Raw genomic sequence first — 72,089 nt, 5'->3', positions numbered from 1 at the left:
CCTCATGCTTGTGTGGTAGACACTTAGCTAACTGTGCTGGCTAGTCTTATGTCAACTTGACATACAAACTAGAGTTATCTGAAAGGAGGGAACTTAAATTGAGAAAATGCCTCCATAACATCTGACTGTAGAGCATTTTCTTAATTAGTGATTGATGGGGGAGGGCCAAGCCCATGGTGGGTGGTACCATCCCTGGGCTAGTGGTCCTGGGTTCTATAAGAAAGTAGGCTGATTAGTAAAAGGGGGACCTGTAGGGCCCTGGCCCCCATTTTGGGTAACTGCTGCCTTGCTTGCTGACCATGACCTTGATATCCTCCCTATGCTAATTCCCTCCCGGGTTTCAACCTCCTGAATGCTTAAGGGAAGTTCCTTGTCTGTGTATCCTATATAATGGGTGTTAGCAGCTCAGATGCAAGATTGCAAAACATCCATAGCAAACTTCTGCCCTCCGGGGTTCTCCCATTGTGCTGTAAGCCTGTATTTAAGACCTCCTCCCAGCCGGGCGGTGGTGGCACACGCCTTTAATCCCAGCACTCGGAGGCAGAGCCAGGTGGATCTCTGTGAGTTCCAGGCCAGCCTGGGCTACAGAGTGAGTTCCAGGAAAGGCGCAAAGCTACACAGAGAAACCCTGTCTCGAAAAAAAAAAAAACCCAAAATATAATAAAATAAATTAATAAAAATAAAAAAGGACCAAAAAAAAAAAAAAAAAAAAAAAAAAAAAGCAGGCTGAGCAAGTCATAGCCATAATTAGCAAGCCATTAAGCAGCACCCCTCCATAGCTTCTGTATCAGCTCCTGCATCCAGGTCCTGCCCTGTTTGAGTTCCTGTCCTGATTTCCTTCAGTGATGGACAGTGATTTGGAAGTATAAGCCAAATAAACCCTTTCCTCCTTAACTTGCTTTTTGGCCATGATGTTTCATCACAGCAATATTAATCCTAAGGCACCAACTGAGCCACTTCTGTAGCCTGATGAATTGACTATTTGTCATGAAATGATTCTTCTCCTCCTTCTCCTTCTTCTTCTTCTTTTTTGGATTTCATGGTTTTTTGTTTGTTTTTTATGACAGGGTTTCTTTTTTTTTTTTCCCATGAGTAATTCCATTTTTACATAAACAGTTCCACAAAACAGTTTCATTTTTAACACAGAAAAATTCATGAATCACCAGCATATATGCATACACAAAACTGCATCTTGAGTCTAGGTAGAAACAATAAGAAATGGTTCTTGTCCCCGATCTCTGATTATACTCTTGTGTTGAAGTGCATTGTGCTTATGCCTTATATTAATGCAGCCACTGCCTTTGATGAATTTGTTGCTTACATTGCATAAATTTTTAAGTTTTATTTTCAATGTATATGTTTATATATTTAAAGGGTGTATTTTTTATTCTGTTGGATATCAAACTCATAACTTCATGCATACGAAGGAAGTCATCAATCATTGAATTTGTGATGGCTTGAAAGAGAATAACCCCTATAGGCTTATATGTTTAAATACTTGGTCCTCAGTTGGTGGCACTATTCGGTAGGATTAGGAGATGTGGCCTTGTTGGAGGAGATGTGTCACTGGGGCAGGCTTTGAGGTTTCAAAGCCTCTTGCTATCCCTAGTGCACTCTCTCTGCTTCCTGCTTAGGGTTCAAGATGTCAGCTCTCAGCTTGCTGTTCCAGCTGCTATGCCTGCTGCCTCCCAGCCACAATGGACGCTTATCTCTCTGTTCCCATAAGCCCAAATAAATTCTCTTCCTTCTGTAAGTTAACCACAATGGTTTATCCCAGCAATAGGAAAGTAGCTAATACTCCTGTTAAAATATAGTCTGGGCCAGGTGTGGTGGTGCACGCCTTTAATCTCAACAGTCAGGGTTTAGAGCTATGTGGATCTCTGTGAGTTTGAGGCTAGCCTGGTCTACATTGCAAGTTCCAGACCAGCCTGGATTACATAATAAAACCCTCTCTCTAAAATAAAATATTCCAACAGTCTTCGCAGTTTAATTGGTTATTTATGGTTAATATAAGTATTGATATAGTTATATAAATTATAAGTCTATCATCTTATTTTGTGTTTTCTATTTGACTGTTCTTTGTTTCTCCCCATAGTCTTACTTCTTATCTTCTTTTGAATATTCAATCTATTCTGTTGATTATTGATTTATTTGTTTATTTATTTATTTATTTTTGTGGTATTGGAATTTGCACCCAGGGTCACAGGTGTGCCAAAGAAGTGTGACTCCTTAGCTACAACTGTAATTACACAAATTATTTTAGTGGGAAGTTCTGATAGGAATATATTTTGATGTCATAAATTTTAATCCATCATTTAAAATACTCCACAAGACATTTTATTTTTTTACATTTATTTTTATTTAGCTTGTGTGTGTTTTTGTGTGCATGCTCCATAGTGCCTTTGTGAAGAACAAAGGACAGCTTGTGGGAATTGGTTCTCACCTTCTGCTGTGTGGGTCCCAGAGATCAAACTGAGGATTTAAGGCTTAAAAACAAGTGCCTTTACCCCCTGAGCCATCTTGCCTGCCCTACAGGACATTTTAATAAGCCTCAATACAGTTTCAAACCTACAGAAGAGTTTTGAGCACAATACAAAGAACACTGCCCATCTCATACCCTCTTATTTCTAGACATTTCTATGTGCATTTTCTAAAATATAAGAATGCTTTGTTATAAAGCTCTAATATTATAACCATCAACATTAGATTATAACATTGCTATCACTACCATCCTATGCAAGTTTTGCCAGTTTTTCAGTAGTGTCCTTAAACCAGATAATCCAATTCAGAAGCAAGTACTGCATTTTGTTTTAATGTCTACTCAGTGTCCTTCAATTTTCAATACTTGAAGATAATAGTCTAGTCATTTTGTGAAATGCCCCATAACTTGGGTCTTTCTGACATTTCCTCATGATTATATTCTAGCAATGAAATTTGGGCATTAACACCAAAGAAATAATGCTTTCTTTTTTCATGGCATCTTATCAGGGGCCATATTATTTCACTGTTTTATTTTTTAAGATTTATTTTTTATTATTTTTTAAATTATGTATAGTTGTGTGTGTTTGTGTTGGATAAAACCCTTGGAGGCCAGAGTTGTTAGATCCCCTGGAGCTGGAGTCAGGTCATTGTGAACCACCTGATGTAGTGATTGGAACTGAACTCAGGTCCTTTGCAAGAAAAACAAGTGCTCTTAACCACTGAGCCATCTCTTCAGCCCACTGTGTTTTATTATTGGTGATTTTCTCTTTGTTCATTTGGTTAAGGTGACATTTTCTGGATTTTCTCTACTGTAAAGTTATTTTCTTGTCTTTGTTAACTTTAAGTATCTGGCAGAAAGAAACTTTGACTCTATGTTTGTCTATCAATCATTTCTTTCTACAGCTAATGAGTGACACCACACACACACACACACACACACACACACACACACACACGCCTATACTCACAAAACTTACTGTGTTTATTTTGAGGGAGAGTATGAGCATATTTCCCCATTACCACAAATTATGCAGTCAAGGTTTCCACATTTGAGGAAATCGCAGGGGACAGAACACCCAGAGTGCAACAGATGAGCTTCATCCTAAGAAAATCACCTTCATAACTATGGTATCTCCCCTGCAAGTTAAGTGTCTCATCATTCATTCATGTCAACGTGGACTCATGGCTTTCTACTTTACTATTTTTTCAGTCTGTTATTGTGATGTTCAAATTTACTAGAGGGAACCCTTTTAAGTTGGCTCCCGTGTCTTTTTAACATGTTCCCATAATTCTTGGAACAATTCTTTATTTTTAGGGACAAAAAGAAGTTGCAATCCCATTTTATTTGGTGTCTAAACACGTTGGAATGAGTGTTTTCAGCAAAGATTCTTGGTTCCTTTGGGTGGAGAATGTTGATTTAGGACCAAGTATTGTCATTGCTATTAGTATGTTGCTACTCTTAGACCTTCTCAATGGATTACCAGTAAGAAACCCGGTTCCTTGATATAATATTTGTGCAGAGTATAATGTTTTGGATGAGAATGTTCCCCAAAGGCTTATGCATTTGAACACTTGGTCCCCAGTTGATGGCGCTGTTTGGGGAGGTGTGGCCTTGCTGGAGAAAGTATGTCACTGAGGGTGGGCTTTGAGGTTTTAAAGCTTCATGCCATTCCTAGTGCACAAATGCTCTCTCTGCCTCCTCTGCTTTATACATGCCATTCAAGATGTGAGCCCGCAGCTTCTGCTCCAGGCACCATAGCTGCTGCTTGTTTCCAGGATTCCTTACCATGACAGACTCTGAACCACAGCCCAAACAAACGTTTTCTTCTATAAATTGCCTTGGTCATGGTGTTTTACCACAGCAATAGGAAAGGAACTAATACAGTATGTAACCAGTCACACATTGCTGAAATTATCCCTTCTGTCATGAATATGTTCTTTATGATTATTTAAAATCTATGATTGAGAATTTTAATATCTGGATCTTCTTTAAGTCTGTGCATATTGCCCATTTTTCTTGATTTTGGCTAGTGGTTGTTTTTTTTTTTTTGTATGGGCCATTATTAGTAATTAAGTGTAGAACACAATATAAAATGTAGAAGAGCTGCGAGTTGATACTCTTTTCTTCTAGATGGTATTTATTTTTTCTTCCTTTGGCAATGATAAATGACTGTCTTAATCTGATTGGAGATTGAGACTGGCCTTTAGTTTTTATAAGGCTGTTCTAGTTCCCATTCACTCTTATCCCAATGATAAGATTCTAATGGTTGGGAGTGGATAGGCTGAGATTCTTGTGGTATTTACTACAATTACTCTTCCTTCATGAGTCTTTAACTCTATTCACATCTCTGAGAGTCTTTGACACTGTTATTTTTTCACCATCTCTTCACAGGCTTTTAACATTTCATCCACAGATTTCAAACTGACAAATTGCTTAGAAGCAAAGATGTAACCAGATCTCTATCTGGCTCATCTATTTCTTGCTCTACATTTCCCTCCTGTCCAGAATTTCAGCTTGTCAATTCCTCGCTATCTTGGAGGCCCTCCAGTGTGATCAAATAAAAAAAAATGTGCTTTCAAGCATTTTTTTCTTGAGACAAGGTCTTACCATGTATTCCAGATTCTCTACTTCAACTGCCTGGGTTCTGAGATTGCAGGTGAGCCCCACCACGTCTAATCATTCAGCTTCTATATTCATTTTCAATGGGATGGTTGATCGGAAATAAGTCTATCTTTGCCAGAAAAAAATTGATTTATGCTCATAAATGATTAGTGTGTTTTTTTTTTGCCATATCTACAGAGAGAATGGAAACCCTTCCCAGCAATCACACCATGGATATTCCAGAAACTGTTGCCACCTCTCTGAAGTTATAGTGAAAGGCCTTAGCGGAAGCCTTCGGAGGATCTTAAGCAATATAGAGCTCAGTCTCATTGAAGAGAAGGAAGAGGCTCTGGGTTGACAAATGATAGGGAAAGAGAAAGGAACTGGCTATCTATGGCCATGTACAGAATATGATCAATGGTGTTGCACTGGACTTCTATTACAAGGTGAGGTCCATGTAAAGTTACTTCTCTATCAATATTATTATTCAGGGTAATGAGTCTCTTGTTGGAATTTGAAATTTCTTGTGTGAAAAAAGTATCTGCAGGGTTCAGATGAGGACAAATGTTGCCTTTTCTTTTTATCAAGTCCATAAAGATACATTCATTCTTGAAAGAAAAGATACTAAACTTGTTTCAGATTCAGCTACTTTGATTCAGCAAGTTGTAACAATTAAAGGTTAAGGATCCTGACCTATTTGAGTTCCTGTCCTGACTTCCTTCACTGATGAACGTCAATATGGAAGTGTAAGCCGAATAAACCCTTTCCTCCCCAACTTGCTTTTTGGTCACGGCATTTTTTTTTTTCACAGCAATAGAAACCCCAACTAAAACACAGCTGAAGAATTTGTTCAGAGGTAAGTTTTGCATAGCATAGTTACTGATTTAATATTGTGAATATGGAGGTTTTTAGATTGAGTGGTTAAGTTGCTACAGGATTGCACCGGAGGAAAGACTGTAGAGCAGTAGCAAGGCCGGTAGGGAAGATGATAAGGTGGTCAATTGTACATGTCAACTTGATTGGAACTCAAAGGGCTCAGGGTTTTGGCTAAATATTATTCTGGGTGTGACTGTGAGAATGTTTTGGATGGAATGAACATTTGAAGTTAATTGGAATAAAATGGACTGAGTGAAGCAAGTTGCCCTTCTCAGTGAGGGTAAGCCCTTCCAGTCTGTTAGAGGTCTAAGAGAACAAAAGTTGGAGGAAAGGAGAATTCACTTTCCTGTTTGTTCTCAAGCTGTGACACTGGTCTACTGCACTTGGAATAGGATTAAATTTTCTTGTATTTATTATTTTTTTAAGATTTATTTATTTATTATGTATACAATATTCTGCCTGCATGTGTCCCTGCAGGCCAGAAGGCACCAGATCTCATTACAAGTGGTTGTGAGCCACCATGTGGTTGCTGAGAATTGAACTCAGGACCTCTGGAAGAGCAGTGGGTGCTCTTTACCACTGAGCCATCTCTGCAGCCTGTATTTATTCATTTTTGTTTTATGTGGATGGGCATTTAACCTGCATGTATGTTTGTGTAGCACCTGTATGCCTGGTGCCTTTGGGGGCTAGAAGAGGGGGTTGGATCCCCTGAAACTGGAATCACAGATGGTTGTAAGACACCATATGGGTGCTGGGAATCAAACCGGGGGTTCTCTGGAAGAGTGACAAGTGCTCCTAACCACTGAGCCATCTCTCTAGCCCCCAGAATGGAATTTATACCATTGGTTCTCCTGGTTCCCAGACCTGGGAGTTGGATTGGAACTGTACATTGGATCTCTTGGGTCCCCAGTTTGCAGATGCTGTATAATGGGACTTATCAGAGTCCATAATTGTATGAGTCAGTTGCCTACAATGTTATATATGTATACACACATATATAATTTCTAGGGTACCTTGAAAAGCCTTTTTTTAAAATACAGATGGAAGGGTTCAATTTTAAGAATGTGTGAGACATTGTGGCAGAGATGTATAGTACATGCAAGTGGACAGAGGTCTGAGGGCAAAATACATATTTGAGCATCTGTTAAAGAGTGAAGAAATCATGTAAATGATAGAGATTTTCTGGGATTCTCACATATTCTAGTAAGAGGAAATGCAGAAAGAACCGTTTACTCAATCTGTCTAGCTATTTACCTACCAAACTGTAAACCTAATGGTTGGAATATGGACTTTATATTTGATGTATGTGTTATGTGTGTGTTTTGTTTTTCATAATAAAGTTAATTGTTTCATAATCTATGTATAATTAATTCCATAGTGTGATCCAGTTACTCTTCACTAATTTTTGTTTGTTTGTTTGTTTTGGTTTTGGTTTTTTGAGACAGGGTTTCTCTGTGTAGCTCTGGCTGTCCTGAAACTCAACTCTGTAGACGAGGCTGGCCTCAAATTCACAGAGATCTGCCTGGCTCTGCCTCCCAAGTGCTGGAATCAAAGACAGTTGTGCCACCACCGCCTAGCTCAATCCCTCACTAATTTTTGAAAGAATATCTCATTATATAGTCCTGGGTGGCCTGAAATTCACTATGTAGGTCAGGTTGACCTTAAGTGCACAGAGATATCCCTGTCTCTGCCTTCTGAGTGTTAGGATAAAGGTGTGCATGACCACGGCTGGCAACTAATTTTTAAAACTGTTCTTAAGTTCTGACTCAAAAGAGTCAAGGCTGATGTTGTTATATATAGATGTTATTTGGGGGGAGAAATCATTGATAACTGTAGTGGGGAATCTTTAAAAATTATTTTTATTAATGCATATGTATGTGTGCCTGCTTGTATATGCATCATCTGCAGGTGCTCATAGAGACAAGAAGAGCGCTTTGGATCCTCTGGATGCTGGGAACCCAACGTGGGTCTTCTGCAAAAGCAGCAAGTATACTTAATGGTTGAGTCATCTCTCCAGTCCCTACTTGGGTCTTGGTACACAGTATGGACAGGTAAGATGAGCCCTAGCCATTATCTGGTGTTGTCTGAATAAAGCCTCTGGTTGTCTGGTAACAGGATTTTTTTTTTGTCCTGCATTCATTTGTAATGGCAATGACTCCCTCCCCCAATACAATGATAGAAATTGCTTTTATACTCTAATAGATCTTGGGGATGTTGAGATACTCAAACTCTGATATCCTGATGTTTCCATAGTAACTAATGCACACCAAGAGGGAAAGATGGAAAATAAATGAGAATAGCATTTTAACAAAATAAGTGAGGGGCAAAGATCTTTAGACATGTGATTACCTCTTGTTTAGGAATATGAAGATATTCATCTCCTTAATAATGGGGTTATAAAAGTTGTTACAATGAAACTTGCCAGCAGCCATTTATATTTCATTTTGCTCTATAATCATCACCATCAAAAGCATTCAAATGCACTTCTGTCCAACAATACCATAGTGAGTGAGTTAAATGGACATAGTTGCCATTTTTCTGTGAGCCTGTAATCAGGATGATACAGGTTAGGTGATGTTGGTATTCCAGTCAGATGAGCAGAGCTTTGACCCAGCTGATAGTTTGAAGAATGGGGATTCATAAAAAGCCCACTTAGTCCTACTGAATGGTTTGCATTGACAAAAGACTTAGCTAGCTTCTCACTACTGCCTTGGTTAAAGCTTGTGAGTAACAGATGCTGCTGCCATTTTTCCCATTCTACCAGATGATTTGCCTATTCATTCCTGACATCATTCTTCTTGATATTCTGAATGCATTCTATACATCATTCCCATCAACTACAAAGCAAGCTACTCACTTGTCTGGTATGCCAGTTCTAACTCTTTGTATATTTGTAGATAGACACATTCTCCCCATATACATCTCAGATACCTGCTAACAAGTGAGAAATTCTGCTTTATTCTTAAATCAGTTTTTGTGGACTGAACTGTACTCCCACCCTTCACATGGTTTAAATCCTAATGCCCAATGTCACTTATCTATGTTAGGGTTTCTACTGCTGTGAATAGACACCACGACCGCAGCAACTCTGATAAAGGAAAACATTTAATTGGGGTGGCTTGCTTACAGTTTCAGAGGTTTAGTCCATTATCATCATGGTGGGGAGCATGGTGGCATTCAAGCAGATACGGTGCTGGAAAAGGAGCTGAGAGTTCTACATCGATCTACAGGCAGCAGGGGGAGACTGAGATACTAGGCAGGGATTGAGCACATATGAGATGAAGTTTGAAGAAACCCTGCCACCACAGTGACATACTTCCTCCAACAAGGCCACACCTCCTATAGTGCCACTTCCTATGGGCCAAGCATTCAAATACATGAGTCTATGTAGGCCATACCTATTCAAACCACTACATCACTGTATTTAGATATAGAACTTATAAGGAGGCTATGCAGGCATATCCTCACCAGATAGAACACTAACATTTTGTCACTGAATCTTCAGATTCCTAGTTATCTTTAAAAAATAGATGCTTTAGTTGTGTGCATAGATATTACAGTATATGTAAATTTTCTTCTGCCCTTTTACATGTCTATGTCCTTTAAAAACAATCTTTTTTTAAAATTAATTCTTTTTTTATTTTTTGTTGTATATACAGTATTCTGCCTACGTGCATGCTTGCAGGCCAGAAGAGGGCGCCAGATCCCATTATGGATGGTTGTGAGCCACCATGTGGTTGCTGGGAATTGAACTCAGGTCCTCTGGAAGAACAGCCAATGCTCTTAACCACTGAGCCATCTCTCTAGCCTCCTTAAAAATAATCTTACAGGGGCTGGAGGGATGCTTAGTGGTTAAGAGCACTTGCTGCTCTGCCAGAGGACCTGAGTTCAATTCCCAGCACCCACATGGTGGCTCACATTGATCTGTAACTCCAGTTCCAGGGGATCTGACACCCTCTTATGATCTCCACAGGTACCAGGCATGCAAGTGGTACACATACAAATATGCAGACAAAACACCCATACACATTAAAATAAATCAATATAAAATAAATTCTAAAAATACTCTTATTGAGCCAGGTGGTGGTGGTGGTGGTGGTGGTGGTAGTGGTGGTGGTGGTGGTGGTGGTGGTGGTGGTGGTGGTGGTGGTGCAAGCCTTTAATCCCAGCACTCGGGAGGCAAAGCCAGGCGGATCTTTGTGAGTTCAAGGCCAGCCTGGTCTACCAAGTGAGTTCCAGTACAGCCACTAAAACTACACAGAGAAACCCTGTCTCAAACCCCACCCCTCAAAAATACTCTTATTGACAAGGAATGTATTAATTTACATAGGAGATCTCTGTCTTTCAGAGTACCCCAAAGGAAAGAAAGGTCACAAAAGCTCAGCAAGATGGAAGAAAGCTCTCACCAAAAACCAAATGACTAACACCTTGACCTGGGACATCTAGCTTTTATACCCATGAGAAATTAAAATTTTAGTTTGTTTAGCCATGTAGTTTTATGGTGTAGCCTGAGTTGACCAATATTTAATGTGTATACACAAACTAATTAAGTTGTCAGATGGGAATAAACCCTGTATGAGTAAAAAGATAGCTTTTGAATTTTAAAATGACAGTGATTAAATTTCTATAGGTAAATGAAATAATTGTAATCCTTTAAAAACATAATCATATTACCATTGACAATTACTCTTCAGCTTAGCTTCTGTGCAAATGAATTCAAGGTTAGAAACATGTGTTGGGAAGGGCTCAGCAGGGAAAAGTACTTGCTGCACAGGCCTGACAACCTGAGTTTGGTCCCTGGAACTCTCGTGAATGTAGAGGGAGAACTGACTCTACAAATTGTCCTCTGACCTCTATACATTGGCATGTGTGCCCTCCCCCCCCTCACACACACACAAGAAAAAAAAGATCTGTAGGGAGATGAAGCAGGGTGAGCTTATCAGTGGAAAGTCAATGAAAGTCAATATCCTAAATTTGCCTGGAGAAGATACATCAAAATGAGGACATTTCCCTGGAATGGCCAGAGGTTTGCTAGTTATTCTCAAGTCCAGGAGGACCTTGGAGGTCAGATGAAGCATAGTGTCATATTACAGGCTCCATCTGAAAAGGGGAGAATTCTGGTTTTTTTTTTTTTTAAGTTTTAATATATTTATTGGGAATTGAGAGAAATAAGGAATTAATTTGAGGGTATAGTCAACCTACAGTATATATTCTATACAAAGTTCAACTACCACCAACATAATAATCTTCACAGAGAATATTACTGTATCACAAAAATGTCAATATCCCATTGTACTAACATATACAGAAAATTATGAAAAAGTTTTTACTTAGGATGGTTATCAGTAATATTACCCCAACTTAAGTTCCTTATTTTTAATTTTTTTCTTTTTATTGAAAATAATTTGTTACATGCAATGCAAAACAAAACAAAAAAGCATAAGAAACAGATACATATGCAGACACGCACACACAAACCATAAAAAACAGGAAATTGAAACCATAATAGGTAAACAAAAGACAATAAGATTAAAAATGGGCTGGAGAGATGGCTCAGAGGTTAAGAGCACTGACTGCTCTTCCAGAGGTCCTGAGTTCAATTCCCAGCATCCACATGGTGGCTCACAACCACCTGTAATGAGATCTGGTGCCCTCTTCTGGCCTTCAGTCACATATGCTGTATACATAAATAAATAAATGTTTGCCGGGCGGTGGTGGCGCACGCCTTTAATCCCAGCACTTGGGAGGCAGAGCCAGGCGGATCTCTGTGAGTTCGAGGCCAGCCTGGGCTACCAAGTGAGTTCCAGGAAAAGGCGCAAAGCTACACAGAGAAACCCTGTCTCGAAAAACCAAAAAAACAAAAAACAAAAACAAAAAACAAAAAACAAAAAAAAACAAAAAAAAGATTAAAAATGGCTGAACAAAACAATATGACAGAAAACATCTCTAAATATACCACTGAATTCATTTTGTGTTGCCATTTACTGCTGGAAACAGGTCCTCCCTTTTAAAAATGTTTCTTGTGTTTTGTTTTGTACATTTTTCCTTTTCCTTATTTGTTTTTTTTTATTCTGGTTTGTTTGTTTGTATTTCTGTTGGCCTGTTTGTTTCCTAGGGAGAGAGAGAGGGAGGTTTCGAACTGGATCGGTGGTGTCTTAGTCAGTGTTCTATTGCTGTGAAGAGTAAACGTGACCACAACTCGTATAAAAGGAAGATTGAACTGGGACTTAGTTACAGGATTGGATTAGTCCATTATTAGCATGGTGGGAAACCTGACAGCACATAGTCGGTCATGGTCCTGAGAATTCTGTATCCAGATCTGAAGACAGTAGAAAGAGGGAGACTCTGGGACGAGCTTGAGCATTTGAGATCCCAAAGCCCACCCCAGTGACAAACTTCCTCCCAAAAGATCACAAGTCCTAATCCTTTCAAACAATGCCATTCCCTAGGAGCCTATGGGGACCATTTTTCATTCAAACCACTACAAGAGGAAAGGTGGGGAAGTGTCTAGGCTGTTACTTTTGTTTTTATTTTATAATTTAATTTTACATATCAGTCACGGATCCCCCTATCCTCCCTCCTCCCGTCCCCCCCCCCAGCCCCCACTCCATTCCCATCTCCTCCAGGGCAAGGACTCCCCTGGGGATTCAGCTCAGCCTGGTAGATTCAGTCCCCTCCTCCCTTCAACCAGGATGAGCAAAGTGTCTCAGCATAGGCCCCAGGTTCCAAACAACCAGCTCATGCACTAAGGACAGGTCCCGGTCCCACTGCCTGGGTGCCTCCCAAACAGTTAAAGCTAATCAACTGTCTCACTTATCCAGAGGGCCTGATCCAGTTGGGGGCTCCTCAGCTATAGGTCCATAGTTCATGTCTTTCCACTAGTTTGGCTATTTGTCCCTGTGCTTTTTCGAAGCTTGGTCTCAATAATTCTCACTCATACAATCCCTCCTCTTTCTCTCCATTGGACTCCTGGAGCTCCACCTGGGGCCTGGCCGTGGATCTCTGCATCTGCTTCCATCAGTCATTGGATGAGAGTTCTAGCACTTAGGGTGTTTGGCCACCAGAGTAGGTCAGTTCTGGCTGTCTCTCGACCATTGCCAGTAGTCTATTGTGGGGGTATCTTTGTGGATTTCTGGGGACCTCTCTAGCATTTTGCTTCTTCCTATTCCCATGGGGGTCTTCATTTATTATGGTTTCTTTTTCCTTGTTCTCCCTCTCTGTTCTTGATCCAGCTGGGATCTCCCCCTCCCCTAAGCTCTCTTTCCCTCGACCCTTGCCCTTCACTACCCCCAGACCCCCACGTCCAGTTTGCTCATGTAGATCTCATCCATTTTTCTGTCTTTGATCCCTGTGTCTTTCTGAGGGTCCTCTTTCTAGGTAGCCTCCCTGGAGTTGTGAGTAGCAGTTTAGTTATCCTCTGTTTTATATCTAGTATCTACCTATGAGTGAGTACATACCATATTTGTCTTTCTGAGTCTGGGTTACCTCACTCAGGATGATTTTTTCTAGATTCATCCATTTGCCTGCAAACCTCATGATGTCATTGTTTTTTCTCTGCTGAGTAGTATTCCATTGTGTATATGTACCTCATTTTATTTATCCATTCTTCAGTTGAAGGGCATCTAGGCTGTTTCCAGGTTCTGGCTATTACAAATAATGCTGCTATGAACATAGCTGAGCATGTGTCCTTGTGGTATGATTGAGTATTCCTTGGGAATATGCCCAAGAGTTGTATAGCTGAGTCTTGGGGGAGATTGATTCCTAATTTTCTAAGAAAACGCCATATTGATTTCCAAAGTGGCTGTACAAGCTTGCATTCCCACCAACAGTGTAGGAGTGTTCCCCTTGCTCCACATCCTCTCCAGCATAAGCTGTCTTCAGTGTTTTTGATCTTAGCCATTCTGACGGGTGTAAGGTGGTATCTTAAAGTCATTTTGATTTGCATTTCCCTGATGATTAGGGATGTTGAGCAATTCCTTAAATGTCTTTCAACCATTTGAGCTTCCTCTGTTGAGAATTCTCTGTTTAGCTCTATAGCCCATTTCTTAATTGGACTGTTGGGCATTTTGATGTCTAATTTCTTGAGTTCTTTATATATTTTGGATATCAGCCCTCTGTCAGAAGTGAGGTTGGTGAAGATCTTTTCCCATTCTGTAGGCTGTCGCTTTGTCTTGTTGACTATGTCCTTTGCTCTACAAAAGCTTCTCAGTTTCAAAATGTCCCATTGATTGATTGTTTCTCTCAGTGTCTGTGCTACTGGTGTTATATTTAGGAAGTGATCTCCTGTATCAATGCGTTCAAGACTATTTCCTACTTTCTCTTCTATCAAGTTCAGAGTAACTGGATTTATGTTGAGGTCTTTGATCGACTTGGACTTAAGTTTTGTGCACGGTGACAGATATGGATCTATTTGCAGCCTTCTACATGTTGACATCTAGTTATGCCAGCACCATTTGTTGAAGATGCTTTCTTTTTTCCATTGTACAGTTTTGGCTTCTTTGTCAAAAATTATATGTTCATAGGTGTGTGAGTTAATGTCAGGGTCTTCAATTCGATTCCATTGGTCCACATGTCGTTTTTATGCCAGTACCAAGCTGTTTTTATTACTGTAGCTCTATAGTAGAGCTTGAAGTCAGGGATCGTGATGCCTCCAGAGGTTGTTTTATTGTACATGATTCTTTTGGCTATCCTGGGTTTTTTGTTTTTCCATATGAAGTTGAGTATTGTTCTTTCAGGTCTGTGAAGAATTGTGTTGGTATTTTGATGGGGATTGCATTGAATCTGTAGATTGCTTTTGGTAAGATTGCCATTTTTACTATGTTAATCCTGCTATCCATGAGCATGGGAGATCTTTCCATTTTTCTAACATCTTCTTCAATTTCTTTTTTCAGGGACTTAAAGTTCTTGTCATATAGGTCCTTCACTTGCTTAGTTAGAGTTACCCCAAGGTATTTTATATCATTTGTGGCTATTGTAAAGGGTGATGTATCTCTGATTTCCTTCTCAGCCTGTTTGTCAATTGTATATAGGAGGGCTGCTGATTTGTGTGTGTGTGTGTGTGTGTTGTTGTTGTGTGTTAATCTTGTATCCTGCTATGTTGCTGAAGGTGTTTATAAGCTGTATGAGTTCCTTGGTCAAATTTTTGGGGTCACTCATGTCATCTGCAAATAGTGAAAGCTTGACTTCTTCCTTTCCAATTTGTATTCCCTTGATCTCCTTATGTTGTCTTATTGCTCTGGCTAGAACTTCAAGTACTATATTGAATAAGTATGGGGAGACCAGACAACCTTGTTCCTGATTTTAGTGGAATCGCTTTGAGTTTCTCTCCATTTAATCTGATGTTGGCTGTTGGCTTGCTGTAAATTGCCTTTATTATGTTTAGGTATGTTCCCTGTATTCCTGATCTCTCCAAGACCTTTATCATGAAGGGGTATTGGATTTTGTCAAATGCCTTTTCAGCATCTAATGAGATGATCATGGTTTTTTTTTCTTTCACTTTGTTTATATGGTGTATTACATTGACAGACTTTCATATGTTGAACCACCTTGCATCCTGGAATGAAGCCTACTTGATCATGGTGGATAATTGTTTTGATGTGTTCTTGGAGTCTGTTTGCCAGTATTTTATTGAGTATTTTTGCATCAATGTTCATGAGGGAGATTGGTCTGTAGTTCTCTTTCTTTCTTGCATCTTTGTTTGGCTTAGGAATCAGGGTAATTGTAGCCTCATAGAAGGATTTGGTAATGTTCCTTCTGTTTCTATTGTGTGGAACAATTTAAAGAGTATTGGTATTAACTCTTTTTTGAAGATCTGGTAGAATTCTACGCTGAAATCATCTGGTCCTGGGCTTTTTTTTTTTTTTTTTTTTTTTTTTTTTTTTTTTTGGTTGGGAGACTTTTAATGACTGATTCTATTTCTTTAGGGGTTATTGGGCTATTTAAATAGTTTATCTGGTCTTGATTTAACTTAGGTATGTGGTACCTATCCAGAAAATTATCCATTTCTTTTAGATTTTCCAGTTTTGTGGAGTAGATGTTTTTGAAGTATGACCTGATGATTTTCTGGATTTCCTCAGTGTTAGTTGTTATGTCTCCCTTTTCATTTCTGATTTTGTTAATTTGGATGCTCTCTCTCTGCTTTTGGTTAGTTTGGATAAGGGCTTGTCTATCTTGTTGATTTTTCCAAAGAACCAACTCTTTGTTTCATTAATTTTTGTATTGCTCTCTTTGTTTCTATTTTATTGATTTCAGCTCTCAATTTGATAATTTCCTGGCGTCTATTCTTCCTGGGAGACTTTGCTTCTTCTTGTTCTAGAGCTTTCAGGTGTGCTGTTAAGTCACTAGTGTGAGATTTCTCCAACTTCTTTATGTGGGCATTTAGTGCTATGAATTTCCTCTTAGCACTGCTTTCATAGTGTCCCATAAGTTTGGGTATGTGGTGTCTTCATTTTCATTGATCTCTAGGAAGTCTTTAATTTCTTTCTTTATTTCTTCCTTAACCCATTGGTGATTCAGTTGAGCATTATTCAGTTTCCATGAGATTGTAGGTTTTCTGTAGTTTTTGTTGTTGTTGAAATCTAACTTTAAACATGGTGGTCTGATAGAACACAGGAGGTTATTCCAATTGTTTTGTATCTGTTGAGATTTGCTTTGTGGCCAAGTATGTGGTCGATTTTAGAGAAGGTTCCATGGGATGCTGAGAAGAAGCTATATTCTTTTTTGTTAGGATAGAATGTTCTGTAGATATCGATTAAGTCCATTTGAGTCATAACATCAGTTAAGTCCTTTATTTCTTTGTTAAGTTTCGATTTGGCAGATCTGTCCAGTGGTGAAAGTGGGGTGTTGAAGTCTCCCACTATTAATGTGTGGGGTTTTTATATGTGATTTAAGATTTAGTAATGTTTCTTTTACATATGTGGGTGCCCTTGTGTTTGGGGCATAAATGTTCATAACTGAAACTTCATCTTGGTGGACCTTTCCTGTGATGAGTATGTAATGCTCTTCTTGATCTCTTTTGATTGATTTTAGTTTGAAGTCTATTTTGCTGGATATTAGGATGGCTACACCTGCTTGCTTCTTAAGACCATTTGATTGGAAAGACTTTTCCCAGCCTTTTATTCTTAGGTAGTGTCTATCTTTGAATTTGAGGTGTGTTTCTTGTATGCAGCAAAAGATGGGTCCTGCTTTTGTATCCATTCTGTTAGCCGGTGTCTTTTTATAGGTGAATTAAGTCCATTGATATTAAGGGATATTAATGACCAGTGAATGTTCATTCCTGATATTTTTTGGTGGTAATGTGTGTGTGTACTTTTGTTCTTTGGGGTTTACTGCTGTGGTATAATCTATTGCTTGTGTTTTCGTGGGTGTATCTGACTTCCTTAGGTTGGAATTTTCCTTCTAGTGCTTTCTGTAGGGCTGGGCTTGTGGATAAGTATTGTTTAAATCTGGCTTTGTCTTGGAATGTCTTGTTCACTCTGTCTGTGATGATTGAAAGTTTTGCTTGGTATATTAGTCTAGGCTGGCATCCATGGTCTCTTAGTGTCTCCATTACATGAGAATTCTGTTTTTAAAAAAATTGATATTCAGCATTATATTTACTGGGGTGAGTTAGAAATTCTGTGGCAGAAATTTTTTAAGTTTAAATTAAAATTTTTTTTACATCGATCGGTTCATGTGTGTGTGTTTTAGTCTGTAGGTCAGAGTCTGTGCACATATAGAGGTTAAAGGACAATGTTTGAGAGTTGGTTCTGCCCTTTTGCTATGTGGATCCCAAGGATGGAGCTCATGTCAATAGGCTTGATGGCAGGCACTTTTACCTGCTAAGCTATCTCATCAACCCAAAAGTTAAATCTTAAAAATTAAATTTCTAGGGATGGCTCAGTGGATAAAGGTGCTTCCCATGAAACCAGATGAGCTGAGTTCAATACTTGGGACACACATGGTGAAACAAGAGAACCTATTCCTCATGATATCCTTTGACTTCCATGCACGTGCTGTGTTGTGTGTGTGTGTGTGTGTGTGTGTGTGTGTGCGCCTATGAGCATGCACATAAACAAAAAATGTTTTTTTTTCAAGACAGTGTTGTATGATATTTTGTTTGTGTTCTGACAAATAAAGCTTGCCTGGAGGGCTGGAGAGATGGTTCAGAGGTTAAGAGCACTGACTGCTCTTCCAAAGGTCCTGAGTTCAATTCACAGCAACCACATGGTGGCTCACAACCATCTGTAATGAGATCTGGTGCCCTCTTCTGGCCTGCAGTCATACATGCTGTATACATAATAAATAAATAAATCTTTAAAAAAAAAAAAAGGAAAGAAAGAAAAAGAACCCCCCCCCAAAAAAAAAAGCTTGCCTGGAAATCAGAGTGTGGAGGTAGCTACTAGTTACCCATAGAGATAGAGATCAGGCAGTGGTGCACACACCTTTAATCCCAGCACTTGGGAGGAGGAAGCATGGAGATCAGGAGTTCAAGGCCACCCTGGGATACACGAGATTGCACCAGTCTAAAAAGAGAAACAGAACAGGATGTGGTGGTGGTGCATGCCTTTAATCCCAGCACTGGGGAGGTGGAGACAGGAATATGAGGTGGGTGGAGATAAGATCTCATGCCCTCCATTTGGTTTGAGGATTCATGGAGGTAAGAAGTTTCTAGTGGCTACAGCTCTGCTTCTCTGATCTCCAGGCAAGCTGTATTTGTAAGAACACAAACTGTCACACAAACTAGAGTTTCTCTGTTGTAGCCCTGGCTGTCCTAGAACTCACTCTGTAGACCAGGCTATCCTTGAACTCAGAGATCTACCTACCTCTGCCTCCTGAATGCTGAGATTAAAGGTATGCACTACCAGCCAGGCAGTGGTGGTGAACAACTTTAATCCCAGCACTTGGAAGGTAGAGGCAGGTGGATCTCAGTGAGTTCAAGCCCAGCCTGGTCTACAAAGTGAGATCCAAGAGAGCCAGGACCGTTACATAGAGAAACCCTGTCTCAAAAAACAAAAAACAAACAAACAAAAGGTGTGCACTACCACATTCAGCTAATAAATATAATTTTAAAGATTAAATATCTATGTGCTGACATGCAATTGTGCGCAATATGCATTAAGTTTAAAAAATAAGTGTAGATCTATCCAGAGCATGACTACTACTGGCCACACCCCCAAAGAAAAATAATGGCTTTTCCTTCCCTGAATAACCATCAGCTGCAAATGGCTCCTCAGCCAGGGGTGGGCACTTGTGCATTCCTGTGTATTCTTTCAGGCTGGAATTTTGGCCAGCTTGATTTTATGCAGGTCTTGTGCAGATAACCACAGGAGAGAATCAACTACACAGAGTTGTCCTCTGTATGTGCTGTGCTGTGAATGTATCCACACCGAAGCACACATACCATAATAACAAATGAAATACATTTAAAAATAAACATAAACAAAATGAAAAAGAAGCTGAAAGGTAGCTGAGATAAAGCAGAGGAGGCTGTATCACTGGAGCTGCAAAAGGAGAAAATACAATCATAATTAAAAGCTAAACACTATTTTATTGTTTTTTATGGAATCCAAGCTAAAAAAAAACAAACAGAAAACTTAGCTTGTTTGTTTGTTTGTTTTCGTCTTTTGATACAGAGTTTCTTAGTGTAACAACCCTGGCATTCAAAGTTCTGGAACTCACTTTGTAGGCCAGGCTGGCCTTGAACTCACAGAGATTCACCTCTAGAGTGCTGGGATTAAAGGTGTGTGCCATCATTGCCTAGCAAAAACAGCTTTTATTGCTAACAAATTTAGTGTAAAAGCTTACAGAACGTAGAATTTGAGGAGATAGAAAGACACACAGAGACATCAATATTCTAATTTTAAGAAGTGTGAAATCCAGAGACACTATCTATAGGTGAATGAGAAACAGATGTTTATAAAGGCACAAAAGACTGTTTAAAAACAAGCAAGCAAACAAACAAACAAACAAGCAAAGGACAAACCAAAAGATGCACATTACATCTGTTGTCTGTGGTGGAGGAAACTAAAGAGGGGAACTAAAAATAGTAATGTATTAGGGGGAAGAGAGGGAGGTGCTGTAGTGTAAGTGGTAAATCCCCATCTATCACACCAGGAAGCAATAGATGCTGTTTACAGTTGGTAAAGCAAGGAATGATTTAGAGAAAATGGATTCTTACACTATTCCGGTCACTGGTTTCTCTGCTTCCACCTTTGCCCCCTTTTAGTCTATTATTAACACAGTGGCTGAAGAGATTTTCTTAAAACTTAAAACTTAAACTCTGTCTCCATGGCTCACTCAGAACAAAAGACTGTGATTGCAATGGCTACCTAAGCTTTACACAATTGTCTGCCTCACCATTCCCTCTCCCGGCAGCTCCTGCTAGTCCTCCTGCTCATTTTGCAACAGTCCCACGGCTGCCTTGCTGTTTCTTGAGTGATCTATACCTGTTGCCACTTTAGGACCTTAAAACCAGCTATGCTTTCTGCCTAGAATCATCTTTCTCTGGATATTATTGTGACTTACTCTATCATCTCCTTCAGGTGCTTATTAAAACACCTACTTCTCAGGTTTGCTCTGGCCACTGTATTTGAAATTGCAGCCCCCTGACTGAATACTGTCTATCTCCTTTCTTTGGTTTTTCCTCCATAGCATTCATTTACTGTTCTAAAAATACTTTTAGTTTTATTCATGTATATGTGTCTCTCTGTGTGTATGCTGTGTGTGTGTGTGTGTGTGTGTGTGTGTGTGTGTCCAGAGAGACTAAAAGAGGTTGTTATATCCGCTAGAGCTGGAGTTACAGTCAGTTTTGAGTCACTGGTGCTGGAAACGAAACTTGGGACCTTTTCAAGAGCCCTCTCCTCATTTACTGCATATATTTTTTGTGTTGCATGGCTGAGAATGGCCCCCAGTGGATCGCATATTTTAATGTTACCAGGAAATAGAATGCTTTGATAGGATTAGAAGGATTAGGAGGTGTGGTATTTTGTTATGGTAACCTTAGCAAACAAACACAGTGCTTAAAAATATTTTGTTTGTGTAAATTAGTGCATTAACAGGATATATTAGTCCCCATTGCTCTAACTCAACACCGGAGGCTGTGTGCTTTATACAGAATGTATTTTTTTTTTTTTTGGCTCACAGTTCTGGAGATTCAAGATGCTGGGTTCTGTTGAGGACCTTCTAGATCTATCATAAGGTACCATGTGGGATCATGAGCGGGATCAAATGGAAAGAAGGGAAGCCAAAGAGATTCAGGGGCCAATCTCAATGTTCTCAAAGGAACTAATTAGAGTCCAGTGAAAACTACATTAATCTCTCCCAAGAGGTATGGCACAAATGACAATCTCCTATTCAAGGTTATACAACATCAGCTTCAACAAAGCCTCAACCACACTGAGGACAAAGCTACCAACAAATGAAACTTGGAAGAAAAGCCATATCCAAATTATAGCACAAGTTAATGGATATGGCATGAACCATTAGAAAAACCCAAGTCAGAAATGCTTATAAGTGGTAGCTCAGTGCTAAAGGTAAAGCTCAGTTGCTAGAATCCTTGCCAAGTGTGCAAACATCTCTGAAGTCAATCCCTGGTACTGCAGGAAACCTGTTGTGATGGCACAAGTCTAAAGCCAGCACTCCAGAGGCAGAGATAGGAGCATCAGGAATTCAAGATTACATCCTCAGCTACGTGGCCAGCCTGGGCTACATTAAGCCCCGTCTCATAAACAATTGTGGTAACCTTTAGAGAATGAGACTACCTTCATGGAAGACTGGGGCAAGAGATACTGTTTTTCATTCTAAGCCTTTTGGTACTATTTAATCTTTATGTACATAAATGCAGTATTTTGATAATTTTTTTTATAATGATGAAGTTTTTTTACATAGTGGGATTTTTTGTATTATCTACATTTTCTATAATGTAGAAATATTTCATTGTTTGCAATTTTTAAAATAAAATATAATTACATAATTCCTCCATCCTCCTCACTCCAATTTTTCCCCACTCATGTGTTCCCTTTCATGAACACTTTTTCTTTAATTATTATTGCTTCATATCTGCATAAATCTGTAACTACAACCTGCTGAGTTTGTTTGGTGTTGTTTGTATGTTTGTGATTTCAGGGCTGACCACTTGATATTGGATAACCAATTAGAGGGCTCATCCCTGGGGAAGATTAATTCTCTTTCTATCAGTAGTCCTTAGTTGCTTATAGTTTTTTGACTAGGGTTGAGCCCCTGTGAGATTTTCCCCCTTTGTGTTAACATGTCTATATGTCATTGTTCATGTCTTGTTTAGGCAACTGTATTGTTAAGGTATCATGGGTGATGCTTCTCAGGCATTTCTTGGAGACGCAATCTCACAGAAGATTTCCTGGCTCTCTGGCTCTCATGATACTTCCACTCTCTCTTTCACAATGTTCCCTGAGCCTTATGTATGGGAGTTGTGTTGTGGATATATCAGTTATGGATAAAAAAACCCACAATCAGCTGTTCTCTGCATTTTGATCAGTTATGGTTTTCTTTAATGGCTGCAGTCTGCTTCACTGGGAAGCTTCTTTGATGAAAGGTGAGAGCTACACTTATCTGTGGGTATAAGAATAAGTATTTAGAATGAAGTTAGGAATTATACTGGTTTAGTCAAGTTGTACTAGTAGATTGTCCTCTAAGATCTAATACTATAGTAGGAGGTTTTCCTGTGTCCTGTCCGGTCCTGCAACCACTCAGTAAGTAAACACACAGAGGCTTATCTTACTTATAAACTGTATGGCCTAATGACTCAGGCTTCTTGCTAGCTAACTCCTATAACTTAACTCATTTCTATTAATTTTTAAGTTGCCACGTGGCTGTGGCTTACCAGTACTTTCACATCTTGCTTCTCCTGGCAGCGGCTGGCATCTCTTCTCTGCCTCTCCTTTCTTCCTATCTACTTCCTGCCTGCCTCTAAGCTGCCTTGCCATAGGGCAATACACCTTTATTTATCAACCAATCAGAGAAACGCATATTCACAGCATACAGAAAGATATCCCACAGCACCTTCCCTTTTCTGTCCAATCAAAAAGGAAGGTTTTAACTTTAACATAGTAAAATTACATATAATAGAACAGTTATCAAGCAAGATTTACAGTTACAATATCTAGTCTATTTGTATTTGGCAAAATTAAAGAAAATATTCCATCTATCCTGTATTTGTGATATAAAGTTTCATATCTAATTTATCTTTTATCATTACTAAGGAAAACTATAATTATAACTATCTAGTCTTCAACTACATCAAAGATCCCAGAAGGATAAATAATATTACCTAAGTAAACAGGAAATGTCTTGTAAGCAACTTTGAAAATTCTGGAAATGTCAGAGACAGCTGCCTGCCTGGACAGTCACCCAAAGTTCCATTGCAATGTTGGGGCATCCATCTTCAGCCCATAGCCCTAGAATTTTTTAGTCACTTCTCCCTGTGTTCTGCAGAATGTCTGACAGTCTCCTCTTTGAAGCAGGAACCCGAAGGACTATCTTGCCTTATTTTGGCAAAATTTAGTGGTCATTTTCCCATGGGTCCTGCATGTCCAGTTGATACAACATATTGTGAAGCAGTCCAGGCAAGAACAGTTTCTTGCCCAAATGGCCAGTTCTGCCAAGAAGAAGATAAACTCCCTATGGAGTGTCTTTGATTCCCATCTTCCTTTCTGAAGTAAATCGGTGCTGCCAGAAGCAGATGTGTCTCACTGTCCAGAAAGTATAAGTTTTTAAAACATTTTAAATGTTGTATTATGTAGGTCTTTGAAGTGTTTGAAGATTACCTACCTAATTGAAATATATCTATGTATACCTAGAAAACTTAACTAACATGACTATAAGTTTGATTATCATAGATGACTATTAATCTGTATTTCTCAACTATACACTACAATTTCAAATGAGTTGCACAAACAAAATACTTTATTTATTTATTTATTTATTTATTTATTTATTTTACAATATCATTCAGTTCTACATATCAGCCACGGGTTTCCCTATTCTCCCCCTCCCACCCCCTCCCCTTACCCCCAGCCCAGCCCCCATTCCCACCTCCTCCAGGGCAAAGCCTCCCCCAAGGACTGCGATCAACCTGGTTGACCCAGTCCAGGCAGGTCCAGTCCTTTCCTCCCAGACTGAGCCAAGTGTCCCTGCATAAGCTCCAGGTTTCAAACAGCCAACTCATGCAATGAGCACAGGACATGGTCCCACTGCCTAGTTGCCTCCCAAACTGATCAAGTCAATCAACTGTCTCACCTATTCAGAGGGCCTGATCCAGCTGGGGGCCCCTCAGCCTTTGGTTCATATTTCATGTGTTTCCATTCATTTGGCTATTTTTTTTCAATAATTGAGTAAAAACAAAATTTATTATAAGCCACAGTCGTCCTAGAGACCTCCATGCTATATATATAGCCTCCATGGTTCTATGGGTTGTGGTCTGATTGTTCTTTATTTTATATCTAGAATCCACTTATGAGTGAGTACATACCATGACTGTCTTTCTGGGTTTGGATTACCTCACTCAGGATGATTTTTTCTAGTTCCATCCATTTGCCTGCAAATTTCATGCTTTCATTGTTTTTCTCTGCTGTGTAGTACTCCATTGTGTATATGTACCACATTTTTTTCATCCATTCTTCCGTTGATGGGCATCTAGGTTGTTTCCAGGTTCTGGCTATTACAAATAGTGCCACTATGAACATAGCTGAGCATGTATCTTTATGGTATGAATCAGCATTCCTAGGGTATATGCCCAAGAGTGGGATGGCTGGGTCTTGAGGTAGTTCGATTCCTAATTTTCTGAGAAACAGCCATACTGATTTCCACAGTGGTTGTACAAGTTTACATTCCCACCAACAGTGGAGGAGTGTTCCCTTTGCTCCACATCCTCTCCAACATTGACTGTCATTGGTGTTTTTGATCGTAGCCGTTCTGACAGGTCAAACAAAATACTTTAAACAAGAGTAGAAATGTAGACTCAGTATAACAAAATTATATTTGTATCAATAAACTAAGATTCATAGCAACATAAAACATTTTAAACAAGTTGTTACTCTGTATCCTATCATATCTATAATATCCCATTTTTTCTTTAGAAAGAGATTGCATTTATAATAAACCCCCTTTAAATAAAAACAAACATTTATAAACAGTATTTTGGGAATTTGGGCATAGCTTCTCATACTACTTCCTGCTAGATGGGTGTGCTGGCAATCTTATGAGGATCCTGAGAAAATTAAAAATTATGGTCAAATCCTGACTGGAATAGTCTGTGAGGCTGCATTGTCTGAGCCAGTTGTCTTGAAGATGCTTTGGATGTTGGAACATCTGGAGACCTTTCAGGGGGTCTTCCTTGATCAAACCATATTAGCTTGGAAGCAATCCATAGGTTCTCATCTTCTGTGGAAACAAAAGCAGAACCTCTTTTCCAAAGCACCATATCCTTAAACACAAGTATCTTGAAGTCAAGATACCTTTAAAATATACATATTAGTTTAACTGAGCAGCCTTTACGATCAAATGTCTTTCTGCAGTTGTCCCGAAGACAATATAATCTAGACTCTGTGTGATTTCCATCTTTATGTGGCTTATTTTTTATATTACTTTTACGGTCTCTTTAAAAGACTTTATTTTTAAAAACTATTTCTTTATATAACTGGATATACTCCTTTTCATCTCTCTTCCAAGCCTATGTACATTTTTATATATTCTATAAGCCACTTAAAGTTTTATTCCATCTGAATCTGCCTTATTGTGACTATAATTTTTCTCTGACCAGGAGAGATTTTAAACTGCTAAATTACGGCAGCCTTGGCTGCTGACCCCGCCCACCTCAGCTTTTCAACATGGTGGAGGTAATTCACTGCCAGCTCTGGGAACCATACTCTCTGCTGACTCTGGGAGGCAGTCAGCACAATACCTCACTAGCCCTGGATAGCTGACTAGGTTTCCTGTAGTAGGAAATGATTTTCCTCCTGTTAAGTAAGCTGTAAGTCCAATTAGACAACTGGTTTGGTAGTACCAAGATATGAATGCCATTATTGAACCTTTAGGAATATCTTTTGATAAACATTTTAAATATTAATTTGAAAAGTTTCTATAGAACAAAAAGATTCAGCAAGGTATGGAGGGATACACCTGTAATCCAAGTACAGAGGAGACTAAGGGAGGATTGTAAATTCGACACCAGCCTGGCTAATAAAGCAAGAACCTGTCTCAGAAGACCAAAGCAAACAAAAAAGATTCATGAAGCTTTTAGTAGTTCTCCATGGGACATTTGCCAATATCTAGAGACATTTTCAGGGGAGTCCTATGGGGACCAGGGACACTGTTTGACATCTTAAAAGGCACAGGATAGCTCCCTGCAGGAAAAAAAAACACATTTATATATAAATGTGCAAATGAAATAGCTGCAACAACTTATTAAGTAAAGCCATGACCATTTAGTAAATAGGGTCAACTTGTGAGATGGCTACAATGTAGAAAATCTGCTGCTGTTCTCCACAATCCATTCTTTCGTGCTTCTGAGAGAAATTCAGAAGTGAATGACATTCCCATGACGGCTCCAGGAATGTAGAAGGTATAGTAAATATTAGGAGATTGACTTCTCTATACAGAAGTTTACATAAGGCTTCATTATCCATAAATGCCATGGGTGGTTCAGCCCATATTGCCACACACTCACAGCATTGCTTCTCACTGGCATTCTAATTTTATCTCTTCTGCTCTTCATAAATAAGTATCAGTTACTGCCTCCCCCCCCCCCTTTTATCCCAAATCTTAATTCCAGGATTTCCCTTGGACCACAGATCTTGCTGGAATGCCTTCTGTACATCACTGAGCCAGGGGCCAACTTTCTGTCTTTTACACAACACCTCCTTGATGAAATCTTCTCTAGCTACTTAGAAAATAGTGAACAGTTTCTCACTGATTCCATCTTGCATAAAAGCACACCTCCCTGCTTGTTCAACAATCCACCCAAAGCATTTACTGAAATTTCTGGATCTGTGAGGTATGCTGGCTATTGTATGTTCACAATCAGTGTGTCCATTAGTGTTTTGTCCAGCTAGAAGTAGTTGCAACAAATATCTTGTGACCTGCTCTGAGAATATGTTTTCTGAAGACAAAGTTGAGAAAATTCAAGGAAAGACACTGTTCCATCCCAATACCTAGAACATTAGTTTTGCCCACTTCATTTTTACATTGCCAGGTACTAAGAGCTTGCTAGGGAAAAGGCAATTACTCTGTTTCCTAATCAAAGCACCATGGATTTACCTATCAAAGGAAACACATGAGACTGCCAACAGTCTCTTCAAAGGGAGAAATTGGTGAATTTGAGATGAGGGAGAATCAGGGAGGCCTGATTGTCAGTGTATATCCTTATATAACTTTAAGATTTTGTTCTATGTGCATATATTAGACATGCAAAAATATTATTTCTGTGTCAGTATGCTATATAGAACTGCAACATTTGGATTTTAAACAAATCTCTACCCAGCTGCAATTGAAAATAATATAATCATGTTTCTGATACAGTAAGGTGTACACACCTGTAGTTCTAGCATTCAGGAGGCTGAGGCAGAAGAACTTCATGTTTGAGTTCAGGTTGTCTGGTTGTACAGTATAGAAAAACTCAGATTGATTAAAAAAAATTAAAGGGTGTAATCATAATTCTTATGAGATAATAAACATATATTTTGACAATTTGTTAGACTCTGAACTCAAACATGAGGCTCTTTTGCCTCAGCCTCCTGGGAAGGGGAAAGGGTTAAGATCTCCTGGGCAAACTGAGAAGGGGAATGGGGGAGTGGATGGGAGGTGGGAACATGGGAACATGGGGGAGAGACAGGGAGGGAGAGCAATGAAAGAGATACCTTGACAGAGTGTACCAGTAAGGAGATGGGGAGAAATCTGCAGCTAGTGAAAACCCCAGGAACTCACAAGATTGTCCTCAGCTAAGACTCATAGCAATGGTGGAGAGTATTCTTGAACTAGCCTTCCCCTGCACTCAGATTGGTGTCTACCCTAACTGTCATCATAGAACCTACATCCATCCAGTAAAAGATGGAAGCAGATGCAGACACCCACAGCCAAGCATTTGGCCAAGATCCTGGACTTCAGTTGAAGAGAGGGAGAAAGGGTTGTGAGAGCAAGGCGGATCAGAATCTTGATGGGAAAAACCACACAGACAGCTGACCCAAGCTAATGGGAGCTCACGGACTCTGGACTCACAGCTGAGGAGCCTGCATAGGATTGAACTAGGCCCTCTGAATGTGGGTGAAAGTTGCATGGCTTGATGTGTTTGTGGGTCCCCTGGCAATGGGACCAGGACTTATCCCGGGTACACAAACTGGCTTTTTAGAGCCCATACCCTATGGTGCGACGCCTTACTCAGCCTTGATGCAGTGGGGAGGCCTAGGTCTGTCCCCAACATGGTATGACAGCCTGTGTTGACTACCCAAGGGAGGCCTTACCCTCTATAAGGAGGGGATGGGGTGGGATGGGGGTAGGTGTGGGAGCAGGAGAAGAGGAGGAAGGGGGGAACAGGGGTTGGTATGTAAAAGGAAAGAAAATAATTTTTTTTTTGAGACAGGGTTTCTCTGTGTATCTTTGCACCTTTCCTAGAACTCACTCTGTAGCCCAGGCTGGCCTCAAACTCACAGAGATCCGCCTGGCTCTGCCTCCCGAGTGCTGAGATTAAAGGCGTGCGCCACCACCGCCCAGCTGAAAAAAAAATTTTTAATAAAAAATTATATTAAAAAAAGAAAAAAGAACTAATGATGCTCAGCAAGATAGCTCAGGTGGGAGAGAGAGATGTTTGTCACCAAGATTGAGGAACAGAGTTCAAGCCTTAGGCCTACTTTTTGGAAGCAGAGAATCAAATCAACTCTTGCAAGTTGTCCTTTGACTTCTACAGGAGTGCTATAATAGAAATGCCTCCTAATAAAAAATGTAATAAATAAAGAAAAATAAACAAATAAGGCCAGTAGGAGTGCTCAGCAGATAAAGGCCTCATAAAACCCAATAACCTGAAAGGGGAAGACCAACTCTGCAAAGTTGTCCTCTGACCTCCACATGGATCTCCACATGTATGCAGTGGCACACAAATACCGCCCCCCCCATCATGCAAACACATATAATATTATGATAAATGCAACATTTTTTAATTACAGTTTTTCTGCTATAGGATTTCAACTCTATTCAATAACTTTAACACCAATTTTTTTAGAAGAGGGCACACTATATAGACCAGTCTGGTCTCCAACTACAGAGATCTGCCTGCCTCTGGCTTCTAGGTGCTGGCATTAAAGGCTAATTTCACCACACCCAGCCTAATACCATTTTTTTTTTGTTTTGTTTTGTCTTTCGAGACAGGGTTTCTCTGTGTAGTTTTGGTGCCTGTCCTGGATCTTGCTGTGTAGACCAGGCTGGCCTCGAACTCACAGAGATCCCCCTGGCTCTGCCTCCCAAGTGCTCAATTTTTTTAAAAAACGGAACTCTCCCCTTTCCCACTGGAGCCTGTAATATGACATCATATTTCATCTGACCTCGAAGGCTCTCCTGAACTTGAGAATTACTCCCAAACTTCTGGCCATTCGAGGGAAATGATCTTCATTTCCAGGCAAATTTAGGCTATTGACCTTCATTTCCATTGATGAGCTCACCTATTCGAATCTCCCATCACACCTTTTTTTTTTTGGTTTTATTTTACAGTGTTATTGTGTATGGAGGAGGCATGTGTGCCAAGGTTTGCATGTGGAGCTCAGAGGACCACTTTGTAGAACTGGTTCTTCTACCTTTATGCAGTTCGAGGGATTGAACTCAGGTCACCAGGCAGGCCTAAGAGGCAAGTGACTTAACCGCTGAGCCATTTTGCTGCTCTTTAATGTAAGTTTTGTTTTGAACTATGCACACAGACACACAAATTATGATTCTACTCTTTTGTATGTTTATTATTGTTTCATTATCATTGTTATTTTTAATTTTGTATTAATTTTTTACACTTATTTCGTTAGTGTGTGGTTCTCTCCTTCCATATAGGAGTCTTAGGGATCAAACTTAGGTCTCAGGTTGTTAGGCTTAGTGGCCAATGTCATTATCTTCTAAGCTATCGGGATAATTGCTATTATTTTTTCAGTGTATGTATGCATGTTTGTGTTGTAGGACTTGTGTGTAGGTATCATATACATGAATGCTTGTGTTTGTGGAGACCAGAGGCTAACTTCAAGTTTTTTGGATGCTATCCACCTTGCTTTTTGAGACTAATCTCCCTAGCTTGGGACACTTAGAAGGATCAGCTGGCTGGCCAGTGAGTCCCAGAGTTCCAACTGTCTCCACCTCCTCAGTACTGGGATTACAAGTATGGGTCACCATGTCTGACTTTTTCATGTGGGTTCTGGGAAATGAACTCAGATCTTCACATTTATAAGTCAAGCATTTTGACAAACTGCTATCTCCCTATCCCTACTACTATTTTTTGAGATGTCTTGCCAAGTTGTCCAGGCTAGCCTTGAACCAGTGATTTTTCTGCCTCAGGCTACTGAGTAGCCAGATAATCTCATTATTTTTAACAGCTGGGCAGTTCTGTACAAATATGTAGTGGATTTTTGTTTACTGATTTTTGCAATTACATACAATGTTCTAGTGATTGTCTTTGAGCATTGTTCTTCAAACATTTTTTTACTATTTTTTTCTAGATAGAAGCAGGGTTGTTGGATCAATGGTTAGGTAATACATAAATATTAGGAGATCTTGCCATATAGCCCAACTAATTTTAAAACCAGTTTATTCTTCTATCAACAGCATTTGAGAGGGTACAGCTTTACTTTTTTATGGTTCATTTTTATTATTTTTAAGTGTGTGTATGTGTGTGCACTCATGAGTGCAGGTGCCAGTGGAGGTCAGGGGCATTGGATGCCCCTTATGCTAGAGTTACAGGCAGTTGTGAGCCTCGTAGCATGGGTACTGAGATCTGAACTTGGGTCCTCTACAAGGGCAGTATGCACTCTTAACTGCTAAACTGTATCTCCAGCCCACAAACTTTCTATTTTAGTGCTATGGATGGAACCTGGGACCACATGTATGCTAGGCAAGTGTTCTAATCCCTGAGCTATACCCCATCTCTAAGAGAGTACTCTTTTGAGTCAAGCTTTAACTGGAGGCTCAGCAGTAAGTAGTTGAGAATTTGACTCTGAACTGTTTAGTATTTATCTTTAATGACTGCTCAGATGCTAGTCTTTTCTCCCTTAGAATATTTTAAGTTCCCTGGAGGTTGAGATCATGCCATACACTTCTTTGGCATTTCCCATAGTGCTCAGCACAGCCCAGGCAAACTGTTGGTGATCAATACATACCCAATGAATGACTATTAAACCAGTTTATATTTGTGGGCTACACAATTTTTTGAGGTCAGCTCCGGAATGAGAGGGCTGGGCAGAGTCAGAGACTAGAAATGTGCCAAGTCAGTATCAGTTGCTCTCACTTGGACAAGTTTAGACCCTAATCTGGGAACCTTATCTGTATCAAGCACCTAGCACAATTCCTGGCCCAGGGAAGCTCCTTAAAAAGACCTCTCTTTTGCTGGTGTGATTCCTGTTTAATGAGAGAGGGTAGTACTAGAGGGAGTTGAAGGCTCAAGTGTGGCACCTAAAACTATTCCAGGTAAAGTCAGAAAGCCACAGTCCAGAAATGGAAACAAATCGGGGACCAGCAGGAGCAGCCAGGGACAGAGGTGAAACAGGGGTTTGAAGAGTGGGCATTGTGGTGTAGTTCTATAATCCTGGCATTTCAGCTTAGGCAGGAGAATCTGAAGTTTGAATACGGCCTGCATCACACAGCAAGCCCCTGTGTCACAACAACAACAACAACAACAACAACAACCAACAAAAATGAAGAAGAAAGCCATGGAGTGAGGCTCAGTTTCTACAATCCAAAAGAGATGTTCAATCTCTGACACCCCAGGCAGTTTTTGTTGGATTTTTGTATATATGTGTGGACATCTTAATGGTGCTGCTTATTCTCAGGGAAGAGCCAACAAGTTAAGTGTAGTGTTGTAAACATGGCAGGTGCTTAATGAAAGCAGTTTCCATTTCTCTTTCATCTGTTGAAACAGATTGTAACAGCAGTGTTGAGGGTTCATGGAGAAGATGGTGCTGAAGAACAGACATTTGACTAGACAAAGATTACTGGGCAAACTTTACCTGGTTAAAGTGAATTGTGGGACTTGGAAACCAAGCAACCTGCCAGATAAGGGTTAAATTCAGTGGCGAAGGTAGAGAGTATGAAAACATGGTAGCAAGTCTCATTCTGAACTCTACCCCTAGTCAGCAGCATGACTGAAGGAGGGTGGTGGGCGATGGCAGGTTGAATTGACATGACTATGACATTTGACATGTGTCGTCTTTCTCCTATATGCCAAACATTTAGAACACACCATCTCTAATAACCTTTAAAATTCTATAAAGTAGATACAGTTGCCTGTCATTATCCAAAGGGGATTGATGGTCTAGGACCCACATGAATGTGAAAGTGCATGTATGCTCAAATATTTCATGTAGAATGGAATAGTACTTGCATATAGCCTTTGCAATCCTCCCATGTATTTTAATTTTTTTCTCCCATGTATTTTAAATCCAGATTACTTATGATACTGACTGCACTCTAGGTGTTATGTAAATGATGTTAACATTGCATTGTTTGGGAGAATAATGACAAAAGGAAGTTTCTATATGTTCAGTAGAGGTATTTTTTTTCCTGGAACATTTTAAAAATGTCTGTAGTTGGATGATATGGAGGGCTATCTGTAGTAGCTTTATTTTATAGATGAGAAAATAAGCATGGAATACATAATTTGCTTGCCAGCATTACCCCAGATATTAAGTAGCCTGAATTTGAACTTAGATCTGCCTGATCATAAGGCTTATGTTCTATCTCTACTGAATACCATTCTTCTTCTTCTATATTGTCCCCACAGAAGCAGATCTTGTTTAGTAACACTAGCTGGTCATGTGTGGGCAGGGCATTCATGGTTTGTTTACTATTAGTTATTTGCAGCCAGGGAGTAGGGAGAGGAATGTAAGTCAGACAAGTGGGGGTGAGGAGAGGCACGTGTGTATTGGGTTGAGTACAGAGGGGAAAAAAGGAGTTATCATGAGCTACAATGTGATCTAGGATTTAATTTGACGTGTCTGTTCTTGGCCCTGGTTCTGGATGGTCTCTGGAACAACATTGACAAGCAGTGTCCAATCCAGTGATGGCATTCAGGGTCTGAATACCTTCAACATTACTTTACACCTACGCATGCATATACACATACACACATGCCATAAATATGAAGACAAATTCTTTAAAAAAAATAGCGTGCTAGAACATAAACCATTAAATCTTGAGCTGTCTTATAAAATGGACGGCTACCCCTTGATTCTAGTAGTGTTTCTCCTGCTTGTTCGATGACTTCAACTCCCCTTCAAAAGAGCCAACACTGATTTGGATGCATAAAGTAGGGAAGTTCGTCGAAAACAGCAAAGGGAAGAAAAGAAAGAGAAAAGGAAAGGAAAACCCATCTTAGTTTATACTTTTTACTAAGACCTTCAGGATTATGTAAAATGATGTAATTGTGTAGAAAGAAGTGCTATGGAATATTTAGCCATGTAAAATTTCCTTATTTTTCTTTCAGTGAGCAATACTAGTAACAAGTTGTAATAAAACAAGCCTGACTTGCAAAACCATTTAATCCCAGAGGGAATGTGACCCAGATCAGGGAGGGGCAGAGCTCAGGAATGAGTTGCTAAGTTATGTTCATTCCAGAACTTCCTAGGCTTCACCTGCATCTGAGTGATGACCAAAGCATGTTTTTCTTTGGTCACTTCATTCTGATGGCTCTACACTCACAAGAATGGCAGCTAGGCTGAGCATGCAATTCCTAAGAGCATCTCATATGTACAGGCTTGGGAATTCAGTGAGTTGACAGGGCCAAGAGAAGTTCCTGTCCCTTCCATGCCAAGTGTGTAATAATACCAGTACCCTCCAGGAACTGGAGGCAATAATGCTGATCAGACGTTTCCTAAGGAATAAACCAATGATTATAGTCAGCCTGAGTACTCAGGAATAACAGGAGGTTTATAAAGACATACTTTCAACTACAAATTAGTTATAACACAACTCTCTTGTAAGACAATTGGGCCATGCTTTTTAAATCCTTTAATTTTTTGATTGGAAGGCATCATAAATGTGTCAAGAATAATTATTGTTATAAAGATTTTTGTTTTCTATTATATGGGACCAAAATACTACAAAGGAAGAATAATTCTTGACCATGTATGTAGTCCTTCATTAAAACTATCACAAAGCTGCCTTTGGGAGAGCATTGGCAGTCCCTTCTCTACTAATTCAACTACTGTGGTGACCCTAGGGAAACTCTGGTCAAGCTCTGGAAAACCTGGGCTGGTAACATTGACAGTGTGGTAGGCAAGGACAGACCACTTTAAATCATCTCTCATATTATTTGGAAGGCAAGAACCAGCCATACTGGTGGAAACAGACCTGGTGCCTTTTAACATCCATCCTATAATATAATGCTGTGATTCTTAGCTGTTTTCCTCACTCCAGTTTCAAATTTCTAAATGATGTTATTCACGACGATTGATAGCCGAGGCAGTAACTGCAGAGGAGGCATAGAAGGAAAGAACCAATCTGACTGATGTATGAAAATTGTGCCTAGGATGCCCCTCCCTTAATTATCATAATATCTCCAGCTCTTTTGTTTGATTCTTTTGACACAGGATCTTACTATGTAGCCCTGTCTGGCCTGGATCTCATAATGTAGACCAGGCTGGCCTCATATCTACAGAAACCTACTTATTTCTGCCTCACCACACCCAACAAGATCTCAAGTTCTAATGGAAATTAACCACTTTTGGCAGTCTTTCCCTCATTATCTACCCGGAAGTATTTACATTGTCTCAGTGGAGTTATCCCAACTCCCTTAATGTCAATTACTTATTTTCAATATCACAAAACGATGCTCTCGGAGACGGTTATTCTTTTTCACCTTTTTTTTTTTTCCTTCTGAAAGCCTTCGAGATTGCGTCGGAGTCCCTGGCTCCTGAATGGGACTCGGGAAGCAGAGAACTTCACATAAAGATGCCCATTACCAGACCTTGGTTGATTTTAAGGCAAACAGTACTGGAGAGGCCCAGGGCAGACCTAATTCCGAATGAGCGTCCGGATCTGTGAGCTAGTGTTGCTTCAGCATCTCGCCGTGTGTTTGTGGGGAGGCTGCTCTTGGCTCCTCCCCTGCCCAGTCCACACTACCTTTCGCCTCCGCTTTTGCGTAACTATATTAATAGAAGGGAACACTTCACATACTGGCTGGCGCTCGGGCCCCAGAGAGAGGCTGGCTGTGGCTTGGCAGGTGGGCTTGTAGCAGGAGATGGGTGGGGGAGTGGGCGGAGTCACTCCGGAGTGGCGTCCGAAGTAGCCAATGGCAGTACGTGGCAGGGGCGGGACGGAGGCCCTGTGACCGGTTAGCCAATGGAGGATGAGCAACTGCTGGAGCGACCTGCTGACGTGAGGAGCGTTCCATTCCGCCAGCGGTGGGCGGTTGCCACAGCTGGTTTAGGGCCCCGACCATTGGGGCCCCTTGTCAGGAGGAGGCACCCTCCCTGTCAGGGAGAAGTCGCTACCACCTTTGGCGGCCGACGCGATCCCCGGGGACAGTGCACTTTCTGCCCTCCGCTGCCGGCCGAGTTCGGTCTCCCTCATCCAGGTAAGAGGGGGTGGGGGTGGGGTGGGGGGTCTCCGGGGCTCCGCTGTCTGGAGGGCTGCATGCCCCCCTTCAGCTCCGCTGGGACCCAGGGACGTTGGCACCGCCCTGCTCGCCTCGCCAGCCGCCAAGCCCCTGGCCCGGGGTGACTACACGTGGCGGGGCGTGTGTGAGTGTGTACGAGCTTGTGGACGCGTGTGCGTGTGGATGTGGCGCGCGTCCCAGTCAGCCTGGGGCGGTGGTCGGCTGCGTGGCGGAGGCAGGGCGGGCCTCCTGAGGCCGGGCCGCTGCACAGCCCCGGCTTCTGGCACTGGGCGGCTGAACCCGGTTGGTCGCTGCTTTCCGAAGGATTTTCCTTTTTCTGCTCCCAGGTTGGGCTCCCCTTCCTAGTCTGTGTTCTCCTGCTGGGTCAGTTGAGGAGGAGGAGATTGTTTGCCAGGTTAGTTTTACACAAAGGAAGTGATCTTTGCACCTCTGGGGCCCCCTCCCCTTTCCCAAGCCTGACACCTTTCCATCTCGCAGCTCAGCTCTTAGTCCTCTTTTGGACCTTTGCCCTCTCTAGCTCGAGAATGATCTCTGGCTGGTTTCTTGCTCATCAGGCTGCAGGCTTCCGCCTCATTCTTGCCAGCATGGGGCATGTGGTGCCAGTAAATAGAGGACACAGCCCCACACCTGAGAGGAAGAGAAGGATGACAGTGACTGGGAAAGGCTAGGTAGGCCTGGAAATCCAGGATGCTGACTGGAAATGGTATTGGTGACATGTCCCAGGAAGCCCTCAAGGGACTTACCTTAGCTGCTGCCACCGCCCTCAGCCACCCCTCACCCCATCATCAGATGCCAACCATTCCAGAATCTCGCCTGTTAAAGGAAGCCTTTTATCTACAGGGTGATGTGGTTTTTTAAGAGTCCCTCAAATGCTAAGCTAGACCAGCAGGACTGTTTCATTTTAGGACTCAGGAAGTTACAGAAGGTTTGATTCGGGGAAATCTGTTTGGTGTAAATATGATGTGTGTATGTGTCCAGAATGCTCAGAACATCCTACCCCAGCCAGAGGGTTACTTTTTCCCTCCTGTAATTAGTATTTTGAATGGTTGATTGAAAGAAGGTGGAGCAGATGAGGGATGGGAAGGGCTGCTTAGGGACAAACAACAACAACAAGAAAACAAAAACCTGCTAGTATTCTTTTTATAGGTCTCTTAATGAGGACTAAAGAATATTGTGGTGGAGTGGAATGTGCCAGGGACTGGAAGTCAGTAGGCATGCTTTCTCGTGTCAGCTTTGTTGCTGGGTGACCCTGGGTATGTTATAGCGTCCCACTGGTCCTCAGTTTACTTATTGGTAAAGTATAGTAATTAGGGTGGCCACTTACAGAATTCCTACTTACTTCCAAGACTCACGATTAACCAAATCATCAGCATTAGTTTGGAAATGGGATTGACTATTTAAGAAATACTAGTTCCCTCCCCTTTTGGAGAACTGTTTTTTCTTTCGTTTGTTTTCCTCTCTAGAGAGCAAACACAGATTAGAAATTTCAAACTTCCCCCTTCCCACTCCTCCAGGCAGTGTTACTCTTTCTGTCTTGGGAAATGAGATTTCAGTTGCATTTCGTTCTTCTTGTCTCACGTTGCCTCCCCTTTGCTTTTTTTTAGGACTCTTGATAATGTTTGACCCCGTGGCAGCAGTAGTACCCGACGCAATTTCAAAGCCGAGCTCTGTCTCTGCTCTTGTGTAGTCGCCCGTTTTTGGACCAGGACCTCCAATCATGTCTGTGATGGTGGTAAGAAAGAAGGTGACACGGAAGTGGGAGAAGCTCCCAGGCAGGAACACCTTCTGCTGTGATGGCCGCGTCATGATGGCCCGGCAAAAGGGCATCTTCTACTTGACCCTCTTCCTCATCCTGGGGACGTGCACACTCTTCTTTGCCTTCGAGTGAGTTTTCATTGAATGCAGTTGTCTGGTGATGGTTAATTTGGGTCCCAGGAATGAAATGGTCTTTCCTGGCCATTTGTGGTGGTTCTTGCCTGACTTTATTCTTTTGTTGAACACTGTCTATAGGCTGTGTCTATTGAATTCACTGCGTTTGGTTATAGTAGGCTGTATATTCCATAAAAAGACCAAGAACGTTAGCGTCAGCTTCGTGGCACTGGTGGGGAGAACCCCTGACAACCAAGGGAGTTTGTCTTAATTATTCACCTCCTTTCATTGATTGTAACTTAGTGACAAATTGCTTCTTCCCTACCCCTCCCAAGTCTGGGAGTAACCCTCATTATTACAACACCACTCTACAATATCCACTTAATCTGCTACCTTGGGTCCGACTTTTGTAAGCCCTAGTTCTTACCTAGCTGTTAAGTTGAAAAACAAACTGAATTGGGAACCTGAAGATTGGTCCCAGTATCATCTGTTCCACAAAGGAACTCTGGGGATGCCGTATAGGTGCTCTTGAAGTGTGAGCTGTTCTTTCTTTCCTTCAAAAATCATTCAGTATTAAAAAAAAATCAACATTCTGTGTGATGTGACACCTAGTACTAGAGACACTGTTTGAAGTCTGTGTAGGTCACTGCTGCAGGGAGGTGGCCAGTTGGAGTCTATCTAGTGCACCGTGAGATGACTACTGGGTATACTGAGAATGATTCTACACTCTAGGGATGGGAGCCGTGCTAATTGTTTTGGGATTACTGTATTAAGGAGGACCTTGAGGAAACCAGAGGTGTACATACTGAGGCCACACCTGCTGTGAGCCTGCCATGGCTTGTGTTCATGGGTGACCTGGAAATAAGAGTTCCCATGCTGGGGTGTGGCTGGGAGATGCCAAGGGGGCTCCTTGGCCAAACTGAGTAGGTAATTAAAATGAGCTCCAGTCCATTGAGACTCACTTTTGTCTTCCTGTAAGGGTTACAGGCTTTCTCTGTGCCGCTCAGAGTGATTTGGGGACTCCTTTGCTAGACTTTTGATGTTGGCAGCTGGCTTGAGAAACAGCGGTGGGAAGCGTGTTCTAATGTTCTGTAACAGGGCTGGTAAAAGAAGATCAAATGAAGTCTTCGTTAAAGGTCCTTTTGTTGTTACTGCCGCTGACTTTGTGGAGGCTTTCCATGAAGTTAGGGAGGCTGTTGAAGGCTTGTTACCTGGTTTACATTCTGAGTTTTACAGCTCAGTGTGTGTGTGTGTGTGTGTGTGTGTGTGTGGACATGACCATGTGCTTATGTGTGCTACAAGTGAGCATGTGCAGCCAGGCAGAAAACAGAAAACAGTTTGTTTTTTTTCCTTCAGCTCACTCTCCTTTCTCCAGTTTCCTTGCTTCGTTCCTCTTTTTCTTCTGGATGGAAGTACAACGTTGAATTCTGCTGTCATTCTCCTTCTCTCTTGTCCTTTTGGTCCCCTCATCTCTGCACTTAGATGTTTATGATTGGAATTTTTCACGACAGAGATGAGACTTGTTTCCAGGCTCTGAGTGAGGTGGTAGTTCTGGGACCAGGAAACCTCTGGTTTGGTCAGAGAAACATGGCCTTACTCGTTTTTTGTACCTGGAAGGCTTAAAGAGACTGTGACTTGGATCTGTTCCACTAAGGCCCCTGAAGGCCTCTGAAAAAAAACTGCCCATGGGATGAAGCTTCTAATTAGCTAAATTGCTGTTCAACAGAGGCTTATCAGTTTTCTTCCAAGATGACTCCCATTTCACAATTATTTCTTGGAGTTTTTCTGTAGATACAAAGTTTTGTAAAACTGCCCCGAGTTCCAGCTGTCTGTTTGAAAGAGTAAATATTTCAAAAGTAAAGGCTGGGGGAGGGAGGGAAGGAGGAAGTAAATGAGTTAGCTTAGTAGTGGAATGGGGAAGTGTAAATCTGAACAAAGAAAAGAAGACTCCTGTGATGAATGCTTTAGGTGATGAATGCTTTTAATAAGAAAGGTAGTGTGTGTGTGTGTGTGTGTGTGTGTGTGTGTGTGTGGCACATGCAGGCACATGGATAATCAAATGGTGGCTACTTTGTATCTATCTAATGGTAGGCTGTACAAGGCACAACCACCTAACAATGCGGAATTGAGTCTTTTTTCTGGTTGACTAGTCTATAATTTACTCTCTGGAGGACAGAGTTGGGGCTCTACTGTTAATATTAAGATGCAATGAAACCTAAGGAAACCAGATGATCCAGTCCCTAATTTCAGGTGGGTGATGATGACATTTGACATTGCACTTGATTTTAGCCAAAAGACCAAGACGTGGTAGGAGTGCATATTTGAATTCACAGATTGCTGTCTGTTTTCATTCTTAAATTATCTGTGTCTAGACTCCATATCCTCTAGCTGTTTCATTTTTACCACCCAGGAAGGGAGTTCAAATCTTGATACACATCTGGATGTGCTTTTTATCAACCAGGTCCTGTTGGCAGCAGGTGCTTAGGAACAAGTGTGAGCAGATTCATGGCTGTATTTGGCATAGCTGTGGAGCAGCCAGATGGCTTGAGCAGTCTGGTCAGTCATGTGGGTGCCCCTTCATGAAAAAAAAAATGTGCAGTGTTGGTCCTAGTGCCAGCCTTGCACTTTGACATTTTACAAATTTCTTTTACAAATCTTGGGTGTTCTAAGGAGAGAGCTGTAATTTTAAGTGGACAGGTTGTATGTTGACTACATAAATCAACCTAAAAGATCACTCACCTGGGAGGAGTTAGCACCAAACTGTTAGAAGGGTTTCTGAAGAAGTTAGGTGGTCATCCCTCAAGGTTGCTGTCACAGCTTGGACATTCAGTACGAAGTGGTTAAACCTCTGGGAGCTCTGTCTGAAAGGACACGAAGGTGCAAAGGGGGAGTGTAGATTACCAATAGGTCGTTGTATTTGTGGTAAGTATATATACATTTCAAAGGGAAGGGAAAAGTGTAAAATGCATAAAGACAAAGGGTTTTCTGATTAATTCTAGGGGTGAGGTATTTAGGAAATGTGCATGTAGATGCCAGTTTTAGCTTTCAGCACAAGGAACGATATTTAAGGCCTTTTGCTCAAACCCTGTCCAGCTTATGCCAGAACATTATAGCAGAATGACATTGACAACCTGTGAGCTGTCCAACTACTGAAAAGATTTTGTGATATTTGGTTTGACTCAACTTCCTGATGAAGTATTCAACTTCCTGATGAAGTATAGAGCTGGGAAAAAGATCAAACACATTGTTTTTGGAATGAACTTATAAGTGTTCTCTTTTAACTGTCTGACCGGATTTCTAGTGGGATCAAAGTCCCCAGACTTTTTATGTGGCAAGAAGGACTGCATGACTCTTGAGCCCTACATAGATGTGTCTTGCTGCTATGATTGGTGTTGATGCCCTCTGTGTGCTGTATATGGAGGAAATTGAATACAGGTGCTTTCAGACCCGTGTTTGTCAAACTGGTCCCCATGGGTTCTTTGGATGTGCATATTAGAAGAGAAGTCACTGAATTGGATAAACCAGAAAAGAGATTTATATTATTGCTTAGTAATTATCTCAGTTCTCCTAGCACACCCAAATTTTCCTCCTCTTTCAAGTTCCTTTAACTGTACATTCGCTCATTGTACCAAATAATGTGACATGTCTTACATTTCTGAGTTCTTACTTTGATGGGTTCTCATGTATCTCAGGACAGCCTTGAATTTCCGGTGTAGCTAATGATGACTTTGAGTTCCTGATCCTCTTGCTTCCACCCCCTGAGTATTGGGATTATGGATCTGTGCCACCACATCCAACCTGGCTGTTTTTCTGTTTCTATTATGCATACACTCTTCATTTGTCCTGTATAGCTTCAAGCTCTTTCAGGCTCAGGTGTTATCTCCTGTGTCTGTAGCCCCTTGTGGTGATCTGCACTGGAGTGGGTGGTCAATAAATGTTGCCAGGAGAATACATTCTGGATGCATTTAAAATTCCAGTCTTGACTCACAGCATGGTAGAGTTATAAAGGGCTCTGGAGACTCTCTCCATCCTTTTTGTGGTTTAGGAAATCAGGCCCACAGAAGTGAGCTAATTCAAGATCTGTTGAATGCTTATCTTTTGACTATACGGTTCTGAAGACATTCAGATTATTAAAGTTGTGTATGATGCCAAATGCTAGAATCTCCCAAACTCATGCTCCTAGGAAACCAAGGAATATTTTATAGAAAACTGACAGCATTCTGGCATGGCATTCTTGCAGGAGCACAGTGGCCTGTCTATATGTGAGCACTTAAATGTAAGATGCTTTGTGAGTTCATGAAGGATCATTGCCTCTATTGCCACTCCTAGGTCTGAATACCAGGATGAAAATTGCTGGGAGAGAAATAGAGCAAGGTGTGCTCCTTACCTAGACACTCTGTGGGTGCTCGTGACTGAGTAGCAAAAGCAGATCTGATGACAGTTAACCAGGTTTAAGGAAATACAGAACTACAGAGACCAAAGCCACACTTTGACATAGTAGAAATCTACTGCCTTATCCTAAAGAGCATCCTTCACTGAGACTGAGAAGAGTTGTAAAGGTGACTATCATGATCTCTGACCAAGAGAGTGTTCCTTTTCCAGTTACTCTGTGAAGGTCATTCTTGCATTTTATGAGGGTTACAGCTGTTCTGTACTTGACCAACCAAATGGAAGTTTTAGAATGCTATAATGGCCAATGGCCTCTTTGACATCAGTTTACTACAGTTCTTAGCTAAACTTAACTTTTTCCTTCTTTGAGATGAGGTCTCATGTAGCCTTGGTTAGCTTTAAATGCACTATGTAGCTGAGGATGACTTTGAACTCTTGATCCTCCTTTCTCTATGTTTTGAGTGCTGGTATTGCAAGCATGTGTCACCATGTCTGGTTTTATGTGGTGCTGCGGATGGAACCTCAGGCATCCTGAATGCTAGACAGGCAGGATAGCAACTGAGCTACATCCCTAGCTGTAACTATTGATAATGCATGCTCTTTGAAGATGAGTTTCCAAAACAGTTTTATTTTCTTTAATAATTCTTAATGGTTCTGTCATCCAGAATTCCTCTGTATGGTTTTATTCTCGCCTCACCTTTTGGGGTAATGGCTTACTTACTGTCAATCTGCTTTTAAAATTTCAGCTAGATGAATATTGTTTTTTCTGTCCCACCCAAGGCTTCACAAGTGTCCTCCTATTGAGCTATATACCCTTACCCCCTAGAGGATTATAGTCTTTCCTTTCTTGAGATGGCAATCTCTTTATGTTGTTCAAAAGGCTTTGAACCCTCCTACTTCAGCTTCCCAATTATATGGAACTATAGCCAAGAATGAGAGCCAGTCATTTGTTTGTATGTTTGTTTGTTTTTGAAAGGGTCTGCTTAGTCCAGCCTGGCCTGCAACTTTCTTGGTAACCCACACTGGCTTTTAATCAGTGATCTTTTTTGTCACGGTCTCCTGAGTGCTAGGATAGTGGGTTTGAGCCACCATACCAGTTTAGAATGAATCTTAATTAAGTATGCGATTCACTATTTTGGAAAAGGTGAGCACAAAGAACAAAGATGTTCTCAGCAATCTGACATGAGTTGAGGTGCTTACTGAGGGAGAAAAGAGACCTCAGAAGTCTTCCTCCTCAGAGATGTCAGAGCTAGTATTGTTTAAGAATGAACAAAGGAGGCACCTTGTGTCTCTTGCCAAATCAGGAAGCTAGGTAATTCAGTGTAATTAGTGGGATGTTTCTGAAATGGAGCAATGAGAAGACAGGAGCCTTGTGATGATGATTAGATAAGGCTAGTTAATGGAAGGCCTTGGAATACTGGTCTGTGGACTTTGGGAATATATATAAAATACATAGTTGGCAGCAGTACCAAGTTATTAAGCAGGGGTAAACTATGATTGAAGTTTAAAAATTGTCATTACAACTAACATTTGACAATTACTGAATAGATTTACCTAGATACAGATTATGTATCTCCTCAAAAGAGAATTTGTATCACCACAGAATAGAAAATGCCCATTTAGTTAATGTTCTTCATTTCTACTGAAGCAAATTTCTACTGAAGCAAAGGAAGGTTATGCATTTTCCTCTGACCTTTATGTAGCAAAATGTCTGGAGGTTAATTTTCAATTAAGTTTTTAGTGTTAAAAGGGACTTCTTCCCTTTCAGCAGACTCTGAGTATAGCTATGATAACCTTGAAACTGTGTTCTGGGTGATAGTTCTAACATGGTTAGAGTCTTGCTAGTCTGTTTGGACTCCCATCACAAACTACTATAGACAACAACAGAAAATTGTGTCTTCCAATTCTAGAGGCTAGAGAGCTTTAGGTCAAAGTGCTGGCAGAATCAGGGTCTGATGAGGACCTAGTTCATAGCTTAGATATGGTTGTCTTCTTGCAGTCTTCTCATATCATAGAAAGGCAAGGGAGCTCTTGTTAATATGAGTCATTAATCTGATTTGTGAAGATGGAGACTTAGGTGACATAATCATTTACCAAGGGTTTCACCCCGCCTGCAGATGCTATTGAATCGGGGGTTGGGATTTCAGCATGAATTTTGTGGAAACAAAAACGTTCAATGTATGCCCTAAGTAGTGAATAAGGAGACAACTAACCACCTATATCTGGGAGGAATTAAAGCGAAGTGTTATTTCTATCATGTTGGATAAAAGGGCATCATTGGGCTCAGATCCTTAGGCCCTTCTTGCTGTTAAAAGCACAGCTCTTCCTTAAAGCCATCCTTAACAGCTGCTATTGGAACAGTTTCAACAGCCACCAGCTCCCCAAGAGAGCTCTTTCCTGACCACTTACAGTCCAGAGAGTCTGAATCACCATTCTAACACTTGATTATTGGTCTCATCTTATGCTGTAGCTGTTTCATATGTTAGTTATGTTTTCCCCAACAAAATTAGCTCCTATTTTTCTTGTTCTTCAGTTGTTAGACCAATAAATACATGTTGGCTTATTGATTGCACTGATAAAAGAACAAACAAAGCATTAAAAATGTAAGAAGAAAGCTATTAGGGACTTAGAGGCAGAATGTTATATAGAACAGTCCAAGATTGCAGTCTGCGAGGCAGAGCCCTAACATAGAATCTATTTGGTCTCTTACCAGCTCCACTCATGAATCTATTTTGAGAATTTTTTCAAGTGAATTGAAGTCTGTGCCATTACTATCATTCCTCCAATGAACTAGCATGCTGGGGGTGGGGCATGGGGCATGATGCACTAGCCTAGCCTGGCACTGCTGGATACTGCTGGTCAGTACCAGCATGTGGCTCATGGGAACATATGGAAATCCACTATTCTAGCCCAGCTATGGAAGCCTGAGGTCAGTGAAGGAGTTGGGAGAGGATATTTTAAAATGATAATGCCCTTTCAGGTATCAGAAATGAATGCTTTAGTGGGCACGTGGCTTATTTATAAAGTAAGAATAGGAACTTCTCACCCCTGGAAGGAGGACAGCCTCCTGGTACTTGGAAGACAAAAGAGACTTCTGTTTCCACGAGAGTGTGGATATCATTATTCCAATAAATGATATAGACAGAAAGTAGAAGGGAGTTTGAAAAGCGATTAGTTTGTAGGTGACAGGTCAAGTATTTCTCTAAGACAAATTAGTGAAGTTTGAGGTTACCTTGACTTTGGAGAGTTACTACTAAATTTTTAAGGAGCTTATTCCTGTCAAAGATAGACTTCCAGCTTAGTGCAGTCATGGAACTAAAATAAGGTTCAAATGTTTGTGAAGTGGCAAATGCACACTATATTGATAGTGAACAACACATTTTGATGCATGTATATGTTGTAGAATGGTTAAAATGAAGCTCATTAACATATGTAGCATTTCATGTACTTATCTTTTCTTGTGGAGAGAACATTTAAAATCTAATTTGAACCATTTTCAAGTATTATTATTAGCTATAGTCACTGTTATGTGTGGTGGATCTCTTGAATCTATTCTTCCTTACTGAAATTATGTGACCTTTGACAACTATATTCCCAACCTTTCCACACTGAAGGAGTTTTTTTAAACATATGTTTCTCTGTATTGCCTAAGGTGGTCTTGAACTCATAAACACAAGTAGTCCTCCTGATTCAGCCTTTTGAGTAGCTGCGACTACAGGCATACACCACCAATCCCTGCTTAGGATGCTGTTTTTTATTTAAACATGTTTATTTAGAAGAGAGACACCATAGGTTGTAGTTTACAATAGTCTTAGTTTTGACATTTCCTCTTACTTGGAGTAGAAAGGCCTTCTGGTCTCCCATCTGCCTTTCTAACCACGCCCATTTACTAGGGACAACTGGCTCCCACTAGCCTCATCTCTGGGAAGAGAATAATACAATGAGCCTGTTGTGTGCTTGTTGACATACAGAGTGGATTGTTTTTAGCAGGTGCAGAAGATAGTCTGTATGGAGACTACAGAGACCTTTATCCTTGATGGTGTAGTACAATTCAAATCGAAGTTGTCTTTTGTCTAGTCTACAGCAGGTGTTGGAATTGGACTTAGTTAAGCTTTGGTCCTTCTTTGCAGAGACCAGCGTTGATTTGATTTTTTTTCCTTTGGTGGTTGTCTTAGTAGCTCCATATCTTTTCTCTTAAATAAAAAGAATTGGGGTTGGTGAGATGGCTCAGTGATTAAAATCAGTTGCTGCTCTTGAAGAGGACCTAGGTTTGGTTCCCAGCACCCATATAGTGGCTCACAACCATCTATAACTCCAGTTCCATGGATCCAACACCCTCTTCTGACCTCCAAGGGCACCAGGCATGCATGTAGTGCATATATCTACATGTATACAAAAAACATATACACATAAAATACAAATAAATAAATCTTAAAAAAGGAACAACATCCTTTTTGGTAGATAATCAAATAGTTCTGCTGTTTTAAAGCTTTAAAAAATATAATTACATCATTCCCCTTCCCTTTCTTATTTCCAACCCCTCCCATGAGCCCCCCTTGCTCCCTCTAGAAATTATGACCTCTTTTTATTTAATTGTTACACACACACACACACACACACACACACACACACACACACACCTTGCTCAGTCTGTTTAGTGTTAGATAACCAATTAGAGGACTCTACCCTGGGCAATTAGAGGGCTCTTCCCTGGGATGGGGGCTATTTCTCCTGCTCTTAGCATTCACTAGTTGCCTGTAGTTCTTTGTTTATGGGTGGTGCCCCATGAGATTTCCCTCTTCCGTGTTGATTGGAGACTATACTCAAGGCAGTTAGTCCTAGAGACATTGCTTCTTTGTTTTGGAAAGCAATCTTACAGATGATCGATGACTAGGAAGAGAGCTGCTTTCTGTTGGTGTAGTGATTGCACTTGACTTGCTCATGAAACATAGATTCATGATTCTTCTGTGTCCTTTGGGTCTCTGGCAAGTGGTGGTGACTTTTGTTCCTGAATTTACTTTTTGATTATTTGTTCCTGCAAAAGGAGTAATGGAAAAGAAACTAGTCTACAAACTAGTAATATGCTTGACCCTTAGTTACCCTGAACTCCTTTGCCAGGTCCTTCAGTTCTTGACATGTTCCCCCTATGCCCTTTTGACTTTTAGAAGAAGGAAGTAAATTGTTTAAAAGAAAACTAAGACTACAAATTATATTTTAAAATGAGCAAAAAGCACTGAAATCATTTTGCAAGTTCAATACATATGCTCACTTCCATTATAAATACTATTTAGCCTAATATAACAGTGCGTTCACCCCCCCCACCCACACACACACTCTGTGCACCTATACTGTGGAGGGGAGACAGGGGAGTATCTCATGGGGGTTGTTCTGTGACTAGAGCAAACATACAGCCTGGAGTTAAACATTTGCCCTGAATAGACTGCCGCTTGCTTACTCTCCAGGCTGATGAAGTAAGCTTTTTTCTCCGCTTACTTTCTCTGCTCTCCCTCTGCTCCTTGCTCATCCACTTATAGTCTGCCTCCAGTGATGATCTCTGTTTTCAAGGAGAAATGTGCCTTGGGAGGAGATGGATAAAAATAGGTCAGTAATAATGCACATCACATACTCTCATTCATTCGGTTTCATAGTCAGTTCAGAGCAACAAGTCTTTATTGATAGCTTCTTTGTTCCCTTACTTGAATGGATATCTAGCAAATATACAATCAGATGCTAATGTTAATAGAGATCATTTATTTAGTGTCCATTATGCATCAAGTATCCTTCTAAGCACTTTTTATACTAGTGCATTTGGTCTACATAGTGACCCCCCCCCCAAATACTACTACTGTCTCCATTTTACGGATGGGGAAACTGATATCAGCTATCACCTAGTCAGGAGTTGGTAGAACCAGAATTTGAACCCAAGGTCCTGTGAGACCAGTTTGTTGTTCTTAAGAAGTCAAGTTGAGGGAGGTAAAATCAACATACTGATAAAGAGCTAGGAAATAATGCAAGGCTTTCACAGTGACGATATTGGCAGGAGGAAAGGGGGAATGCTGCTTCCCATAGGCCTTTAGGAGGAGATGAGACTTCTTTAAGTCTCAAATTCTTCACCTATCAATAAATATAAGGGGTCCTACCTTGTAGCTTTGGTGTGAGAATTGGATGAAATCAGGTATTTAAGGTAGTTAGCACAGTGCCTGGTATTGGTAAATTGTAGTTGCCATGATGACAGTGATGTTTCTAGGACCTGAAATATAAGTTCATTGGGGATATGGAGAGGAAAAAGTGCATTATGAGGAAAGACAGAAGTGTACATGGTGTTGGGAAGTGGTGTTAAGGAGTTTTCTTATTCCATTGCTGATGGTCATTCATCACCCACTAGCTGAGCTATTTGAGGAGACAAAAGGAATGGATGTTATAGAGTCAATCAGCAGCCTGGAAACTTTTCACTGGTCTTAAAGCATGCTGAGATACCCTCTGTGTGCCACTGTGAGCCACTGTGAGCCTGCTTCCTGATTGATCCTATTTTTTTCTCCTCCTCATTAAGCTCAGTCCTAATGCCAGATGAGTGGATATGAAAAGCTCTGTATATTCCCAGAGCAAAAGTACCCTATGGTGCTTACAAGTCCAGGCTCTTGCTTCTCTGTCCCTAGCCAGTGTCAACCTTTTCTGAGGCAGACAAAATGTTCCTAGAGGCCTGATAAGAGGCATGAGTTATAAGAGGCATGGGTTATCTTAGGCATAAGGGAGTTCCCTTGAGATTGTTTTTATATGCCATAGGTGACCTCAATCTATTAAGTATGTATTGAGGTTACACTGTGTTTAGAATCACATCTTAAGTGTTTGGAATATTCAGAGGAAGTAAATAACATAGTCTTTTGCCCTGGAGATCTGCTGTTCTAGTTGTGGAGACCAGATTGACATGGTTGCAATGACTAGATATATATTACATTAAAGTAAAATTGCTTCCTTTCTTCAGGTGTCGCTACCTGGCTGTTCAGCTGTCTCCTGCCATCCCTGTGTTTGCTGCCATGCTCTTTCTTTTCTCTATGGCCACACTGTTGAGGACCAGTTTCAGTGACCCTGGAGTGATTCCTCGAGCACTACCAGATGAAGCAGCTTTCATAGAAATGGAAATAGGTGAGTCTTGCAAGTTGTTATACAGTGGGTGGTCCTGTTGGGTAGGAGAGTGGAATCATCATGGTAGTTACAGATTCAGACTAATATTCCAGCTTTTTCTGTCTGAGATCCTAAATGATGACCTATGACTTCAGTAAGACAGGTACAGTAAGCCTGTAAAGTCATGCACTTTCTTTTTCTGCATGTTGAGTTGCATTGAAGAAAGAATTTGTTGCCAAGGTCTGGCTGAATTGCTGCCAAGAGAGTGTCTTTTCCATTTTTGGAGGAGGCCATCAGACATCTGTTTGTTGAGGGAAGCTGTAAACTGTCTTTCCATAAAATGTTCTTTTTTGCATATACATACAACTTTGGATATAATTTCATAGATTTTCTGAAGTTCATTCATGGATCCATGACCAAGATTTCCTGCTTTAGGGGGGGGTCACACAAAGTGAGAAGGGGCTACCATGGTACCAGGAACCACTCAGAGGAGCACAGGAAGCAATTTCAGGCTCAGAATTTACAGACTGCAGCTCCGAGACTGAAATGTAACACCACCAGGAGCCATGATGGCTTCATGAATTGAAATAGAACATCCTAGAGCTAGAAAGGGGATATCCTGGGAGTTCCTACTGTGAACAAGTCAATGATGCAAGTACTAGGAGCAAGTGGGAGCCCACTAGCTCAGCAGCAGTGGCTGTGTTTCTCAGTTTTGTTTTGACAGTAGCTTGAGTCCACATAAAAACAAGATAAGAACAGAAAAAAAGGGACCCAGGACTTGTTTTATCACCTCCTTGCCCCTGGGTACTGGGGGTTGAACCCAGTCCCCTGGGCATGCTAGGCACATACTTTACTACTGAGCTGTATCTCCCGCTCTGTGACCCAGAACTTGGAATGCTGAATCTCTGTGTTAGTAGAGTGCCAGTCTGTGGCTAGCCTTTAGGTCTTTGATGTTGCTCTGAAGGCTGGCCATGCTTTTCTGTTTGTTTATTTGAACTGTTTCCCTCTGCTTTTATAGTATGTTTATTTTTGGAAAAACCCAGCCAGTTGTAGTTGAGCTAAAGAAAAAATGGTTTGCACATATCTAAGCTAAAGCTCCATGGGGTAAGGTGAGAGTGGAAATAGTAAGCATAAAGTAGAGGCGAGGGCTGCTGACATAGGCAGAATCCACATGTGAATGAGAAAGTAGCTCTGAAAGAGTAATCCAGCTAGATAAAAAACAGTACTCGCCGTCCCCGCCCCTTATCTTGCTCTTAAGTACCCCATGTTCTACCCCCATGTCTCCCCTGGATTCTGCCATGAACTCTGTGCCCCCACACCCCCTCCTGGAAAGCACATGTAAATAGATATTAAAGCGGCATGCTGGCACTTACATCATCATCTTCGGAATAGCTAGCCTCCTCTTCTTGGGACTTGTAGCACACTGTTATTGTTTGATTTCACAGCACCTACCCCACTCGGCAAAAAAGGGAAAATGTTCCATATGGCAGATATTTTTAAAACCAAAGTGAATTGAAAAATACTCTGTTTTTCGAGCTATACTTGGTGGCAAAGGTGCAGTGGGCCCAGCGCTCTCGTCTGCTGTGGATGGATAGGCATGCAAATTCATATGGTCTGTCTGCGAAGCAGTTTGACAATAAGCCAAGTGGCTTTAAGGACTCATACCCTTTGTCCGAGTGATTAAGGGATCCTTAAGAGTTCCGTTAAGTGAAATAGCAGATATTTAAAACAACCTACCATGTAAGTATTTTTAGTATATTCTTGTTTCATTTTTTTCTTTAATATGAATATAGCCGTTTTAATATAAGCAAGTTACTTTTGGTTTACCCCCTTTAAAAAAAATTATTTGCCGGGCGGTGGTGGCGCACGCCTTTAATCCCAGCACTGGGGAGGCAGAGCCAGGCAGATCTCTGTGAGTTCGAGGCCAGCCTGGGCTACCAAGTGAGTTCCAGGAAAGGCGCAAAGCTACACAGAGAAACCCTGTCTCGAAAAACAACAACAACAAAAACAAACAAACAAACAAAAAAAACGAAAAAAAATTATTTACTTTTATCCAGGCAGTGGTGGTGCATGCTTTTTGATCCCAGCACTTGGGAGGCAGAGCCAGGTGGATCTCTGTGAGTTCGAGGCCAGCCTGGGCTACAGAGATCCAGGACAGGCACCAAAACTACACAGACAAACCCTGTCTCAAAAAAAAAAACAACAACAAAAATATTTATTTTTGTGTGCATTGGTGTTTTGCCTGCATGTATGTCTGTGTGAAGTTGTCAGATCTTAGAGTTACAGACAGTTGTGAGCTACCATGTGGGTGCTGGGAATTGAACCTGGTTCCCCTGGAAGAGCAGTCAGTGTGCTTTTAACTGCTAAGCCGTCTTTCCAGCCCCAGTTTATCCCCTTTTTAAGAAAATTTATTTTAACATATTTTTATTGTTTTTATTCATTTATTTATTTATTTTGGGGTGGGAACTGCATGCATCATGGTGTGTGCGTGTGTGTAGGTCAGAAGACAACTTTCGGGAGTCAGTTCTGTCCTTCACTGGGAACCAAACTCAGGTCCTTAGGCTTCCGGCAGATGCCTTAGTCTGCTGAGCTGTCTCAGTAGCCTCTCTTCCTTTTTGGTTTTGGAACAATTTTTTAAAGATGTTTTTGTTTTATTTGATGTGTGTGGATGTTTTACATGCGTGTATGTAAGTGCACCATGCACATGCAGTACCCATAGAGGCACATGAGGACATCAGGTCCCTGGCACAGGAGTTTCAAGCAGTTGTGAGCCGCCATTTTGGTGCTGGGAACCAAACCCGAGACCTCTGCAAAAAGAGCAAATGTTCTTAACTGAGGAGCCAACTTTCCAGGCCCTTGAAATATTATTTTAATTGTCATATATTAATTCTATATGGCACTAGGTTTCACAAGGACACTTTCATGTCAGTATATAATGTACTTGGAACGTGTTCTTCCCCTCTAGACATTTTTTTTTTTGAGACAGGGTCTCATGTAGCCCAGGCTGGTCTCTAATGTGCTCTGTACCCAAGTCTTTCCTCAAATTCCTGATCCTGCTGCTTATACCTCCTAAGTGCTTTGATGGCAGACATGTGCTGCCATGCTGGTAGTTTTCACTATTAAAAAGGACATGATTAAAATACTCTTGCATAATCATGCTTTGTAGTTCTCTTTGAATTTTGCTAGTAGAATTACTACGTTACAGAGTGTATACATTTAAAATTATGGTAGCTGTTAATGTGTTGTTCACTGGTAAGATAAAAGATTGACCTTTTCTAGGTATACTAGGTATTTATCTTCTTTTTAGTATTTGTCAATTGTAATAGGTAGAAATAGTATTTGGGGGGCTTTGAGGCAGGTTTTCTCTGTGTAGCTTTAGCTTGCCCTGGATCTCACTCTGTAGTCCATGCTGGCTTGAACTCACAGAGATCCACCTGGCTCTGCCTCCAGAGTGCTGGGATTAAAGGTGGGTACCATCACATCACTGCCTGGCTATTTTTGTGTTTTAATAGTTTTCTTTGACATAGGGTATCACTGTGTAGCCCTGGCTGGTCTGGAACTTGTTATATAGATCAGGTTGGCCTTGGACTCATGGAGATCTGCTTGCCTCTGCCTCCTGAATGCTAGGAATAACGGCATGTGACCAACATGCTAGATTATATTTTAGTTTCATTTCTCTGATTATTAGTCAAGTTAGATGCTTTCATTTCAGATTCTTGCCATTTTTCTTTTTATGTTTTTCATTTTTAATTAACCTGCCCTCCTAACCCAATACCCTTGAAGAAACACCTTTTTACATGTCCATCACTTGTAAAAATTGTATGACATTTAGTAGACATGTGGAGAAAGCTGTGTGATGTTGAAATTCTAGTCTGGTAGGGCTGCCTGGAAACGAGGAGCCTTGATCTTTCATGGCCTCCATAACTTTTGGAGACGGTGAGACTTTGGACTCAAACAAAGGATAGCAGTGAATTAAAGCTGTTTTACTGACTTACAGAAGCCACCAATGGTGCGGTGCCACAGGGCCAGCGACCACCTCCTCGTATTAAGAATTTCCAGATAAACAACCAGATTGTGAAACTGAAATACTGTTATACATGCAAGATCTTCCGACCTCCCCGGGCCTCCCACTGTAGCATCTGTGACAACTGTGTGGGTGAGTAAACCAAGGGGGTGAGGGCTAAGCTCAGTTGAAGAAGGGATCTCACAGTGAGTGGCCAATAGTTCTTGGGAAAATTCAATGGGAATGAGAAGGCAGATTCTGATGAGAAACAAGGTAGATATAGATAGGAAAGAAGCTCCTACACAACAGCAGCTCAGCCTACTTATGGAGATCTGGTCTGAAAAATCTCTTTGTTAAATGGGAAGCAATACCTGTTTGGGAAGTCTCAATTTTTCTCTCCTGGATCCATGTCAGATGTGGCCCACTTTACAAAGGAGGAGAATACCATTGTCCACTGGAGGGCAGTATTGAGGAAGGCCTATGGCAAAAGTGGTCTTTGCATTCCCACTATGTACTAGTCCCCGGGCTGAGTGCTTGTCCTTTCTCTCATTAAGACTCATGGCAACCCCTAGAAACCAGTATCATACCCATTTTACAGATGAAGACAGTGAAGTGCCTTTGTGTAAGTTCGTGTAATTGGCATGAGATGATGCTTGATCAGGTCTGATGTCCAAGCCTGCATCTTTTTTTTCTATGTCTTTGCTCTTACTGTATGTGTGTAGGTGTGCAGAATACAAGGTCCATGTTGCCATCTGCATATATGAGTCTTAGACATACTTCCTACTTTATGTTGAGCTATGGGGAAGATAATACACAGATAATAAAGGTGCTCATTGATAGGTATATAGGTCACATTGCTGGTCACTGATGTAATTCTGATATTCTGTCTGCTCTGTACCATGTCTGAGAACCTTGCTTTCTTCCTGCTAGCCAGTTCTTCAGGCAAAGTTTGGGGAGATATATATTCTTTTATATGGTCCAAATTGATATGTGGGTTAGAGTTTATAAATAAAGACTAATTTTAAATGACTACAAACAATATTTAAAGTGTGATGTGAGGGTTTCATGAAGAATTCCCTCTCTTTATTAATATTCTTAAATATACATAACTCATATAGTCAGGTGTGATGGTGCATGCCTTTAATCTCAGCGCTTAGGAGGCAGAGGTATGTGGGTATCTGTGAGTTCGAGGCAAGCCTGGTCTACAAAGAGAATTCCAGGACAGCCAGGAATAAATAGAGAAGTCCTATTTCAGAAAAACTAAAGAAAAAATAAAAGAACTCATATAAGGGATTGGAAATGGCTCAATGGTTAATAGCCCTGGCTGCTCTTCCAGAGGACCTGGGTTCAATTCCCAGCACTCATATGATGGCATCTATAACTTCAGTTCCAGGGGATCTGACACCCTCTTCTGGCTTCTGTGGGTACTAGACATGCATGTGCTGCAGACATGCATGTAGGCAAACCCATACACATAAGAAAATAATAAAAGAATTGTACAAGTTGATTTTTTGAGATAGGGCCTCTCTCTGTAGCTCTGGCTGCCCTGAAGCTTTCTACGTAAACCAGGCTGCCCTAGAACTCACAGAGATCTGTATGTCTCTTCCTCTCAGGTGCTAGGATTAAAGGCATATGCCACTACACCAGCTTACAAGTTGATTTTTTTTTTTTTTTGGTTTTTCAAGACAGGGTTTCTCTGTGTAGCTTTGTGCCTTTTCCTGGAACTCAATTGGTAGTCCAGGCTGGCCTCAAACTCACAGAGATCTGCCTGGCTCTGCCTCCCGAGTGCTGAGATTAAAGGCGTGTGCCACCACCGCCCGGCCTACAAGTTGATTTTTTGAAAAGCACTGATGCTTTCTGAGAAACATGAACAGTTCATAAAACAGGAAATTTAATTATCTAATTGATGTGAAAATATGTCCACTCCTACTAATAATCAGAGATAAATATTAAAACTGAATTCTTTTTAAAAAATGTATTTTAATTTTTCTTGACAATTCCATGATACATACAAAAAGTGTCTTGGCCTTCTCCAAAATCCCCAACACATGCCTGTCACAACTTCATTCCCTCTTCTTTTTATTCTTTATAACCCACTGAGTCCAATTAGTGCTGCATGCATGTGCATGGGTATGGGGTCATTGATTATCTGGCAACCACACCCCTAAAGAAAAACAACTGTCCATCTCCAGCAGCCATCAATTGCTGACGGCTCCTCAGCTAAAGGGGAGCCTCCTGAGCCCCTCCTTCATTCATGCTGGAATTATTAACTGGCCTGGTCCTGTGTAGGTAACCATAGAAGCTGTTCGTTCATGAGAACAGTCGTCCTGTCATGTCCAGAAAACAACATTCCAAATCCTCCGGCTCTTGTGCTCTTTCCTGTCCTTCTTCCATGATGTTCCCTGAGCCTTAGTGGGGTCAATATAGATGTCCCATTTATGACTGAGCTCAACAGTCACTTATCTCAGCACTTTGATCAGGTCTGAGTGTCTGCCTTGACTCCTTCCACTGCAGGGGTGGGTGGGGGCAGCTTCTATAACCAAGTTGAAAGCAGCACTAAAAATATGGTAAAACATAGATCTGTATAAATTTACATTTTCTCAATGTTTTTATATGGCAAGTTTGCTTAAAATGAGGCTCTATCTATAATTCTAGGCATGATGCTAACCGCTTGAGCATGACAGTTTCTTTATACATTTCTTCTTTTCAAAAAAATATATATATTGTAATCCTTTAGCAAGGAGATGTACTATTCTTAGTCTTATTTTTGGTTAGTACATAGCTCACTGTTCTTCAAAAACTAGCCCCCTTTAGAGGCGTTCGTGTGTGTGTGTGTGTGTGTGTGTGTGTGTGTGTGTGTGTTCATGTGTGTGTGGTTGTACATGCATATGTAAGCCAGAGGACAACTTTGGGTGTCATTCCTCCCTGTTTTTAGAGACAGGGTCTCTCTCTGGGATCTATGACTTGCCAAATTAGTTAGGTTATCCTAGCTGACGAGTGAGCCCCAGGGATACCCTTGTCTCTGCCTCTCTAGTGCTGGGATTATAAGATGTGCCACCATGTCTCATATTTTTTATGTGAGTCTGGGGGTTGTCTAACCCTCATGCTTGCACAGAAAATGCTATGACAGAGCTATCCCTCCAAGCCTGTTTAATTTATTTTTATGTTATCTTTACTTGTATGGGTGTTTTGCCTGTGTGTATTTCTGTGCACCACTTGTGTACCTGGGATTCATAGGCCAGAAGAGGGCGTTGGATCCCCTAGAACTGGAGTTCCAGATGGTTGTGAGATGTTATTATAGGTGCTGGGAATTGAACTCAGGTTCTTTGGAAGAGCAGAAGGTGCTCTTAACCACTGAGTCATCTCTTCAGCCCTCAACCCCTTTGTTTAAAAGTCAGTTAAAATAATATGCACGTGTTAGAAAATATTGGTGGTATAAAAATATAAATAAAAGCCAATTTTAAATTCATACTCTATTTTTGCTATCTTTATTTTAATCCCTTTGATTGTAACATAAGACATTACATAATATAAGAGTTTTTTAATTTCTGAATTAGATTTTCGTGGTACTGGGGTTGAATCAGGTCCTTACATATGTTAGGCAAGCACTTGACCACAGGTTACATCTCCCATCTTTTTTTTTTAGTTATTGTACAAAATAATAGGTTTCATTATGATGTGTTCATTCATATATATCATTTAACCTTGCTCTTATTTGCCCCAATAATTCCTGTTCAACTCCTGTTTCCCCATTAGTTCCCTTCTTGCATCTCTCTCTCTCTTTCTCTCTCTCTCTCTCTCTCTCTCTCTCTCTCTCTCTCTCACACACACACACACACACACACACACACACACACACACACAAATCTTGATTCTGCATATGAGAGAAAACTTGTAGCATTTACCTGACGCTGGCTTATTTTATTTAGCATAATCATCTCTAGTTCCATCCATCTTCCTAAAAACGACTTATTTTCATTCTTCTTTACAGCTGAATAGAATTTGATTGTTATATGTATAGCATATTTATTTATCAATTGATGGGCTTCTAGACTGGTTCCATTATCTTGGCCATTGTGAGTACTGCAGCAGTAAACACTGATGTGCAAGCATCTCTGTGGAGGACATATTAGATTCTTTTGGGTATATACCCAGTGGTATAGCTGATTATTATGATAGTTTTATTTTTAGTTTTCTGAGTATTCTCTACACTGATTCTCTGGCTGCTCCACATATAAGAGGTTTATTTTATTTTTTAGTGTGTATGTGTGTTGACATGTTCGTGTGTGTGTGTGTGTGTGTGTGTGTGTGTGTGTGTGTGTGTGCATGTGCTGTTGGAGGCTAAAGGTCAATATTGGATGTCTTCCTCAATTGCTTAGTTTAAATTTAATTTAATTTGTGTGTGTGTGTGTGTGTGTGTGTGTGTGTGTGTGTGTGTGATGTTTATTTGTGCTTATGTGCCACAGAGCACAATTTAATGTGGTTCTTTCCTTCTACCTTTAAGTCAGTCCCATGGATTCAGCTGAGGTTGATTTGTTTACACAGCAAATACTTGTCCTTTGAACCATCTTGTTGATCCCTCCCCAACTTACTCTTTTGAGACAGGGTCTCTCATTGAACTTGGAGATCATAGAGTCTGCTAAACTCACTTGCCAAGGAGCCCCAGGGGTTCTGCTGTCTCTGCCTCTAGGATTACAAGCATGTGCCACCATGCCTAATGTTTTGTTTTAGATTTGTTTATTATATTTTATATGTATGAGATTTTTGCTGCATGTATGTGTACCATATGCATGCTTGGAGCTCATGGAAGTCAGAAGAAGGCATTGGATTTTCTTAGGACTAGAGCTAAATAAAGACGGTTGTGAGTCACCATATGGGTAATAATAGGAAATGGACCCAGATCCTCTGCGAGAGCAAGTGCTATTAATCACTGAGCCTTCTCTCCTGCTCATGTCTAGTGTTTTATGTGAGTGCCAGGGACCCAAATCAGGTCCACATGCTCGTGTGGCAAGCACTTTACAGACTAAGCCATCTCTCCAGCCTGATAAGAGTTTTTTTTTTTTAATATTTAAGTTTTAATGTATATTTGCCTGCGTGAATGCTTACCTATGCACCATATGTGTGCCTGGTGCCTGCAGAGGTCAGAAGAGGATGTTAGATCTCCTGGAACTGAAGTAACTGATGGTTATGAGCCACCATGTGGTTGGTGGGAATTGAACCCTGGTCCTCCATAAGAGCAGCAAGTGCTCTTAATCACTGAGCCATCTCTGTAGCTCCTGATAAGAGCTTCTAATCTTGAGCTTGTCTTTTATCATTGTTATTTTATTTTAGACAGTCTCACTGTGTATCCCTGTCTGGCCTGGAACTCACTGTGTAGACCAGGGTGTCCTAAACTCACAGAGATACACCTGTCTGCCTCCCAAGGGAGGGATTAAAGGTGATGCCGGGCTTTACTTTTGTTTCTTAAAATTATATCTTTCGAGGCCAGCCTGGACTACCAAGTGAGTCCCAGGAAAGGCGCAAAGCTACACAGAGAAACCCTGTCTCGAAAAAACAAAACAAAACAAAACAAAACAAAAAAAAAATTAAAATTATATCTTAAGCTCTTCTACATCTTTAAAATTATCTTAGTGGCATGATCTATCATAAGGTTTTATTCTAGTTTATTTAGCCAGTCTCCTCCAATTAGATGCTATTATTATTATTATAACACTGAAATAAAAATTATTGAGCTCAGTTAGCTTTGGTGGTTTACACTTGTAATCCTAGCACTTGAGAGGTTAAGGCAGGAAGATTGTGTGTTCAAGGCCAGCTTGAACTACATAGCAAGACCCTGTTTCAGAAAATTATATTAAGCTTAATAATGTGGAGAAGATCAAACCTCCTTCCATTTCTAATAGGAATATAAAATTGTGTATCCAATGTGGAAGACATTTGGCTAGGTCCTCAAAAGTTTAACATGGCATTAGCGTATGATCTAACAGGTGAACTTCTGACTATATACTTGGATGTTTGCTTGGGTTATGACAACAAAATCCTATAGACTTGATTGTTTAATCAACAGAATGTTCATATTTCATGGTTCTGGAGAATGGGAAATCCAAGATCAAGGTGACAAAAGGGTTAGTTTCTGGTAAGGCCTCTTTGTATGGCTTGCAGATGGCTTCTTCCTTGCTGTATTCTTACACCTTTTTAAAATATGTCCACACATTTTTAGTGTCTCATCCTCTTCATAGGAGGATACAAGTCCTATTGAATTAAGGCCCCACCCTATGACTACATAGTGAGATAATGTCTTACAAAATACAAGCAAAGCTGGGTGGTGGTGGTGCATGCCTTTAGTCTCAGCACTTGGGAGGCAGAGGCAGGCAAAGCTTTGAGTCTACAAAACGAGTTCCAGAATAGCCAGGGCTACACAGAGAAACCTTGTCTTGAAACAAACAGACAAACAAACAAAAACAAAAGAGAACTTCTCCCTTAATAAATTTCTGGTAGCCTTTGGTACTTTCCTTGAAGAAATATATATATATATATATATATATAATTTAAGAAAGATTTCTCACAAAACCAGGCATATATGTTTTTTCTCTCTAGTTTTTCCTTTTATTATGGAGAGAGAGAATGTTTTGTGTGTGTTTGTTTGATGTGGGTGGGGCTTGTGTGCCATGCCACATGTGTAGAGGTCAGAGGACAACATCATGGCTTGTGATTCACTCTTACCTTTACATGAGCTCTGGGCAGCTAACTTAGGTGGCTGGGCTTGCAGGCGAGTGCTGAGCCATCTCACTGGCTCTCTAGTATTTTTAATGTATGGAAAGTCATTTTTGAAAAGGCAGAGACTTTTTTTGGTTTTATGACACAGAGTTTCTCATTTAGTCTTCAATGTCCTAGAGCTTGCTCTGTAGACCAGTCTGGCCTTAAACTCACAGAGATCCTCCTGCCTCTGCTTCCCAAGTAAAATCTGTGTTTCTTTGTTCTCTATGTTTTGTTGCAGTACTTATGTGGTTGGAAAGTCCTATATCTGGTCTGTGTAGTTATTTTTTGATCCAAATTGGTTTTTACCTGTAACAATTAATCCATCTGGAATTTATTTTGGCAAATAGAAGGGAAAAAATGTAAGCTCATTTTCTACCAATTAGCCTATTCTCTCACAATTATTCATGAAATCATACTTCCTTTTATAATGGTGTGTTTATTAGATGGTAAATTCCTATATATTCTGGAGTCTATTTCTATGTTCTTTTTGTTACATTGAACTATGCCATACAGTTTTAAGAATAGTGTATTGTAGATTTATATTTTTAATAAATACAGGTTAAAAACTCATACTATTCATTTTCAAATTTATTTTCTGAATTTACTAAATTCACCCGCTAAGATTTTTACTGAAAAAAGCAATGCCTCTGCCCTTAACTGACAGAATAACCTGACTGTTGAACTGTTGAAAGCCTTTGTTTCTTGATCTATAAAGTGAGAAAATATTTTTTAACTGATATCCAGTGTAGTTGTGAAGATCTCTTCAGTCAGGATTCTCTAAGGAGACATAACTGGTAGAATGAATACACACACACACACACACACACACACACACACACACACACACACACAGGCTATGGTCTGATTAATCCAACAATGTCTGTCTCCTGATGAAAAGGCCAAGAATCCAATAAGTAGTTGTTAAGTCCATGACTCTGGAAGCCAGAGTCCCAGAGGATTCCTAGAGAACTTCTGGTCTTTAGTCTATTTTGGAATCTGAAGAAGTATGTACTGGTTACAGTGAAGGAATACCTCAGCAACAGGATAGATGAACTTGCCAGCAAGAGTGAGGGCAAACAGGCAAAAAGCAAAAGCTTCCTTCTTCATGTCCTTTTTGGTAGGCTGCCATTAGAAGGTGTAGCCCAGATTTAGTGGGTCTTCCTGCCTCAAACAATATGATTAAGAGAATTCCTCACAGGCTCATCAAGCAGCTTGAGTTTTAGTTGATTTCCAGTATTGTCAAGTTGACAACAAAGATGAGCCATCACAAGGTCAAATGAACTAGTGGTGAAAACGTTTTCATAAAGTAAAGAATGTCAACTGGAGTTATTTCTCCCCCACCCCCTTTTGAGACAGGTATGTATATAGCTCTTTTTTGAGACAGGTATTATGTAACTCTGGCTGGCCTAGAACACACTATGTAAACTGGGTTGGCCCCACACTCCTAGAGATACACCTGCCTCTACGAGTGCTGGGATTAAAGGTGTGTACCATCATGCGCAGCTCCTTGAGTTCTTTGGTTCTATGTGGTTGGTAGGGTTGCTTCTGTTTAGAGTTTGGCATTGAACTCTCTTTCTTTCACAGAGCGCTTCGACCATCACTGCCCCTGGGTGGGCAATTGTGTTGGAAAGAGGAACTACCGCTACTTCTACCTCTTCATTCTTTCTCTCTCCCTCCTTACAATTTATGTCTTTGCCTTTAACATCGTCTACGTGGCCCTCAGTGAGTATACAGGGCAGCACCTGTCACTGGAATGAGAGTAGGGTGGGGGAAAGGCTTGAGGGTAGCTTAGGGGAAGTTGCATTTCTGGTGGCACTTTTGCCACTAGGAAGACACCCCAGGAGCAAGTTGAAGCGAGTACTGTTGTCTGTTGTTGAGTTGTAACAAAGCTCATATTGGTAGGTATTTACTGAGTATTCTAGCCTTCTCTCTGGCCATCTGCTGGTCAGAATGGGGCCCTAATTCCTGAGCCACATCCAGAGTACTGAGAGGTTCTGAAGTGATACAAAAGGTTGGGTATGTATTTGCCTCTACATAGCCTCTCATTCCGTCTTGCAGGATATATAGCTCTGTGGTGGGTGGTGGAAGAGCTTTTACCTGTTAGTGGATCATGGTATACTCCAGAGATGCAAAATACACATCCACATGTTTGCATGTGCACACACACAAAGTAGCTAAGGACAGGAAGAGTATGGAGCTAAGCAAGTGGTCTTGACCAGGGAGGAGCGCCAAGCTGGCCAGCACACAAGGGAGGGCATCGGTGAGAAGGTTTCTCTAGAATACTTCTGCTTTCTTTCATCTGTGAGTGGCCCGCTACAGGTCCATATTTGGGAACTGGGAAAAGGAAAGGGAACCTAGTGCTTGGTTTCTCCCAGCTCTGCTCCAGTGCTTAGCGCTGCACTGGAGTGTGTTGGGAATGTGAACTCAGTCACAAGCTTGCAGGTGAAGGGGAAACTCTACCTTGCCCCAGGGGGACCTTCTCTTGTGCCAGAGTACAGGACAGGACAGGGAGATGAGGAAGTGAGGAGATACTAAAGGGGCTTTTTATAGTTTGGACTAAAGTCACTAATTTTTCTTTCTGTTCCTCTTCCCAATTCCACAGAATCCTTGAAAATTGGCTTCCTGGAGACATTGAAAGAAACTCCTGGAACATATCCTCCCCTGGCAGTTTATCCCTGTGAAGCTGCCTTAAACTGCTTGCCAGCCTGTTTTCTTCCCGCACTTCTCCTGCTATCTAGTTTTTCAGACACCAGTGACTGCCAAAGCCTAAAATTAACAAGTGTAGTCCTCGTGTTAGCAACTAGAATGGAAAATGGTCAGGACTTTAAGGGACGTTTGCCCCTCACCTCTTGCTTGGCTCAGCCTTAATGCCTCTAGTTGGCTACCGTCTATCTCAATACACTTTTGTGCTATTTGCTGGGAGCCCTGCCCTCCTGTTTCAGTGAAGGCTTATTTTTTGCAGTGGCTACATCTCTGAAAAGAAGATTTAGAAGAGATTTGGATAAACCACATCTTGTTTCCATCCCACTGATTTTTCATTTATAAAGTGTATTTTTGTGGGATTTTCATTAGCAGTGGTGGCTAACATTGTTTAGCTTTGGCACCTTCCTAAATGTCCTCTTCTAAGAGCCAATGACAAACAGTCAAATGCTACACACTAGAGATGCTGGAGATTTATTCATAGTGAATAAACAGAAAATACATTAACTTTCATAAAGGACCTATCCAATGAAGTTTAGAATTCATCTATGGTTATATACACATAATTTGGCTTTTCATTATTCTTGTTCCAAGAAGTAAAAATGATATAATTGATATCACAAATATGGGCGGAAGCATCAAGTCCCCTACTATGAGTTCTTCACATTCCTTAACCTAACCTCACTGTTCTGGAAGTCCTCATTTGCTTCTTCACACTCTGGTCTGTTGTGGGACTGACTGGATTTCACACTTTCCTGGTGGCTCTCAACCAGACAACCAATGAAGACGTGAGTCAACTTTCTCATCGTGCTATAGATCACTCTTCTCTCTATGCCCATTCTCTAGTTCCCTGATAGGAAACCATGTCTCCAGGACCCAGAAGGTTGAGACAAGTGGGAAAGAAACCTGGCTTGGGAGGTTGTTAAATAAAGGTGTAGAAGAGCAGGCAGACAGCTTTGTTTGGAGCCGAATGCCTGTAGAACATTAGGAAGCGGTTGAAAAGTTGGATAGGCATGGCGTCTTTTAACTGTTTTTAGGTCCTTAAAGGCTAGTTGAAGTTCTAGTGTGATGGAGCACTTTTATAATCTCAACGCTTGCTAGAGAGACTCAGACAGAAAGATCTCAAGTTGAAGGCTACTCTGGGCTACATAGTGACAAAGAGACCAGCTTGAGCTACATAGCTAGATCTTGTCCTAAAAACAAGCAAATAATAAAAAAGGCTATTGATGCTTCTAAATTTGGAATAGAGAAGGGCAATTGCACCAAATAAATATTTACTTTTAATGAATTACCAATTCACATTCATTATGGATAATGAGAGAGAAATATATAGTTGAACAAATAAAGAAATCCCTGTAACTTTACTTTCTAGATATCACTTTTGTTAATGGTATGATTTATAGTCTTCTAAACTTGTCTAGATTTGATCTTATTTGTTTACATATACACTGTATTTTTAATTTGATTTTTTTTCCATCACAGGCAATTTATTTTGTTCTATTCATTAATTTGATTTTTATATAAAATTTTTCATAACAATATATTTTGATCATATTCTTTCTCCTCCCTTAACTCCTTCCAGATCTCCCCTACCTCCCTACCCACCTGGCTTCATGTTCTTCTTCTCTTTTAAAAAGAAAGAAAAATATCAAAGTAAAATTCGAAACAAACTCAAAAACAAAAACAAAAACAGTAAGACAAAAAATACCAAAGCAAAGTGAAACAAAAAGAGCAGAAAACAAAAAGTCTGTTTTGTGTTGGCCAGCTACTCCTGGGCATGGAGCCTGCCTTGGAGTATGGTTGTTATATCCAGTGACACTCACTGGAGAAAGCTGACTTCCTTTCCCAGCAGCTATCAATTGCAAATAACTTCTTGGTTAGTGTTAGGACTTTGTGTCCATTTCCTCTTCTTTGTGCTGGGATTTTGTCTGGTTTGAACCAGTGCAGGTCTTGTATGTGCTATCACAGTCTCTGTGAGTTTGAAGATACACTGTATTTTAAAATAAAAATAGTACATGTTCATTTGTCTTTTTCTTCCTCTTATGAACAGTCTTCATGTCCAACTATTTCTTTTTAAAACGAAATTTATTAATTAGTATGTATGTACATGAATGACTTCACTTGTGTGATTTCAGAGGACAACTTGGTTCTCTCCTTCTATCATGTGAGTCCTGCTGACTCAGACCATCAGGCTTGGTGGCAAGTGCCTTCAGCCACTGAGCAATCTCCCTGGCCCCTATTTTTGTCATTAATTTTGGAAAAATATATATAACATAAAGCATACATACCGTTTTAACAATTTAAATTTTTTTATTAATTTATTTTTGTGGGATTTTGAGATTACTATGTAGACTAGGTTGGCCTAGCACCCAGACTCTTCCATCCTTGGCCTCCCAAGTTCTGAGATTACAGGGTGTGTGAAATTATGCCCAACATCTTTTCTTTTATTAAGGAATTTTTTTATTCATTTTACATACCAAACACAGATCTCCCTCTTCCTTGCTTCGGCAGCACATGTACTATGCCCAACATCTTAAACTTTTCTAAATGTACAGTTCAGTGACATTTAGTGCATTCATGTTTTTGTGCAATTATTGCCATCATCCACCTCTTGAACAGTTTTCATCATCCCATACTGCATGTATTTCTCCAACATAGCTTTTCAATGTAAGCCCTGGCCTTTATCTTGCAGATCAAAGGATCATGGACAGGGAAGAATCGTGTGCAGAATCCCTACAGTCATGGCAACATTGTGAAGAACTGCTGTGAAGTGCTTTGTGGCCCCTTGCCCCCCAGGTACTCAAGTAACAAAAATGCCCTGGCCTCCTAAGATGAACTACTCACACTCATCCTCTTGCCTGCTCTGCTGCATTCTTCTGAATGGAGCTTCTTGATATCAAATAGGTCTTCCTGGGAATTGTTACATGGCCCCATATCTCCGTGGGCCATAAACCATGGCTGATTATTTCATTTGTTTGTTCCCTGGTTAATGTGACATCCTCTAGTTTGTGGAAGAGTAGATGGAAGATAGATGTGTTCTAGGGTCAGGACAGATTGCCAAAGGTATGTTTGTGCTTTCTAATGTACATAACAAGGTTCAGTGGGGACTGAGCTGGTAGAACAGCGATTGCCAAGTCCTTGATTCATTCTCCTGTCTCTGTCAGTGTGCTGGATCGAAGGGGTATTTTGCCACTGGAAGAAAATGGAAGTCGACCTCCAAGTACTCAAGAGACCAGCAGTAGCCTTTTGCCACAGAGTCCAGTGAGTATTGCAGATTTGTGCTGTGTTGGTGATAGGAACCATGTAGGCTGCCTCTACAACTTCAAAATATAACTGTGTGCTTTTGTATCCTTAATCTCCCCAGATTCCCTGTCTTTGCTTTGCCCTGATGGTGCCTCCAGATCTTTGTGCCCTTGACATAGATTAAGATTTATTGAGCCAGGCAGCGGTGGTGGCACACGCCTTTAATCCCAGCACTGGGGAGGCAGAGCCAGGCAGATTTTTGTGAGTTTGAGGCCAGCCTGGTCTACAGAGCGAGTTCCAGGACAGGCTCCAAAGCTACATGGAGAAACCCTGTCTCAAAACAAACAAAGATTTATTAATTCTTTTGATACATACTGTGCCAACCACTTTCTTTCTTTTTTTTTCCTGAGACAGGGTTTCTCTGTGTAGTTTTGGTGCACAGGCTAGCCTCAAACTCACAGAGATCTGCCTGCCTCTGCCTCCTGAGTGCTGGGATTAAAGGCGTGTACTACCATGCCTGGCTGGCCAACAGCTTTCATAGGTTCGAGGGTTACACCAGTGAGCAAGTTGAATGATGTCCTACCCTGAAATAACTTATTGTTTGGTGGAGATGGGGGGATATGAAAACAGAGCATTAGCCGGCGGTGGTGGCGCACGCCTTTAATTCCAGCACTCGGGAGGCAGAGGCAGGCAGATCTCTGTGAGTTCAAGGCCAGCCTGGTCTACAGAGTGAGTTCCAGGAAAGGTGCAAAGCTACACAGAGAAACCCTGTCTCGTAAAACCAAAAAATAAATATAAATAAATAAATGAATAATAAAGAAAACAGAGCATTGCTCAGTGAGTGAAGAGTAACTCGATTAAGGAACTATACAATGTTATAGAGGCAAAGATGTGGCCAGAGGACCATGTTAGAGTTAGTGATGTGGTTACATTGGTATATTATACAGGTGTTGTGAGCCTTCTCCCAGGTATCTCGGTCAAGATCTATCTTGTAAAATATGTTCTTAAAAGTTATTTGAAATTTATTTTTAAGAGCTTTATTGAGATATGATGCACATATCTATTTAAAATGTACAATTCCTTAGTATAGTATGCTAACATGTATGATTGTCACAAATTAGAAAAGCATTTCCTTCTCCTCTGCCTTAAGAAACCTTGTATACCTTAGCAGTGAGATCTGGGGATGGAAGCCAGGGCCTCATACATGCTAGGCAAGCACTCTACCAATGAGCTCCCCAGGCCTTAGCATAATATTTTTAATGCTCATCTGTATTCCACGTGGCTGTACTTCATTCCTTTATATGGCTGACTCATATCACATCACATGGTTATACCATACTGTATCTATCTATTCACTGGTTCCACATTTTTTTTTTATTTTTAGAATGTTATTTAGCATTACTGTGGTGTGTGTATATGTGGTACATGTGTGTGAGTGTGGGCATGTGTGTGCCATGGTGGGTGTGTGTGGAGGTCAGGTGACAACTTTTAGAGTCAGTTCTCTCTCCTCACTGTGGGCCCCAGGGATCAAACTTAAGTCATCAGGCTTACCTGGCAAGTGCTCTTACCTGCTAAGTCATCTCACTAGCCCTGGTTCCACCTTTTGGTTATTATAAGCAATGCTACTATGAACATCTCTGTGCAAGTTTTTGTATGGACATATGCTTTAATTTTTCTTGGCTGTATTCCTAGGAGTGAAATTGCTGAGAGAAGTGGTAACTCAATTATATAAATAAAACATTTACATCTTTTGGGATGCTGCTGAGATGCTTTCTAAAGTGGTTGCACCATTTTTCATTTCCACTAGCATTATCTGATAGGTTATCTGATCGTTTCTATTTTAACCTCAGTAGATGTGAAGTGTTATCTCATTGTGGCTTTCATTTGCATTTCCCTGATGACTAATGATGCATACATCTTTCCATATAGGTATTAGTCATTTGTATATCTCCACAAGGGAATGTTTATTCAAATCTTTTGTTTGTGCGTGCTCTGTCTCTCCCCCCCCTTCGCTTCCTCCCTCCATCCCTCCCTCCCACTCCCCACTTCATGTGCGTAGGTGGACAGAGGGCCTGAGGATAACTTACTGTTCCTTAAGTGCTTTTCAGCTTTCCTTTTTGATGGCTTGTTCATATGTTTGGCTTGTGGTTTTGTTTGTTTTTAGAATTTTAGATAGCCTGCATCCAACTCCATTGATCCTTCTGTCTCTGCCTCCCCAGTGCTGGGATCAGAGGTGCGTGTCACCATTCTTAGCTTTCCCCCACCCTGGGTTCCTCGGGTCTTCATATTTACACAGAAAGCTCTTTACCACTGAGCTATCTCTGTGGTTCTAAATTGTTATATATATATATTATTATATTATATTATTTTTATATATTATATATATTATATCAGTTTCTCTTTCTTTTATTTTATTGCTCATGTTTTTGGTGCCATATCTAAGAAACTGTTACCTAGTCCATGGTTGTGAAGATTTATTCCTCTGCTTCTTCTGTGAGTTTTATAGTTTGAACTTTGTGTGTGTGTGTGTGTGTGTGTGTGTGTGTTTTCGAGACAGGGTTTCTCTGTGTGGTTTTGGTGCCTGTCCTGGATCTCGCTCTGTAGACCAGGCTGGCCTCGAACTCACAGAGTTCTGCCTGGCTTTGCCTCTCGAGTGCTGGGATTAAAGGTGTGCGCCACCACTGCCCAACCCTATAGTTTGAACTTTTACATTTATATTTTTGATCCATTGTAGGATAATTTTTATACATGGGAAGAGGTAGGGAGTACACATTTTATTTATTTACTTTTGTCTGGGGATATCCAGTTATCCTTCTACCATTTGTTGAAAGATTGTTTCGTTTCCCCCCATTATTTTGACACTCTTGCTGAAAATCAGTTGACTGAGATGTGTGATGTGAGTTCATTTCTGGACTCTGTTGATCAATATGTCTGTTCCTAGGCCTATAGTACACTGTCTCTGGTGCTTTAGCACTGAAAAGTTTTTAAAACAGGCAATACTATTCCTTCAACTTTATTCTTTTTCATGTTTGTTTTGGCTATTCTTGGTTCCTTGAAACCTGAATGGACCTTAGGATTCTCTTAAAGCTTATTAGTTTCTGTGAAGAAAACAACTAGAATTTCGATAGAGATTGCATTGACTCTGTAGATCAGTTTGAGGAATATTACCACTGTAACACAAGTTTTCTGAGCCATTAACATGGCTATCTTTTGCTGGAGATGGAGCTCAGTGGTAGGGTATTTGCAACACATGCACACCCAGATGCACATATACACACAGAGGGGAGAGATTGAGAGAGACAGAGAGAGAGAGAGAGAGAGAGAGAGAGAGAGAGAGAGAGAGAGAGAGAGAGAGACAGAGAGAGAGACAGAGAGAGAGACAGAGAGAGAGAGAGAGAGAGAGAGCAGTTCTGTCTCCTCGACTGTTATCCCCGCTGCCATGTCATGATATAGTGGGACAGTAGCTTTCTTACCAAAAAGCATGGGCTGCCTTTTTGTTCATTTTGGTTTTCTTTGATGCTATAGTTTAAAATGAATCTCTTGTTACATAAATATTTTGTTCTTTTTGACATTAATGTAAATGAAGTTGATTTCCTAAGTTCATTTTTGCATTGCTTAGTAGGGTGTAGAGAAACATACTTTGTATATCAGTCTAATATTCTGAAATCTAAGCAAACATGTTTTCATTCTAATAGATTTTTAGATTTAAACTTTGTTTCAGAATAGAAACTTATTTTATGTGCATACTTAAAATTATTATTCTCTTCTCCCCTAAATCTTTTGTTTGCTTTTTAAAGGACAGCAAGCAAGTTTACATGTTATTGTCATCATCTTGAATATCATTTTTCTGATGAGTCTGGTCCCAAATAATAACAATGTATAGGTTAGTGGTTCTCAGTTGAATATAGGAGAGGATTATTTTAGACTCACGTAGGAGATGTTTTAAATCATATGGATCATTTGAAACCACTTTCATAGGTTTCAGCTTACTATTATAATACATTTTCTGTTGGGAGAAACAGGATTCAAAACTGGTGGGTCAGACCCTGTTAGACAAGCACAGTATAATATTATATTGTGGTGGGTGTGCTTGCACATAATTATTTATGGTGTATATTATTATCATCATTTATGATAGTGGAAACATCTGTCCGTAACAGTTAAGGATAGACCTGTAATAAGGTGCAGGTGCATTCTGCTGAGGAGATAGATGGTCTTGGGCTGTGTTTGGTGACCATGGATGCATATCTTTAGTGTCACTGTTGTCACAGGTTGTCACAGGAAGAATTCAATGCCTTTGAATTATCTGCATTTAGATTTTTGAGAGAGCTTTGTGTTGAATCTGGTATTTTTTACTTCTCAGGCCTCAACAGAACATATGAACTCTACTGAGATGCCGGAAGACAGCAGCACTCCGGAAGAGATGCCACCTCCAGAGCCCCCAGAGCCACCACAGGAGGCAACTGAAGCTGAGAAGTAGCCTGTCTATGGAAGAGACTTTTATTTGTGTTTCATTAGGGCTATGGGAGATTTCAGGGGAAAGATCAACCTGAGACAGAGAACAAATAAGCTGTCCTTATTACTATTTTCCTTTGGTCTTTAGTCACCGAATTGCACACTGGCGTTTTCTTGCTGGAAACTTTTTTTAAAATTTATGGACTTATGACAGTGGCAGAAGATGCCAGTTACCTCTGGCAACTGGACAAATGGGTCTCTTGGGACATGGCACTTGTTTTCCATTGTCTCAGCCACAAGGTGTCCTTGGACTCCCCTTCTCTTCCCTCCAGATCCTAGCTCTCCTGCTGGGGGTCATTGGTTTCATTCTTGGGTAAAGATTCTCAAGACTGACTCAAGTCCTTTCCAGCTGCTGCATGTCCTGAGTCCAGAGGCAATCACAGAGACCTCTGGCCAGGGAATCCTAACTAGGCTCTTGACTCCTTCAGAACTAATGAGGATTGGAGAGTGAGGTTGGAGGATTTTCCTGGCTACAAAGGGCCAGCATTGCCAGCCAATCCTTTTAGGAATAGGGCAGGTACCTTCCACTTGTATTTATTTGTGTAGCTTCTCCTCCCACCCTCCCTCCACTCTCTAACATCCAAGATCCGCTCTCCCCATTAGGTGATATATGTAAGTAGTCATAGTAGAGCTAACAATTGACATTTCTCATAGACTCTCCGGAAACTTCAATGCCTGTGCTATTCCCAATAAGCATTGATGAGATGCCAACAGCATAGCCCCTCACACTCTCTGTCTCATCTCCCCTCTTTTCTCATGAGCCCATTTTAATTTTCTTCCTTTGACTCCTGCTTCCACTGGGAGCGGGAATGGCAGTAATAAAAGTCTGCACTTGGGTGGTTCCTTTTCCTCAGAGGAAGCCTGAGTGCTCACTTAAAACACTACCCCTCAGACTTCTTGTGTAAGGCCTGCAGAGGCCCTGAATGCACAAATGGGGAAGCCAAGGCACAGAGAGGCTCTCCTCTCCTCTCCTCTCCTCTCCCTCTTCATCCCCTCAAAAAAAAAACAAAAAAGAGAAAAAAAAAAAGCAAACAAAAAGGCTAAACAGTACTTCCATTAAGCCTTGGCTGAGTGAGGGAAAGCCCAGCACTGCTGCCCTCCCGGGTATTCCACTCCAAGGCCTCAGCCCACCTCTGGCAATGGTAACCACACCAGGGCTTCGTCCGAGCCCTGCTCTTCCAGCACTTCCACCGGCAGAGTCCCGGAGCCACTTCATCCTGGGGGTGGACTGTGACCCCCCAGGCAGCTCTGCTCAGGACCTGCACTATTTCAGGGAAGAAGATCTATGTATTATATGTGGCTATATTTCCTAGAGCACCTGTGTTTTTCTCTTTCTAAGCCAGGGTCTTGTCTGGACGACTTATGGGGACAGGGAGGGGTGTGAACCACAACTTTTAATCTATTTGAAGGCGATTAAACTGTGTCTAATGCAAGCTGCCTGCCTCCTCCTTCCCCTTCCATTTCAAGAACCACCATGGGGTTGTGAATGTGTTTGTGTGTTGGGTCAGGGGGTGGGTGGGGGGGTAGAAGGGGTTGCTTGTTACTACCCATACTTCCATTTTCCAGGGTACCCTTGGGTTGAAGAGATAGATACCTCTCAAATTCAACCTCTCCGTTGATCCATTTAATTCTGGACTGAAGTTTATCTTATTCTGGACTATGAAGACAGGACTTCCAAGCAATATACAGTGTGAACAAGACTGGGAGAGTAGAGGGATTACACTTACTAA

The 72,089-nt window shown here is 40.9% G+C and overlaps 1 protein-coding gene and 1 non-coding gene across 4 annotated transcripts; one reads left to right on the top strand and one right to left on the bottom strand.

Moving 5' to 3' along the window:
* Positions 1-3,470: 3,470 nt before the first annotated feature.
* On the bottom strand, positions 3,471-3,633 carry LOC114705488. Its single transcript, XR_003736401.1, has one exon. It is a non-coding gene; the product is annotated as a U1 spliceosomal RNA (small nuclear RNA).
* Positions 3,634-35,484: 31,851 nt separating this feature from the next.
* On the top strand, positions 35,485-71,792 carry Zdhhc9 (zinc finger DHHC-type palmitoyltransferase 9). 3 transcript variants are annotated; one of them, XM_028887359.2, is made up of 11 exons: positions 35,486-35,720; positions 36,089-36,156; positions 37,367-37,646; positions 49,003-49,163; positions 53,140-53,298; positions 61,486-61,623; positions 62,504-62,552; positions 63,287-63,389; positions 65,294-65,397; positions 65,766-65,862; positions 70,208-71,792. In XM_028887359.2, exons 3-11 carry the CDS (start codon positions 37,480-37,482, stop codon positions 70,322-70,324), a joined length of 1,095 nt encoding a protein of 364 aa, XP_028743192.1. In that variant the 5' UTR covers positions 35,486-35,720; positions 36,089-36,156; positions 37,367-37,479; the 3' UTR covers positions 70,325-71,792. The 3 variants fall into 3 exon arrangements, with proteins under 3 accessions (XP_037054750.1, XP_028743192.1, XP_028743191.1); XM_028887358.2 differs by lacking the exon at positions 36,089-36,156; XM_037198855.1 differs by lacking the exons at positions 36,089-36,156; positions 61,486-61,623 and having other exon boundaries at positions 35,485-35,720.
* The last annotated feature ends 297 nt before the right edge of the window (positions 71,793-72,089 follow it).

Source organism: Peromyscus leucopus, chromosome X, assembly GCF_004664715.2.
Source record: "Peromyscus leucopus breed LL Stock chromosome X, UCI_PerLeu_2.1, whole genome shotgun sequence".
NCBI lineage: Eukaryota > Metazoa > Chordata > Mammalia > Rodentia > Cricetidae > Peromyscus > Peromyscus leucopus.
This window is presented reverse-complemented; position numbering and strand designations above follow the sequence as displayed.

Bases quoted from the DNA above. Each gene is read 5' to 3' on its own strand.
- Zdhhc9 (XM_028887358.2), top strand. From the start codon at position 37,480: ATGTCTGTGATGGTGGTAAGAAAGAAGGTGACACGGAAGTGGGAGAAG. The intron at 62,553-63,286 runs ATATCCTCCCCT...ACCTAACCTCAC, and splicing joins TTGAAAGAAACTCCTGGAAC to TGTTCTGGAAGTCCTCATTT. The intron at 63,390-65,293 runs GTGAGTCAACTT...TTTATCTTGCAG, and splicing joins ACCAGACAACCAATGAAGAC to ATCAAAGGATCATGGACAGG.